We start from the raw sequence: 71,501 nt of genomic DNA, 5'->3' as shown, positions 1-71,501 counted from the left end.
AGCATACCCCATTCAAAAAATGTAGAACTAAGAACAGATATAGCCCTTGGTTCACCCCAGACTTGACTGCCCTTGACCAGCACAAAAACATCCTGTGGCATTCTGCATTAGCTTTGAATAGCCCCCACGATATGCAACTTTTCAGGGAAGTCAGGAACCAATATACACAGTCAGTTAGGAAAGCAAAGGCTAGCTTTTTCAAACAGAAATTAGCATCCTGTAGCACTAATTCCTAAAATTTTTGGGACACTAAAGTCCATGGAGAATAAGAGCACCTCCTCCAACCTGCCCACTGCACTGAGGCTAGGAAACATTGTCACCACCGATAAATCTACGATAATCGCTAATTTCAATAAGCATTTCTCTACGGTTGGCCATGCTTTCCACCTGGCTACCCCTACCCCAGCCAACAGCTCTGTACCCCCTGCAGCAATTTACCCAAGTCCACACGCCCCCCGCTTCTCCTTCACCCAAATCCAGACAGCTGATGTTCTGAAAGAGAGGCAAAATCTGGATTCCTATAAATCAGCTGGGCTAGACAATCTGGACCCTCTCCTTCTAAAATTATCCACCGAAATTGTTGCAACCCCCATTACTAGCCTGTTCAACCTCTCTTTCGTATCGTCTGAGATCCCCAAAGATTGGAAAGCTGCCACGGTCATCCCCTTCTTCAAAGGAGGAGACACTTAGACCCAAACTGTTATAGACCTATCTCCATCCTGCCCTATCTTTCTAAAATCTTCGAAGCCAAGTTAACAAACAGATCACAGACCATTTCGAATCCCACCGTACCTTCTCCGCTATGCAATCTGGTTTCCGAGCTGGTCATGGGTGCACCTCAGCCACACTCAAGGTCCTAAACAATATCATAACCGCCATCGATAAAAGACAGTACTCTGCAGCCGTCTTCATCGACCTGGCCAAAGCTTTCGACTCTGTCAATCACCGCATTCTTATCGGCAGACTCAATAGCCTTGGCTTCTCAAATGACTGCCTCGCCTAGTTCACCAACTACTTCTCAGATAGAGTTCAGTGTGTCAAATTGGAGGGCCTGTTTTCCGAACCTCTGGCAGTCTCTATGGGGGTGCCACAGGGTAGAATTCTCGGGCCGACTCTTTTCTCTGTATATATCAATGATGTTGCTCTTGCTGCTGGTGATTCTCTGATCCACCTCTATGCAGATGACACCATTCTGCATGCATCTGGCCCTTCTTTGGACACTGTGTTAACAAACCTCCAAACGAGCTTCAACGCCATACAACACTCCTTCTGTGTCCTCCAACTGTTTTTAAATGCTAGTAAAACTAAATGCATGCTCTTCAACCGATTGCTGCCCGCACCCGCCCGCCCGACTAGCATCACTACTCTGGACGGTTCTGACTTAGAATATGTGGACAACTACAAATACCTAGTTGTCTGGTTAGACTGTAAACTCTCCTTCCAGACTCACATTAAGCATCTCCAATCCAAAATTAAATCTAGAATCGGCTTCCTATTTCGCAACAAAGCCTCCTTCACTCATGCTGCCAAACATACCCTCGTAAAACTGACTATCCTACCGATCCTTGACTTCGGCGATGTCATTTACAAAATAGCCTCCAACACTCTACTCAGCAAACTGGATGTAGTCTATCACAGTGCCATCCGTTTAGTCACCAAAGCCCCATATACTACCCACCACTGCGACATGTATGCTCTCGTTGGCTGGCCCTCGCAACATATTCGTCGCCAAATCCACTGGCTCTAGGTCATCTATAAGTCTTCGCTAGGTAAAGCCCCGCCTTATCACACTGGTCACCATAGCAACACCCACCCGTAGCATGCGCTCCAGCAGGTATATTTCACTGGTCATCCCAAAGCCAACACTTCCTTTGGCTGCCTTTCCTTCCAGTTCTCTGCTGCCAATGACTGGAACAAATTGCAAGAATCACTGAAGCTGGAGACTTATATCTCCCTCACTACTTTTAAGCATCAGCTGTTAGAGCAGCTTACCGATCAATGTACCTGTACACAGCCAATGTGTAAATAGCACACCCAACTACCTCATCCCCATATTGTTCTTTATCTTCTTGCTCTTTTGCACCCCAGTATCAACATCATCATCTACACATCTATCACTCCAGTGTAAATGCTAAATTGTGATTATTTCGCCTCTATGGCCTATTTATTGCCTTACCTCCCTAATTCTTCTACATTTGCAAACACTGTACATAGATTTTTCTATTGTGTTATTGACTGTACGTTTGTTTATGTGTAACTCTGTGTTGTTGTTTTTGTCGCACTGCTTTGCTTTATCTTTGCCAGGTCGCAGTTGCAAATGAGAAATTGTCCTCAACTGGCCTACCTGGTTAAATAAAGGTGAAATAAAATAAAAAATAAATAAAAATAAAACCCTCATTGCTTCCATCTTACTCCCCCTTACGTAAAAACCACATGAATTTCATGTCATCTCAGGTAATTTGTTCCAAAATCACATGTGATCTTAGGTGAAGTTAATGTTATCACCTGACAACGTGTAATGCGTCGTGATAACATGTGATTTTCATATGGGAAATCGTGTTTGTTTTTTTAAGGGCCCTCACAGTCTTCTACTCCATCTCTCCCCTGCCTATCTCTATCTTTCCCAGCTCCTCGTTATATCGCTCAATCCTTCGCTATCTCCCTCTCTGTCTCTCTGTGTCTCACTCCCGTTATCGCCCTGCCTCTCTGTCCCATCCTACCCTGACCCCTGTTCTGACCTGATTCGGGGTAACCATGCCCTTGGTCTACGGCTCACTGGCCAATCTTTACTGCTTTACGGAAAACCATGCCCATGGTGATCCTCGTAGGGGGATCAACATTCAACAAAGGCTCACCAAGAGAGGCCCAATCCAACACACTAGAACACTTGCTTACTGATTTAAACTGGGTGAAAAGGTGGACCTGCTTGCTCTACTTCTTCATGTGACTTATGGTCGTAAAAGGTACTGACACACATAGACGTCATCCAAACCTCACAAACAACAACTCCACAGGCCCCGGTGCTTTATCAGTCCCACAATGGGAGCAAATGAAAAAAAAAAAACAGGCAAAAGAAAAGACACCGGACAAAAACACCTCAATCAAAGGCATCAAAACCTTTTTTTTTCTACAATAGAGAGAGAGAGAGAAAGAGAGAGGGGGAACCTGCTTTTCAATGGGCCATTCTGGGAAAGCATCGGACAAACAAGAGAGGGACGAAAAGCAAACGGATGATATGGATTTACATTGGCCAGTGGAATGACAAAGGGAGTTTGTTCTTACATACTTTGGTGGCAATGACGCATTCACAAAGAAAAGTTGGGGGGGGGGGGGCAAGGGGTGGGTGGAACTGGAGCGGAGGATGAGGAGAAGACATGGAAAAGGAATGACAGGGAGTGAATGAATAAGTGAAAAGAAAAGGGCGAGAATGGGCTGACGGAAACGCTGGACAATAGTTTATTCATGTGTAAGGGACAAGACAAATGTCAGTGTCTAAACTACTTTAAGATTTAACTCAAACATTCAGTTGAAGTTTGGAAGTGATTATTCACTCATCCTCATCTAAAATTAATTTAAGGGGGGCATTTTCTTGGAAACCTGTGGAGTTGATGACTGCAACACAGAGTTGTCAAATCTCCTTGTCTGTTTCTCAAAGAAAGACCAAACCTCCCTTACAAGAGGCTGTTCAGCATAGACTGTACTGTACTGTTCTCAGCATTCTGACAATAACCTACTAACCCCTATAGATTCTAACCAAGAGAATGCAACAAGTAGATTATTAGCAGACTGCAGGGACAAAGTGCAACTCTAAAAAGGACACACTGGGAGCTTTTACATCTGTTTAGATTAAACAGGGTTCTTAGTACAGGGGCAACTCAGATACACAGGGCTAATAGGCCAAGAGTTCACCGAAACTAAAGTCATGAGCACCTCATCACCTTACAGGATTGAGAGTTTGCAACATTCTCATGGTAGAGCTCAACAACAACTGCCTTTCTGAAAACATAAACAACTCTCTGAAAACAGCCTGAGACCGAACCCTCTCTCTCTCTGACTTGTCATGTTGTCCAGGTACAGACGCCAGGCCTGGACAGTGTCTGGGGTCCAACAGAGCCTCCAGAGAGGGCACATCCTGTCCAAGGGGGACCAGGGGGAGCATCCCTAACCCCGGGAGGTGGGAGGGGTCAGGTCAGGGGTCAGGGCTACTCTCAGGTTTCAAAGCTGGCTGGGGTCTGGGGGGTCAGAGGTGAGGAGAGGGGGGCTCAGATTTGGGGGAGGGGGGTCCCCCTCTCAGGGCTCAGCTCTAGTTAAGGCTGCTGTGTCTTTGTGGAGCGAGGCAAGGCGGCAGACACACTAATGGCTTCCGCAATTAAACACTAAAAGTGGAAGCGATTAGCTCGTTCGCTTAAAGAGGCAATGAGCGTCTTGTCGACGGCCGCATGGACCCAATTACCTTGTCTGTCTCCGAGAGCTTGTTACCCAGCATGCAGTGCATGCAGCGGGGCTTAACTCAGTGATTGAAGTTGGTCACCCAGAAATCAATCACTCAGGACCAGGGCACCTCTCCTATTGACCCCAGTATATAAACAAAGTCACTGTGTGAGCCCACTGTCCGGGAAGAAAAGACTACTACATATGTGACGTGTTTCAAAGGGGGCTAAAGAGGTAAGACACTATTAGCTGAGAGAGAGAGAGAGAGAGAGAGAGAGAGAGAGAGAGAGAGAGAGAGAGAGAGAGAGAGAGAGAGAGAGAGAGAGAGAGAGAGAGAGAGAGAGAGAGAGAGAGAGAGAGAGAGAGAGAGAGAGAGAGAGAGAGAGAGAGAGAGAGAGAGAGAGAGAGAGAGAGAGAGAGAGAGAGAGAGAGAGGGGCATTGTTTGGGAGAGAATTATAATTATATTTGTTGGAAGATTGGCAGGTAAAATACTTTAAAGAACAGATCACTCTGAGGGGGGTGAACGGAGGATGAACGAGAGAAAAGAGAAGGCAGAGAGAAAGAAAGTGAGAAACTGAATGCATATATTTAGATGTGGGCTCCAGAGTGGCGCAGCGGTCTAAGGCACTGCATCTCAGTGCTAGAGGTGTCACTACAGACACCCTGGTTCAAATCCAGGCTGTATCACAACTGGCTGTGATTGGGAGTCCCATAGGGCGGTGCACAATTGGCCCAGCGTCGTCTGGGTTTGGCCGATGTAGGCCGTCATTGTAAATAAGAATTTGTTCTTAACTGACTTGCCATGTTAAATAAATGTGGTATGAAGGGCCAGAGAGTGAGTGAAAGAAAGAGATACAGAGGTGGAGAGAGTGAGGAGGGTAGGAAATGAGTGAAGTCAGTAAAAGAAAGAGTAGGTGCAAAAAGAAGGATAGACAGAAGCTGCAGAAAGAAGAGTAGAGAATCCTTGTGAAAGGCTACAAGTTCAACCCTGCTGTTAGTCTGGTCGGTGGGCTCAGCGGGACTGTAAAGCTACTCCATTGTGCTTTGAGAAGTGAAGAGCTTCCGTGGGTGTTATCTTGGAGACAGATGAAGCCTGTTTTTGCTCAACATGGTGTGAGCGAGGAGTCGTACTGCAAAGAGAAGAGAGGGGCACACTTATGTAACCCTCCCCATTACTGCCAACAGCTGGGTCTGGGCTTGCTGTAAACCTCCATGGGTCCACAGGCCAGACTTCATGTGTATGTTACTAATAACATCAGAAACTGGACTGAGAACAGACATGGTCCTGGTCTTGATCCTGGTAAAGACAAGTTTTGGGAAACTCTTATAGAGGTAACTGAATCAGAGGCAAAGGAAAGTGGTTGGGAGAATGAAGTAGTACAGGTGTCAAAATCCACCTCTGAACAAACGTCGGTCCACCCGTTGATTATAATTTGTATTTGAAAACATACAGGGAATGAGCAAGCGATCTGAACAGGGACTGTTTTTGAGCATCTATCACTGACACCGACAACTATTGAAAATGTTTCCACAGTAAACACACATGTACAGCAGACCATTAGATGGAACACAAACAACTGCTTAGAGGTTTACGAGAAATACTTGTGTGTCTGTTTGCACTAAGACTGATTCCGGTCTATTCGGTCACTGAGCAAGCAAAACCTAATGAGTCATAGGAGTGACTAATGACCTTCTAACAGTGATGTTATCACTGACCAACAACTCTAATTACTGATTCCATCAATCTGTGTTTTCTTTGTGAATGAAACTGCACTTCTGGCACAAACAGCTATTAGATCATCTCTTTTCGGAAGCATGAGACAGATTAGCTGAGCGGTTGCTACGTGTTTGGCTTGCTTTCTTCCAAACACACAGCCAGGGCAACGGAGGATAGGATCAATACTGAGGCCTGGGAGGGAAGGAGGGAGGGTCGATAGGTCGGTAGGTAGGGTTGCTCACACAGACACACACACACGCACACACGCACGCACGCACACACACACACACACACACGCACACACACACACACACACACACACACACACACACACACAGAACTTATCTGTCCCATGTGAGAGATCAAAGAGCAAGACCATCAAACAAAGAAGGGGGAACGTCAACAAAACAAACTACTGTAGAGACGCAGGTAGAGAAGGAGGGAGAGGGAGAGGGAAAAACTGAGCGAGAGGGAGAGAGAGTGGAGAGAGCAAGAGAGAGAGAAAGCGTTTTGAGAGAGAAACAATGGTATAGCTAAAATGAGGCGAGGTCACCACACCAACCCAGTCAACGCGCACAAAACAAAAACGACGTACCTCCCAAAAGGTCAGACAACCACATCCAAGCGGGCTGCTGCCGTCAGCCAATCATACATTCCGGTTGTGACTTCAGAGGTACAGTTGGATTCAGACCGGGAAATATGATCTATGCTGGAGAGCAAAATGCTCCAAAGAGTTCCTCTTGGAAATCCCAACCTTATTGAATTAGGCCCCAGAGCCTCTACTCTCGGGCTCCGGTTTCACCAGCCATTTCGTTTACCAGAAATGAGGCAAGAGAGAGAGAACCTTTCATGCCCCAGATACAATTTGGCACCATGGGCCGAAACTAACTACAGTTCAGGCAACTTGAGAAGCGGCTCAAACTGTTCTCGTCAGGAAGCACATACAGTGTAGACTCGTATGGAAATGTGAAACACACAATAGCATTGTATCTAAACTTTCATGTTTGTTACTCATCTTTGAGGGCCAGTTTCGAAACATCGGAAGAGTTCTCACTTCCAGGTGATAAGCAGACAATCATTAACTTAGATCCACAATGCAGGGAAGTTTCTACTGTCCATAACAGCCAAGATAAGGCTGCGAGATATTGTTCTACTTCCGTCAGATGGTCTATTTTAGACAGCACAGCATGAATTGCCTTTTAAGCTGGGTGCGTTGTAGCTTACACACTGGGATAAAGGCCACATGTGACCAGCACTCACATGATAGCATACTGTTTGTGTGCAAATGTGCTCAAATTCAAAGAACCACTGGAATAACAACAAAAGGTCCACACTGAGTTTACATACAAACGCATACAGACATGCATGTATGCTTGCATACGCACACACAAACGCATACACACAATAATGCACACAAACTGTGACACATAGTACGCAGACCAGCGACCAGCTGGTCCAGAGTCAGAGATAGCTATTTTTATGGCCTATCAACCAGAGGCTGTTCAAAGGCTGAGCCACTGACCTCGGACCTGGGAAAGTGAGATGAGTTCAATTAGCTCTCTCTAACTAGACAGAGAGGGATGTCTAGAAAAGGTCATCAAACAATCAACGAGCCCAGAGCTGACCTGACCAGAAGCACATGTTACTTCATGTCGGTTTTATGGCAGTGTCCATGGTCTATGGGACTTTATCTTGTCTTCATGGCAGTGTCCACGGTCTATGGTACTTTATGTTGTCTTTATTACAGTGTCCATGGTCTATGGGACTTTATGTTGTCTTTATTACAGTGTCCATGGTCTATGGGACTTTATGTTGTCTTTATTACAGTGTCCATGGTCTATGGGACTTTATGTTGTCTTTATTACAGTGTCCATGGTCTATGAGACTTTATCTTGCACTTTATGGCAGTGCCCATGTTCTATGGGACTTTAAGTTGTCTTCATTTCAGTGTCCATGGTTTCTGGGGCTTTATGTTGTCTTTATGGCAGTGTCCATGGTCTATGGGACTATATGTTGTCTTTATTACAGTGTCCATGGTCTATGGGACTTTATGTTGTCTTTATTACAGTGTCCATGGTCTATGGGACTTTATCTTGTCTTTATGGCAGTGTCCACAGTCTATGGGACTTTATCTAGTCTTTATGCCAGTGCCCATGTTCTATGGGACTTTAAGTTGTCTTCATTTCAGTGTCCATGGTTTCTGGGGCTTTATGTTGTCTTTATGGCAGTGTCCATGGTCTATGGGACTATATGTTGTCTTTATTACAGTGTCCATGTGTAACCGATGTGAAATGGCTAGTTAGTTAGCGGTGGTGCGCGCTAATAGCGTTTCAATCGGTGACGTCACTCTCTCTGAGACTTGAAGTAGGGTTTCCCCTTGTGTCGCAAGGGCCGTGGCTCTTGTGGCGCGATGGGTAACGTTGCTTCGGTGGGTGTCAGTTGTTGATGTGTGCAAGGCTCCCTGGTTCGAGCCCAGGTTGGGGTGAAGAGAGGGATGGAACCTACACTGTTACACATGGTCTATGGGACTTTATGTTGTCTTTATTACAGTGTCCATGGTCTATGGGACTTTATGTTGTCTTTATTACAGTGTCCATGGTCTATGGGACTTTATGTTGTCTTTATTACAGTGTCCATGGTCTATGGGACTTTATGTTGTCTTCATTTCAGTGTCCATGGTTTCTGGGACTTTATGTTGTCCTTATGGCAGTGTCCATGGTCTATGGGACTTTATGTTGTCTTTATGGCAGTGTCGGTGAGAAGTGCTGAAGACATGGTGGACGTAAAGACTGCTTAACTCTCTATGAGAGAAACCAAGCAGTCTGGGCCAGTCATCCTCACCTCACACTCACTATGTCAAGGCGTGGTCATGAGGCCATTCAACTTTGTGAGAACCCCTCACTATGTACACGTCATAAGCCTTTCTAACAAGAGAGGAGCAATCGTCGCAAGACCCAAGGCCTTAAACATACTTTGAAATCCTGCGGCCAAGGCTTCTCATTAGGCCCAGACACATTGCATGTCATTACAAGTGCTTGGGTAATGCTAATCCCAAAGACAACGCCTTTAGCAAGAGGACCACATGGGGCGAGACTGCCTGAGATCGCCCAGGCCCCTGAGTCCCGACGTACATGACAAAGTCCCTGTTCAACTCTAATCCTGTTCCCATAGGCTCATGCCTAATGATTCTGGTCATAATCATGTAAGGAGGGCAAGAGAAATACTTCACCAACTTTAAGCCATCCAAACGTATTATGGAACAACTCTTTCATGTGGAGTCAGAGTTCATCTGTTACCTAAATGTTTCCCAGAACGTCACATAAGCAGTAGAGAGAAGGTTGAAGGTTCCTTTTCTGAACCTAAACGTGCTGCAAAGCTGCTGTAGATTTGAACTGGGCAGGCTTTCCACTTCATGTGATTTCTCAAAGAACACAGGCTACTGTACCACAAGGTCACATATGCTGAGTGACTTACTGTACTTATCTTTCTTCTAGGCCACAGTCGGCTTATTAAACTATTTGAGTGTAGGCCCTTAGTCCAGAAGATACAGTTGAAGTCAGAAGTTTACATACACTTAGGATAGAGTCATTGAAACTAATTTTTCAACCACTCCACATATTTACTGTTAACAAACTATAGTTTTGGCAAGTCGGTTAGGACATCTACCTTGTGCATGACACAAGTCATTTTTCCAACAATTGTTTACAGATTATTTCACTTATAATTCACTGTATCACAATTCCAAGTGGTCAGACGTTTACGTACACTAAGTTGACTGTGCCTTTAAACAGCTTGGAAAATTGCAGAACATTATGTCATGGCTTCAGAAGCTTCGGATTGGCTAATTGACATAATTTGAGTCAATTGGATGTGTACCTGTGGATGTATTTCAAGGCCTACCTTCAAACTCAGTGCCTCTTTGCTTGACATCATGGGAAAATCAAAAGAAATCAGCCAAGACCTCAGATAAAAAATTGTAGACCTCCACAAGTCTGGTTCATCCTTGGGAGCAATTTCCAAGTGCCTGAAGGTACCACGTTCATCTGTACAAACAATAGTACGCAAGTATAAACACCACGGAATCACGCAGCTGTCATGCTACTCAGGAAGGAGACGCGTTCTGTCTCCTAGAAATGAACGTACTTTGGTACGAAAAGTGCAAATCAATCCCAGAACAACAGCAAAGGACTTTGTGAAGATGCTGGAGGAAACGGGTACAAAAGTATCTATATCCACAGTAAAACGAGTCCTATATCGACATAACCTGAAAGGCCGCTCAGCAAGGAAGAAGCTGCTGCTCCAAAACCGCCATAAAAAAGCCAGACTACAGTTTGCAACTGCACCTGGAAACAAAGATCGTACTATTTGGGGAAATGTCCTCTGGTCTGATGAAACAAAAATAGAACTGTTTGGCCATAATGACCATCGTTATGTTTGGAGGAAAAAGGGGGAGGCTTGCAAGTCAAAGAACACCATCCCAATCGTGAAGCACGGGGGTGGCAGCATCATGTTGTGGGGGTGCTTTGCTGCAGGAGGGTCTGGTGCACTTCACAAAATAGATGGCATCATGAGGAGGACAATTATGTGGATATATTGAAGCAACATCTCAAGACATCAGTCAGGAAGTTAATGCTTGGTCGCAAATGGGTCTTCCAAATGGACAATGACTCCAAGCATACTTTTAAAGTTATGGCAAAATGGCTTAAGGACAACAAAGTCAAGGTATTGGATTGGCCATCACAAAGCCGTGACCTCAATCCCGTAGAACATTTGTGGGCAGAACTGAAAAAGCGTGTGCGAACAAGGAGGCCTACAAACCTGACTCAGTTACAACAGCTTTGTCAGGCGGAATGAGCCAAAATTCACTCAACTTATTGTGGGAAGCTTGTGGAAGGCTAGCTGAAACGTTTGGACCCAAGTTAAAAAAATTAAAGGCAATGCTACCAAATACTCATTGAGTGTATGTAAACTTCTGAACCACTGGGAATGTGATGAAAGAAATAAAAGCTGAAATAAATCATTCTCTCTATTATTATTCTGACATTTAACATTCTTAAAATAAAGTGTTGATCTAACTGACCTAAGACAGGGAATTTGTACTAGGATTAAATGTCAGGAATTGTGAAAAACTGAGTTTAAATGTATTTGGCTAAGGTGTATGTAAATTGGAGTGGGTCTAGGGTGTCAGGTAGGGTGGAGGTGATATGATTCTTGACTAGTCTTTCAAAGCACATAACGAAAGTGAGTGCTATGGGACGATAGCCGTTTAGCTCAGTTACCTTAGCTTTATTGGGAACAAGAACAATAACAAGACTTGAAAATGGTTGTCTAGCAATGATCAACAACCAATTTGACAGAGCTTGAAGAATTTTGAAAAGAATAATGGGCTAATGTTGCACAATCCAGGTGTGGAAAGCTCTGAGACTTACCCAGAAAGACTCACAGTTATAATCGCTGTCAAATGTGCTTCTACAAAGTATTGACTCAGTGGTGTAAATACTTACAGTGCATTCGGAAAGTATTCAGAGCCAATACATTTTTCCACATTTTGTTACATTACAGCCTTATTCTAAAATTCATTAAATTGTTTCCCCCATCATCAATCTACACACAATAGCCAATAACGACAAAGCAAAAACAGGTTTAGACATTTTTCCTAATTTATTTAAAATTAAAAACTGTAAAATCACATTTACATAAGTATTCAGACCCTTTACTTAGTACTTTGTTGAAGCACCTTTGGCAGCCTCAAGTCTTCTTGGGTATGATGCTACAAGCTTGGCACACCTGTATTTCTCCCGTTCTTCTCTGCAGATCCACTCAAGCTCTGTTAGGTTGGATGGGGAGCGTCGCTGCGCAGCTATTTTCAGGGCCCCCCAATGTTCGATTGGGTTCAAGTCCGGGCTCTGGCTGGGCCACTCAAGTACATTCAGAGACTTGTCCCGAAGCCACTCCTGCGTTGTCATGGCTGTGTGCTTAGGGTCGTTGTCCTGTTGGAAGGTGAACCGTCACCCTAGTCTGAGGTCCTGAGCAGGTTTTCATCAAGGATCGCTCTGTACCTTTCTCCGTTCATCTTTCCCTCGATCTCCCTGCCGCTGAAAAACATCCCCTTAGCATGATGCTGCCACCACCATGATTCACCATAGGGATGGTGCCAGGTTTCCTCCAGACGTTACGCTTGGTATTCAGGCCAAATAATCTTGTTTCTCATGGTCTGAGAGTCTTTTAGGTGCCTTTTGGCAAACTCCAAGTGGGCTGTCATGTGTCTTTTACTGAGGAGTGGCTTCCGTCTGGCCACTCTACCATAAAGACCTGATTGGTGGAGTGCTGCAGAGATGGTTGTCCTTCTTGAAGGTTTTCCCATCTCCACAGAGGAACTGGAGCTCTGTCAGCGTGAACATCAGGTTCTTGGTCACCTCCCTGACCAAGGCCCTTCTCACCAAATTGCACAGTTTGGCCTGGTGGTCTCGGTGGTTCCAAAGTTATGGAGGCCACTGTGTTCTTGGGGACCTTCAATGCTGCAGAATTTTTTTGGTACCCTTCCCCAGAACAGTGCCATGACAAAATCCTGTCTCGGAGCTCTACGGACAGTTCCTTCGACCTCATGGCTTGGTCTTTGCTCTGACATTCACTGTCAACTGTGGGACCTTTTACAGACAATTGTGTGCCTTTCCAAATCATGTCCATTCAATTTACTACAGGTGGACTCTAATCAAGTTGTAGAAAGTTGCAGAAACATAAATAAACTTCAGTTAGTGCTAAACATGGCAGCTAGAATCTTGACTAGAACCAAAAAATGTGATCATATTACTCCAGTGCTTGCCTCTCTACACTGGCTTCCTGTTAAGGCAAGGGCTGATTTCAAGGTTTTACTGCTAACCTACAAAGCATTACATGGGCTTGCTCCTACCTATCTTTCCAATTTGGTCCTGCCGTACATACCTACACGTACGCTACGGTCACAAGACGCGGGCCTCCTTACTGTCCCTAGAATTTCTAAGCAAACAGCTGGAGGCAGGGCTTTCTCCTATAGAGCTCCATTTTTATGGAATGGTCTGCCTACCCATGTGAGAGACGCAGACTCGGTCTCAACCTTTAAGTCTTTATTGAAGACTCATCTCTTCAGTAGGTCCTATGATTGAGTGTAGTCTGGCCCAGGAGTGTGAAGGTGAACGGAAAGGCACTGGAGCAACGAACCGCCCTTGCTGTCTCTGCCTGGCCGGTTCCCCTCTCTCCACTGGGATTCTCTGCCTCTAACCCTATTACAGGGGCTGAGTTACTGGCTTACTGGTGCTCTTCCATGCCGTCCCTTCAAGGGGTGCGTCACTTGAGTGGGTTGAGTCACTGATGTGATCTTCCTGTCCGGGTTGGCACCCCTCTTGGGTGGTGCCGTAGCAGAGATCTTAGTGGGCTATACTCGGCCTTGTCTCAGGATGGTAAGTTGGTGTTTGAAGTTATCCCTCTAGTGGTGTGGGGGCTGTGCTTTGGCAAAGTGGGTGGGATTATATCCTGCCTGTTTGGCCCTGTCCGGGGGTATCGTCGGACGGGGCCACATTGTCTCCCGACCTCTCCTGTCTCAGCCTCCAGTATTTATTCTGCAGTAGTTTATGTGTCAGGGGGCTAGGGTCAGTCTGTTATATGTGGAGTATTTCTCCTGTTTTATCCAGTGTCCTGTGTGAATTTAAGTATGCTCTCTCTAATTCTCTCTCTCTTTCTCACTTTCTCTCTCTTTCTTTCTCACTTTCTTTCTTTCTTTCTTTCTCTCTCTCAGAGGACCTGAGCCCTATGACCATGCCTCAGGACTACCTGGTCTGATGACTCCTTGCTGTCCCCAGTCCACCTGGCCATGCTGCTGCTCCAGTTTCAACTGTTCTGCCTGCGGCTATGGAACCCTGACCTGATCACCGGACATGCTACCTGTCCCAGACTTGCTGTTTTCAACTCTCTAGAGACAGCAGGAGTGGTAGAGATACTCTGAATGATCAGCTATGAAAAGCCAACTGACATTTACTCCTGAAGTGCTGACCTGTTGCACCCTCGACAACCACTGTGATTATTATTATTTGACACTGCTGGTCATCTATGAAAATTTCAACATCTTGTGTTCTGTTATAATCTCCACCCGGCACAGCCAGAAGAAGACTGGCCACACCTCATAGCCTGGTTCCACTCTAGGTTTCTTCCTAGGTTCTGGCTTTTCTAGGGAGTTTTTCCTAGCCACCGTGCTTCTACACCTGCATTGCTTGCTGTTTGGGGTTTTAGGCTGGGTTTCTGTACAGCATTTTGTGACATCAGCTGATGTAAGAAGGGCTTTATAAATACATTTGATTGATTGATTGATCTCAAGGATGATCAATGCAAACAGGATGCACCTGAGCTCATTTTGAGTCTCATAGCAAAGGTTCTGAATACTTATGTAAATAAGATATTCCTGTTATTTATTTTTAATACATTTAATACAAAAATATCTAAAAACCAGTTTTCGTTTTGTCATTATGGGGTATTGTATGTAGATTGAGGATTTACATTTTTTTAAATACATTTTATAATAAGGCTGTAACATAACAAAATCTGGAAAAAGGGAAAGGGTCTGAATACTTTCTGAATGCACAGCATTTTTTTGCATAATTACTATAAACATGTTTTCACTGTCATTATGGGGTATTGTGTGTAGATGGGTGAGAAAAAAAAATATTTAATCCATTTGGAGTTCAGGCTGTAACACAACAAAATGTGGAATAATTCAAGGGGTATGAATACTTTAAGGCACTGTATATATTGCCTGTTATGATGCCCGACTTCTAGATATTCCAGTTGGCATCGAACATGATTTCTCCTTTCACAATACTTCAGAGATCTTATAAACCGGACAGTTGCACACCATCAGTCAACAACAGTAAAATCTGAAAATGGAAAGGGTGTTTCATCTTGCACTGTAAATCTTCTTTGTTTTCGTTGCGACCGACACTTGGATTCAAGATTCCTATCTGAGAAGGCCTTTTTTTAATTTTAATTTTACCTTTAACTACAAAAGTCAGTTAAGAACAAATTCTTATTTACAATGATGACTTACCTCAGCCAAACCCAAACCCAGGACGATACTGGGCCAATTGTGCGCCGCCCTATGGGACTCCCAATCACGTCCGATTGTGATACAGACTGGAATCGATCCAGGGTCTGTAGTGACGCCTCTAGCACTGAGATGCAGTGCGTTAGACCGTTGCTCCACTCGGGAGCCCAAGCCTAGTTATATATCAGAAAGGTAGATTTTACAGCTAAGTGTAAGTACTGCCTCGTCTCTACCATACTGCTTATCACCATTACCAAAGGCTGGACACAATGCAATGGCTCCTTCTGAGAGAGACAAAAACAACAGCTTGGTGTCAAACTACCAGTGTCCCAGGAAACATTGTAACCATTATAATTAAACCACTGGCCCAATGCCTATCTCCGTTTCACCCACACGGTCACCAGAATCTGCATGCACACCCAACTGCCGTCCAAACGCAACAACTCTCAAGATATCATTACAGCATCAAAACAGACTATAACCAGATGTAATTGTCAACACATTATCTCCCCTGAAGGAAGACTTTCTCTTCTTGCCATTCTCCTCCATTTATAATAGACAGCACCAAAGACACTGATGACTACCAACAGTTTTTATAGGATCTATTGATGGATCGTCATCGATAATATTGGAGCTCTTTCTTTTTTTTGTTCAGGAGAACCAGAGAGGTATTCCTTTAAAACAACACGATTGTCAATGATCGTCCACCCCAACTCAGCACATTCTCGAACCAGAGGGTGTGATGGGGGGGGGGACGACTTACACAATGCTCCCTCAACATATACATTTACATAGTGTTCTTACCTTTGACCTCACACGAAGTGTCACCAGTATTCAGTTTAGACTCAATGGGAGATAGGATTCATTCAATCCCTCACATACTCCACCACTGGGTGAAAGATCACATTTCTCTCATTAAAAACGCTAACAAAACGCTAATACACGGCATGTTTTTTTTGTTAAGATTTCACATTTATTTCGATCTCTGTTGATTTATAAGCAGTCCTTGACAGTATCAGACAAGTCAAACACATCTGTACCATTGGAGGGTGTTTTCAGGACAGCTTGTGACAGCTACAGATCAAAATGTACACAAAATTACCCTGATAGATATCACATTATAAAAACGTTGTTATACAAAATATACATGCCATTTCTCATACATTTGTTTGTAGGGTTGATCAGTGGCTATGCATTTTATGGCTGATGCCCCAAATAAAGGGATTCATAGAGAGCATACAGACAGGCTTCTAAAAAATAAGAAGCAAATACAATCGGTTTCTTTGGCAATTCACCCCGTCATCATAAGGTTGCTGGAGAGGAGAACGAGTACCAGTGAACTCAATATTTGGGCTTACAGTTCTGTAATTACAAAAATATTGTGACCAACTGTGGGGTGAAAACCTTGCGACTCTCATGGAAGTGTGAACATCTACAGTTTTAAATGACAAGGAGGAGCATCAGACCCTGTACAGTCTAAAGGACATTGGATGGCACCATTGGCATGACTCCAACAAAGTATTTGGGTTAAGTGTAATTTACAGTGGCACCACTCAATGACCATGTGCTCCTCAATCTAATCTCCTCACCCCGACAGAGTGAGACAACGCTCTCAGTAGCTCTTACACTCCCATCAGTTGAGTTGAGTGGCTATTGGGTGGAAATCGCCGAGCTCATGACGATCAAAGTTCTCCAGCTCAAGTAGGTTGAGTGGAGATCAATGGGGGGGGGGGGGGGGGGGGGTGTATTGTTGAAAGCTCTCCAAAAGGTCTGACCATTAACGTGTATTGATGAGGAGCTCTTCTCTGTCTGGGGAGCCCAGTCCCTCACTGTGTGGTCTGCTGACAGTGGCAGCAGCTGTATCAACAGACACTTAAACATAGCGCTAAAGCAGACAGGCCGACATACACAACCTGGGCTAGGGACCTGGGCGAGGGCCCTCAGTCGGTCATGTGATTAAACACACACACACACACACACACACACACACACACACACACACACACACACACACACACCAGGCGTAACCCTCCACCCCCTGACTTAATGACCACCACCAGAGGACCATGGGGCCAGGTCATGCTGCTGACAGTGACGATTAGGGCCGGATGGAATCGGTGGAAAAGTCTCTTATCAATATCTCTAAAGTCTGTAAATGTAATCGATTGTAGATATGAATGCATCGTAGTGGTATTTGGTTTGAGTTTACTTCCATGTTAGTCCCTCAGTTTATTTTAGTCTAGCTCTGCCAATGAGATCTGCTGGCTGTTTGATTACAGAGTGGTGGATAACAAAAGAAATGAACATGTATAAGGTATAAGGACAGGAGGAATACATACAGCATGCCGCACATTAGGATATAGTAATTTTTTTTTTTTTTAAGTACCGTATTTGGCCAATTCATGTGAGGGAGTATAAAAGTACTTGAAGATCGCAGTCTTTTCCCCTCCCCAGCCATTAGTTTATATAGAAGTCCTTATTGCTCAGAGTTCAACTCGCTCTTTGCTCCATTATACTGACAATCATGCTGATGGGTTTACTCCTTGATCTTCTCTGATAGCACTCTGCTCAGACGTTAGAGTTCAGACTAGCTCAAGCAGACAGGGAGTGGTTGGAGCCCAGTCCTGTCAGTCTCTATGCAATCAACCAATCAGTGTCTCTCACCCCCAGTCCCCAGTCCATCCCCTCACTCTACTAAGCCGTGGGTCCTTGGTCATTCCTTTTGACTAGGGTTGCAAAATTCCCTGAACTTTTAATAAATTCCCTGGTTTTCCAGAAATACTAGTTGGAAGACTCCCGATTTCCTGCTTATTCCCTTCTGATTTCGGGAATCATCCAACTGGGATTTCGGGAAAACCAGGGAATTTATTGGAAGTTCCTGGTGTTTTGCAACCCTAATTTTGACCAAAGTGGGGTCATGTGAGCGGAGCTAAGACAGAAGTCCTTCAATCCATATGAACAACATAAGCTTGTCTGAACACGTTTCCAGTCCCAGTTTCATAGTCAATATCCTCTCCTCTTCGCTCTCTACTGAATACAGAAGTACTTCTTCCACCATGACTTGGACAGTGTCTTCATCTTATCAGCTGTGCTGCGCACCTTCCTCTCCCGCCGCACCCTCCTATCGGCGTGCTTCATCCCCACGGCGATGGCTGCGTCAAACACCTCCTTCAGGTTCTTCTGGGTGAGCGCCGAGCACTCCACGTACGCCACGGCGTCCACTTTGTCTGCCAGGATACGGGCGTCCACCTCGGCCACGGGCCTCTCCCTCCGGCGGGCCAGCTCGATCAGCACCTTGACGTCCTCGCGCAGGTCACACTGGGTTCCCACCAGCAGCATGGGCACGAGCGGGCAGCGCCGGCGGATCTCTGGGACCCACTTCTCCCAGACGTTCTGGAAGGAGGCAGGGCTGACCACGCTGAAGCAGAGGAGGAGGGCGTCGGTGCGCGAGTAGCAGAAGTGACGGAGCTTATCGAATTCATCCTGAGGAGAGAGGAGGGAGAGAGACACACAAGGGACATGGGGGGGGTTAGTGAGAGGCCGACATTCAGCAGTAACACAGGGCCAGTGCCATTATATGTGAACCCAAACCAATGGTGAACTGAGTATCTTGAAAAAAGTTGACTTGGCATTAACATTGACAAACAAGTGTAGAAGGGGGAAAAAAAAGCGTATGGGATAAGTTGTTTAGGCTACTATATTTGCCCCAAAAATGTATGTTTATAGAAGACTGAAGAAGACCGATGGAGTGGGAGAGTGGATAGACCAGCAGTGACTTCTAAAATACTCTTTTAAAAAAAACTGCTGGATACTGAAATTAATTGTCTTTAGGTTTTGCAGATCCAAGCACGGACGATGTTATATAGAATCCATCAAGGTATTACAAACATTTTCCAAAGCACCTAATCCCTAGTTAGTTGAGATTTACCAACTCTGTTGTCTGATGTATTTCACTTCAAGGTTCACACATAAACAAACCAGTTTCAAACCAACACATTTCAGTAATCGCTTTATAGGTCAATGCAAACCAAGCAGGCAGAATGTCAGTAGAAAATAAATGGTGGTGATAATCTCTCCATAACAAACTATGTGAGAAAAGTCTGTTTATGTTGAGCAGTAAAGCCCAACCTCTTATATCACACTGATTTCCCAAATTAACATTGAGGAGCCACAGAACATTGGATAACAAGGGCCTCCCACATCCTTGAGTACACACATTAAGGCTGGCAGAAACTTGACAAACCCCTCTCTTTATCCACTTTCAGAAGCCTGACATGGAATGGTACTTTTTTATATTCAGGAGCCTCTGAGTGGAAGTCTTTTTACACACTTTTCCTTTCCAAATCATACTTTCGCCTTAAGTGTTTGCAAACTGAGGTGATGGCGCAGAGATATTGGCTAACATACAAAACGCATCAATCTTTCTGAGCAGGGAGTGACTGTTTAATTAACAGGGTAATTCTTATGAATCCAGATTTAAAATGTCTGTAGGAAATTGAGTTACAAAACCATGATGCATTTGCAAGAATCAACAATCATTCTGAGGACTAAGATGTTTAGTTTTGGGGAAAGTGTCTTATTTTAAATACATTAGACATTTTCGCCTGAATTTTGTACATTTTCACATTACCGAACTGCATCCAGATTAAATTTGGGTAATTTTATTTAAAACATTATTTAGAAAAACATTATTTGAATAAAACACAAAATATGTTGCTGTAGTTTGTCGATAAATCATAAAAATGGTATACAAAAACTTTACCCCACTTGGCCTTCTCATTAAAGAAATGGCTAAAGAGCTCAAATTTATATTTTTATAATAATTGTATAATTTCTTTAGACATATTTTTTTTCATCAGTGTTATGTTTAACGCAAGTATCTTCATTAGGGGAGCAATGTTAAAAAATATCAGAAATATTGATTTATTTATGACTTGTTGGGACTTTTTTGTGAAAATGTGCGTAAAATGCATATCTGATCAAAAAACAATAATTATGAAATAGATAAGTACAGATCCTAATCTCAGTGATTCAAGAGGACATTTCGCAAAAAATGACAATGTTTTTTTTTTTTTTTTACCGTTTCGCGAGAATGACCAAACAGCCACGTTGCTTTTGTTTATCTCAGGCTTTCTCAAGGTGTGGTATCTGTTCTCCTGTTATGAAAGTACATATATGTACAGTAGATGTTTGTTGACATTATCTACTTGTTTTTCCCCCCAGGTCTCTGACTGTGAGAGTGGGGGATTTAGAAGTTGTGTACAAAGTGGGCAGATCCGTGCAGCCCTAAGACAATAGTGTGGAGTTCACTACAGTGCATGTACGCTGTGAAGTGTTTGGGCCTTGTGTTCGTTCCAATGGTTGTGAACTCTACACTCAACCAAACACAGTCAAGTCTTCTTAGGCATTGATGAAGACATGAAATGAAAACATGAAGACATGACATGAAAACTATGAAATAACACATATGGAATCATGTTAAACAAATCATCAGACCAAAGGCCTTCATGTCTTAAAGTAACAGACTATCATTTCTCTTTGCTTATTTGAGCTGTTCTTGCCATAATATGGACTTGGTCTTTTACCAAATAGGGCAATCTTCTGTATACCACCCCTAACTTGTCACAACACAACTGATTGGCTCAAACACATCACGAAAGAAATAAATTCCACACCTGTTAATTGAAATGCATTCCAGGTGACTACCTCATGAAGCTGGTTGAGAGAATGCCAAGAGTGTGCAAAGCTGACATCAAGGCAAAGGGTGGCTACTTTGAAGAATATATTTTGATTTGTTTAACACTTTTTGGTGACTACATGATTCCATGTGTTATTTCATAGTTCTGATGTCTTATTCTACAATGTAGACAATAGTAAAAATAAAGAAAAACCCTGGAATGAGTAGGTGTGTCCAAACATATTATATGAAATACAAAATGTATATATCTTATGTTGTTCTTGTCTACTACGGTTTGGGACTTTGTCATGTATCTGTACATTTTACGTGGACCCCAGAAAGAGTAGCTGCTGCATGTGCAGTAGCAAATGGGGATCCCAATAAACTAAACTAAACTAAACTATGCTCTCTGGGTTGTAGCTATAGAATGAGATTACCACACCACCCACGCCCAGAGAGAAAACACCAGGGCTTTCACAACCTGTTCCCTTTCTAGAACAATCTAACCATGTTAAAAAGGCTTGGCATGACGCTCAGAGCTCAGGGGCACAACTCTCAGTTACACCAACCGTGCCTGCCTATGCCTGCACAACTACAGAGAGAGGGGTGAGGGGAAGATAGGGAGAGAGCAGAACAAGATAAAAAAAACATGCATTAACAGCTACCTGCTGCGATTGCGTCGTCTCCCTCCCTCTTAGCGGTTGCCACACAACGTGGCTTCACCCCAGATCTGTTCTGTTCTAATGAGTTCACAGCCTTCTATCGCCTCTCACCGTTCCCAAATCCCTCCTCTCAACCCCCATCCCCAAAAGTTATGCCAATGAATTTGCCTGGTTGCAGCAGAGACCAGGAATTCATCTCTCTCTAGGGGGGTGTTAGAGAGACATTCCCAGGAGACACCAGTGGGCCCTACAGCTGCCACAGAGTTGTGGGAAAGCCTGGGAAATAAGACGGTGCCCCAGAATTCTGCCCTGAGCAATACCCGCCAGCAAAGACGGCATGCAAGAGTGGTGGACCAAAGCCAACACTGTCTCTGACACTAAAATCATGTGACATGTATGAGAACCAAGCAGAAGAAGGAGAACGGCCGTTGGGGAAGTTCAGTGGGGCTCAGCATCCTTTCTCCTCTGGGCATACATGCATGTGACAGAGAATGGTGGACGCAGCGATGCAGCACCAACTGGCGAAGCATACTCTGTGGAAGCACTGCATGTAGTATGTGGAGGGTTGCTCTGCTGCATGTCGATATGAGGCTGTTGTTCTCACCTGTCCAGCAGTGTCACAGAGCTGTAGTCTCACAGGGTGTCCATCCACCTGCACCACCGCTGTAGGGGAGAGAGAGAGAGAGAGCTAAATCACCTGCTCGCAGCAGAGCTATTGTCCCATCTGCCTCCCCATTACTCCACCAGACACTTTAAACAAACATGCACACACAGAGAGGGAGAGACCTCTGACAAGCCAGTTTGACATACTTCATACCTACTGGACACAGTGGACAGAAACCTCACCCATCCCCCTAACTCAGAGTGGGGGCCTTATCTCGACCGCCCACTCGCCCAGTTAAAGGCAATAACTACTCTCTCATATCATATTCTGTGTTCTTTCGAGCTTTGAAAGCCCTGCCAAGCCGTCTACAGAGGAAAACAAAGGCGATTTGTTTGTTTAGTGACTCTACCAATTACCCTCTCCAGATTGGAAGAGTGCTATGAGTCATGCCACTAGCAGTTTCATTATAGGCCATGTTTCAAAAGAGCCCAATGTGGTTAAGCTTATGGAAGCGTTTACAATGCGCCCGGGGTATACGGTCACGCCCCCTGATCAAAGAGCTGCAGGGACTACTCCTCATTAAACCCAGCGCCCATTGTGCAATCATTCCCAAATCCCTGACATATGATCTGCCTTGAATTCTACTTGGGCCCAAAACTCTCTGCCCCCCCCCCTCTTTCCTCTACCCCAAGTGTCACCTGTGAAATTGCATAACTGCCCAGAAATCAGCTTTCAAAAGAGGGCTCTGATTCCAGGGACAGATACATGACATCATCAAATGGGGCCCCAACGGCACAATCCCTCTCTGTCACTGGGGCAAAAAAGACAATCTCAGCTCAGAGCCATTGCAACAGATGTGCCCGTTACATTACAGTAGAGACGTGGCTTTTAGGTCAAGGCTGACAACAATGGTCAGAGTTGTACAATCCAAAACCATGCCTGCACATGTTCAACAAGCATGTTCTGTTCAGTTTAGGCCTACAACTTCAATTTCTGAGGGCAGCGAGGAAGGGATGAATATGAATGATATTAGCGTGTGTCTAAGCCTATCAAAATATGCAATATTCTCTCATTCAAAACCTTCCATGGCAGTTGGAATAAGTCTAGTAAGGTGTTCAGAATAATAGAATGGTTATAATAGATGTATATTGCTGATGAACGGATAAGTAAGGGCAGCTGTGTATAATTATCATTTTGGATGAGCAAAAAGAGGGCGTCACATTTTCCTAATCAAGCCTCATCATGTCATGCAAGTTTAGATGAATTCAGACATTGTGTTTTGGTGGTGGTTTCCTGAGATCAAAGTTGATAGGGAAAAGTTCAAAAGGAAGGATAGGCCTCTCCTGTGATAATGACACGAGAACGTCAGTGTGTGCCGCGGTTTTCATCACTTGCCAACGGAGGTTAGTTTCAACTAGTATACTGTTGAAGTTTTCCTCTGGTCTTGTACATTAGACAAAACTTCGCTGGTGGCAGCATTTTGGAAAATGGAACTCTGCCAACTGGAAAATACAACAAGCCAGGACGTATAAAATTACCAGGGCGTATAAATTTGCGTGCAATAATACAATGACCTGCTATATTGTAAAGGTGAAAAGCGCTGGCTCTCCCTTGCAGCCACCCATTCTGCGGTACGAATCACCGAACTTTACTTCTGTCATTTTGCTGCCCTGGAGGCTAACAGAAGCGACTGTCTACGGTCAATTAAGGCTTTATTGCAATGTGCAATATAAGGGTGTTGACCCATAGTCAAAATCAAAACCTAGCAATGTGCAACAGAAAACATGTTGTTTTATTTTTATTTTATCTGGCCGGGAAGTTGCAGATTTCATGTCTATAGGAGGAAAATGTATCATTATTTCTGTCCAAGAATAGTGCCACAAAACAATGGTTTTAACTGACTCACCTGAAAAGTCATCAAACGCAGTGGGGACGTATTTCGTTGGATAGCCATTTGTTGTGTAGCTGACAACCAGGCTGGTCTTCCCAACCGCTCCATCGCCGAGTAATACGCACTTCAACACCCGCTCCTGAGCCTCGCCTGGCCGGGTAGTTTGGTGTTTGTGCGGCGGCACTGGAGGAGCCATGGTCTTGTTATAATCCATTGGAACTGGAGGTGACATTCAGCACTTGTTACAAACACCTTTTCCTTACTCCAGTAGGAGCAAATAAAGAGAGCACCATGAGAATGTCTTCTGTAGCCTATAATGTATTTGTCAAGTAGACAGGTTGGTCTATAGCATTTAAAAAAATATATATAATTCAAAGGAGTAGTCTTGTGATCGCCAAAGAACTAATAATAACTATGTGTAAAAAGTTGAAAACAGTCACTTCTCCCGGGTTTGAATACTCCAATCCGTTACTCTAATCTGTTAGACATTGGAGGAGGATGGTCTGCTTTATAAATTCAAGCGTGATTTGACTATTCCCTCCCCTCTCCTCCACCATTGCGTTTTGAAAGGAGCGAGTTGATGGACACGCCTTCTGTCAGTGGAAAAATGTGCACATGCATGTACCTGGAGGTTTGTGTACTGCACTGGTCTCCAATGTTATTCAACCGGGGGCCTGGACATAGTTAATAATAGTTTGTACACTGCAAATTGGCCGCAAGAATCCACACAAATATAGTATTTGACAAAAACAGATTTGACGAAAACACAATTATTTCAAATCTGGATTACAATGGGATATGATCACATATGCCTCTCTATTTATGCGAGGGAATACTTGGAAACAGATATTCTAAATTAAAATAACTTTGAGCTGATTTCCTGGTGATTTTACAGTCTTATGTCCAACAACAAAAATTCTAAAAATGTTTTTTTGGGGGGAGGAAGGGAAAAACTTGAAAGGCAACTTTTGGAGGACTTTGACACTCATTTCTCCTTTGGCAATTTACCTACTAACTATTTAAAATGAAGGCCAGTAACACAAAACATAATTCTACAAAAAATGAGGCCCAACCCTTCAACTGTTCACATTAATTGGTTTTGTCAAGCAGCTGGTTTGAAAGTGAATTGTGGCACGCCTATAACAGATTTAGGCTGATGCAATATTATTTTGACGTCCTACAGTGAGAACAGATTAAACAAAAAGACAGAGCCAATATGCCTACAAACCGTTAACGCCTAGTTTGAGGTAAGGGCATGTTGAGACTTGTCAAGGTAAACCAGTTTAAATGACCCAATTTCCTACTGTCACGTGCCGACCTTTAAGTAATGCACAAACTGAAACGCCAGTGAGGATCATGGTCGAGTTTGCTCTCGGCCCATACATTATGGAGCCTACTGCATTATATTTGATGCCTGAGCAGGCAGTACTGCATTTCCAGTCAATTCCGTCATTTCTGGTTATTTTTACCATCACCAATTCTAAAGATATCTCAGCCTCGCGGATATTTACATATTAAGTTCTGCAGAGTCACAGTCGATCAAGTGTAAATGTCGTATTCAAAATCAAAATGGAGTGACACCTTCACTATTAATCTGTGACACGGTATTACTGTTGCAGTACATGGATTGGCTTTTGTCGCCTCCCTGTGGTAAAAAGCTAGTCATCAAATGGCAACGATAACACTCCCTCTTTTTCTTTTAGTTTAGCTTAAAAACGTTTATATTACAAACTCGGAGTCTTATCGCTCTCTCTTTCTTTCTTACACACACACACACACACACACACACACACACACACACACACACACAATGTGGTGGGAAACACGTAAACGAATCAAACACTAGACTCGTCAAAATGTTGATTTATTTGTCAAGACTTTGTGTTTAATATCTTATTGCAAGATTAAACGTTTGGGTACCCATTTGATTTTCGATAATACAAAATAATTAATGTCGGTCTATGTATAATACAAGTAATGACATTTAATTTGAGGTTTGTTAAGACTTGCTCTCCTGTCCTTGCCTCTTCTAAGGGATTAGTTAATAAAGTCTTCCTGTGAACCATAACCCATCTCACCTCTCATCCTCCAATTCACCATCTACCAAGTGTTCAGGTCTATGGGCCATCAGGCATCCCTTGGACTGTGTAGTGAGATCAGTGCAACATACTGTAATGACCCTGGGTTTATAAGCGCGGAAATCGACTCTGCCGCTTGAGCATGCTTTTGCGGCACAGTCGATAGCGCGCCGGACTTCGGGCTTGAAGGTCGAGGGTTCGAGACCTGCTCCCTGCTTGCTGTTCATTACAATACTATAGAAGGTGAGGGCGATGTCAAGTGTAGGTGAACAGCCACGTCTAATCACGTCCTGGGATAAAGTTCATTCTAACTCTTAACATACAAGTCCAACTTTATTGCACACAGAGTCAGAACATACAATAATTGTAAGGCAGAAGAAAATTTACCCATAAAAAAACTTGATAGGTTTAGTGCACGACTAAAGCACACTGCCAAGCTGTGGTGAGGACCTTAAAGTAATAGATGTAAAGAGTTGGGCATTTCAGTGGCAGCATATTCTGAAATATTTTACATTATTGTGAAATGACTCGAAAAAAGTATTGGTTTTAGACCAACATGAATGGCTTGTTACAGAAGGTGTCTAGAAGCAGTTATCTAGCTAGTAATTCATTCCCTAATGACTCAAACGGAATTGTTCCGCTGTTCTATTTTCGCTACATACTTCAGTCTGAGACTGCCCTCGTTTATGTCGTTTGTGGTGACGTCAAAACGAGGGGTGTTGTACAAAACAAAGTCATCAGCGATTGGATCGTCTCGAACCCCAGTATCAAAGTCAATGACACATTTTCCAAACACCGCTTTTTCCACGTGTGTTCTGGCTCTGGCCCAATCCATCGGTTTCTGGGACCAATCAGAATGGTTAGAATATGTTTATGTTCTAAAAATTGGCGGGGAGGTACTCATTACAGAGAAGAAACTAAGATCTGTGGTAGGGGCATAGTGTTTGGCCCGGAGCAAGGAGTTTGGGTAGCCAAGCAAAGTCATTCAGTTCACGCACTAATGCGACTGTTCTTAGAAGGGCACCTATTGATTCATTGCTCCCAAACACCCTGTCAGGCTAGACGTAATCTCGGAAACCCAGAACTAATATCTCACGTAAATTGTGCTAGATGCTCAATTAGGTTCTTGGGGGAGATATAAAGTCAGCAAAAAAAGAAATGTCCTCTCACTGTCAACTGCGTTTATTTTCAGCAAACTTAACATGTGTAAATATTTGTATGAACATAACAAGATTCAACAACTGAGACATAAACTGAACAAGTTCCAGACATGTGACTAACAGAAATGGAATAATGTGTCTGAAAAAAGGGGGGATCAAAATCAAAAGTAACAGTCAGTATCTGGTGTGGCCACCAGCTGCATTAAGTGCTGCAGTGCATCTCCTCCTCATGGACTGCACCAGATTTGCCAGTTCTTGCTGTAAGATGTTACCCCACTCTTCCACCAAGGCACCTGCAAGTTCCCAGACATTTCCTGGGAGAATGGCCCTTGCCCTCACCCTCCGATCCAACAGGTCCCAGACGTGCTCAATGGGATTGAGATCCGGGCTCTTCACTGGCCGTGGCAGAACACTGACATTCCTGTCTTGCAGGAAATCATGCACAGAACGAGCAGTATGGCTGGTGGCATTGTCATGCTGGAGGGTCATGTCAGGATGAGCCTGCAGGAAGGGTACCACATGAGGGAGGAGGATGTCTTCCCTGTAACGCATAGCATTGAGATTGCCTGCAATGGCAACAAGCTCAGTCAGATGCTGCTGTGACACACCGTCCCAGACCATGATGGACCCTCCACCTCCAAATTGATCCCGCTCCAGAGTACAGGCCTCGGTGTAAAGCTCATTCCTTCGACGATAAACGCGAATCCGACCATCACCCCTGATGAGACAAAACCACAAGCACTTTTTGCCAGTCCTGTCTGGTCCAGCGACGGTGGGTTTGTGCCCATAGGCGACATTGTTGCCGGTGATGTCTGGTGAGGACCTGCCTTACAACAGGCCTACAAGCCCCCAGTCCAGCCTCTCTCAGCCTATTGCGGACAGTCTGAGCACTGATGGAGGGATTGTGCGTTCCTGGTGTAACTCGGGCAGTTGTTGCCATCCTGTACCTGTACCGCAGGTGTGATGTTCGGATGTACCGGTCCTGTGCAGGTGTTGTTACACCTGTTACACCAGTGGTCTGCCACTGCGAGGATGATCAGCTCTGTCCTGTCTCCCTGTAGCGCTGTCTTAGGCGTCTCACAGTACGGACATTGCAATTTATTGCCCTGGCCACATCTGCAGTTCTCATGTCTCCTTGCAGCATGCCTAAGGCACGTTCACACAGATGAGCAGGGACCCTGGGCATCTTTCTTTTGGTGTTTTTCAGAGTCAGTAGAAAGGCCTCTTTAGTGTCCTAAGTTGTCATAACTGTGACCTTAATTGCCTACCGTCTGTAAGCTGTTAGTGTCTTAACGACCGTTCCACAGGTGCATGTTCATTAATTGTTTATGGTTCATTGAACAAGCATGGGAAACAGTGTTTAAACCCTTTACAATGAAGATCTGTGAAGTTATTTGGATTTTTACGAATTATCTTTGAAAGACAGGGTCCTGAAAAAGGGACGTTTCTTTTTTTGCTGAGTTTCATAGAAAATATACTGAGACTAGCGAAGTCTCCACACCCCTAAACGGAAACTCTCAGCTCAAGCATGGGCCAAATGTCCCCTCCCCTTCCAAAATTTGAAAGATACAAAGACCCGTGAAATCTTGATTTGTCCAAATTATCAGTGATGAAAAAATCTCCACACAAAGTTCCTCGTTAGTCGTTGCATCCCAGTCTGTTGACAGACTCTATGATACCATCCTATGTTGCGTGCATCTGTCCACGAGATGTTAGGCCAGAGGTACCCTCTGTGTGGGTGATGGAGGTTCAATGTTTGGGTAATACTACCCCCTTCGTAGGTCTTCAGATTATCCACCTAGCCTTTTATTTTTTAAACTCCTTTGCATAAATACTTCTGCTGCATGACCAGAAGAACATGTGTGCGCCTCTGCGATGAAGGAGATTCATATAATTGCTTCAATACTCCATCATCAGAGATCTGGTTTAACCTTCAATACTCAGTAATGCATTACCCAAATTCATTTTACCTCAATCTTTGTGTACATTTTCTATCATTCATTCATTCAGAAAAGGCATTTAGAGGCCTGGTTCTGACTGCGCTGTTGCATTCTACAGTTGAAGGTGGTGTTAATTTTAGAAACCTGACTGGTTGTATAGACTGGTGAAATGAGAATGGAAGACGTTCAACGTCGTTGAATACAAATCTCAGACGTGTGGATGATTATGTGGGCAAAAAGAAACAGAACATTTGAAATGAAAAGAACAAATTGTGGTTTTAATAGCTCTCAGGTAACAGGTTCAGATCAGCAAGCTGCATATCAACTCACACATACTTACACACTCGTCATGAGCACAAAAGTGCCATCATTCCATCACACACACATACACACTCTACCACACACACATCCTGATTCCAAGTGTTAGGCTGCCATGAATAATGATGAACTCTAGTTAGGTGAACTCTAACCTCTGACCCGGGACTGACCCTGTCCTAGCTCCTGGTGAACTCCAGTCCCGCTGGACTCTATTCTGAAGTGTTTACTTCCCTCTGTTCAGATATACAGCCGTCAATAAGGAACACACAGGTCTCCTAGTGTTCGAGGTTCCAATCAGTCTTATTACTTTACTGGACTGCCACTGTCTGTATCATTCAAGCCACATTCACCCATGTAGATCATTTAACGCTGTACCGACAATCATGAGCTGTGTCTTAAACCTTCCTTCGAAACAGCAACAACTCCCGTCCAGATATCACTCCCGTTCCCTCATCCTCACCCACTAGCAACCTACCCTATCCCACCATACAGTATAATCATGTCCCAACCCCATGACTCCGTACACAACCCCCCCCCCCCCCAATCTCAGAAGCTCCACCTTCTGGAGCTCTGAGAACAGAATGCTGAGTAAGACATCTGAGTGACAGCCTGTAACTCCTCCTCTTCTCTGCTCCTCATCCTCCTCTCCTGTCCGCCATGACTCTTCATTGTGTTTTGGGCTTGGCACCGCCAGGGGTTGTGTCAGGGGTGGGGCCACCACCTTGGGCAATTCTGTGGAGACTGTATTAAAGAGAGGGGTCAATATCACATGATCTCATTTACATTGGTCATTTGATAAAAGGTTATAGGCTTTTTCCATACCATCTCTCCAATACTACCAGCCATTACACATTGAGTAAATGTCACAGTGATTCAGAAATCAGTTCAGGGTCTGCAGAGCTGCAATGGAAAACTACAGGAAGGAAAGAGGAATGTTGCATTCCACCGTTGTGCCGAAAGATGGCGCCATACTCACATGTCCTTGACGTTGTCAACGTTTGCCTGAATTCCTGCAAAGAAGCCATCCACTTTTGCCTGGAACATCAAAAGAGGTATTGGTGAGAAACACATTTCATTTGAACAATTGACAGAAGTACCTTCTTTCATTGAATAAATCAGGAGAGCAGTTGTCAGCAGCGTGAGTGAGATTTTACCTGGTGCTGCCTGTAGAACAGCGGTAGAGAGAATAGAGCGATCACACCTGGAGAAGAAGACAGAAAGGGAGGAGATGGCACGTGTTAAGCTTTCTGATTGAGTAAATAGCTTCTTCAGACTAACAACATGGCATGCCTTTTCATTCAAATCAAAAGGCTGTTGATAAAAAAATATAAGCACCGTCTTCAACTGAAATACCCGAAGTACAATATTCGACAATGTCAGCATGCATCAACCAATGGTATCAGTCTCTACAGGGCAAATGGCCATCGTGATTATTGAATGGCAATTCAATAAAGTTATTCGAATACTGATTCTAACTGTGTCTGTGATTCTCACCCATGATGAGCACAGTAAGGCCATTACACAGGTCTCCCAGGAAGGTCAACAGGTAAATCAGAGCCAGGAGCTGAAAAGAACGGGAGGAAACACAGTGAGCTCCACATATACAATGCACAATGTAAATGTACTCTCGGCAATAAGCATGGCAAATTCCATCAAAATAGAAATATATTTAGCAAACGATTTTATCCATAGCAACTTACAGTCATGCATGCATACATTTGAAGTACAGGTGGCCCCGGGAATGGAACCCACTACCCTGACGATTCAAGCGCCACGCTCTACCAACTGAGTGGTACAGGACCGCCAAAGACTTAGAATGCATAAGCTTGTGGTAAATGTGTTGCAAAGAGTATCTTAAATAATCCCACAGCAACCCCCCCCCCGCACACCCCCCCCCCAAAAAATACCTTTCGTGAACTAACACTCACACTTGAATTTTCCCCCCTCCTTACTAGCTCTGACTCTCCTGATAGCTACCTAATTGAGGAAACATTTACTTACTAGGACTGTGATATGTGGTTGTCCCATCTAGCTATCTTAAAATGAATGCATTAACTGTAAGTCTCTCTGGATAGGCGCGTCTGCTAAATGACTCAAATGTAAAATGTCAATGAATGCACGCATCATATGTCAAAATTGCACATGGTCCCTGACAAATGAATGAGTACATATTTCCCAGGTCATCCACCATAACCCTTGTGGAGTTGGTGTAATATAGCTCAGTGGGTTGGGCCCTTACCCCCATCCTGAAACGGGACACCCCCCTCTCAGAGAAGACGAAACTCCTCTCGTACCCCCCTGTAACTGGGTTAACAGCCACCTGTGTCCCATGTCACATACCGGCCAGGTCAGGGTTCTTACCAAGGGGCTCTTCGGCTTCTGGGGCTCAGGCTTAAGGCTATGTGGTACAGTCACTCTGGCTCTCACTAACTCTGATAAGTCACACTAAGTACTCCTGCTGTAAATTTACATTTAACCCTAAAGCATTATGGTGCGAGCCACATGTCTGTTGTTGATTTAATGTGCCAATGTTTTCCTTCTACTGTCCCGGTAAACTGGAGAGAAGGTTTCTAGCAGAAACGTTTTATCATTTGATAACGAATTGAGATTCAGATTAGAATGGAATTTTATTGAATTATTGGTCGAAGGTTGCCGTACATATTGTATGACCATGACATGACCATGTATGACCATGACAAGGGAACATGCTTCATCAATATGTCAGGACTGACCTAGAGTGTAACTGAAATACACACAGAGAAATGTCATACATGTTCTGTATGAAACACATATATAGGATGGGGAGAGGGAAAGGACGAGAACCTTTGGCAAACTGTTAAAAGTAACCTTTGCTTGAGTACTATGTTGTTTTAGCCTCCATAAAAAAGGACACCATTGCAATGCTTTGAGAGCTCTCAAGTATACTGGCAAGGGAACGATACAGTTGTACTGCTTTCTTATTGTTACCTTTACGATGTGACGCATCGTCCCCGATACCAATTCAATAAAATCCCAACGTTCTACAAAGTTGCAATTGTGCTTGCTGCCAGTTTGCTTGCATCACACTCCGATGCGAACAAAAACAAGGGAGCGCTTAAAGCAGCGGGACTATATGTACATGATTATCACAATCATATGAACCACAGTGAGTTGTGGGTATGACAGCAGCGGTCTTTGATAGTGGTCTTGTTAGGAAACACAGTCATCATTTGTCATTTGACGACGGTGGGCATGACAACGTGGTCATCTCCAGTGAACGGGGAGGCAGGCTGATGCCAGTACAGAGCAGAGGAAGAGAAAAAGATGGATAGAGAAAGAGGAGGGAGGGATGTCTGCTCTAAGGAAAGAGAGTCGAGCCCAGACAGCTAGATGTAGTAGTTGAAGTAAATCCACAATGACAAGATGGCCTGTAAAACAGGGTCATGGACGAGGTTCAAGAGACAAGGAGGAGAAGGGAAGGAGATGAAAAGAGAGAGAGAGAGAGAGAGAGAGAGAGAGAGGCAGAGAGAGAAAGGGCATGTTTTGAGGGACAAAAGGTCTATGCCATTCTGAAGAGCTTCCTTGTGTAAAAAGTTATTTGAACCTTAATAAGGATCGGCCCCTTTTCTTCAATTTTCGCCTAAAATGACATACCCAAATCTAACTGCCTGTAGCTCAGGCCCTGAAGCAAGCATATGCATATTATTGGTACCATTTGAAAGGAAACACTTTGAAGTTTGTGGAAATGTGAAAGGAATGTAGGAGAATACAACAAAATAGATCTGGTAAAATATCTGGTACAATCATCTTAGAAATGCAAGAGAAAGGCCATAATGTATTATTCCAGCCCAGGTGCAATTTAGATTTTGGCTACTAGATGGCAGCAGTGTATGTGCAAAGGTTTAGACTGATCAAATGAACCATTGCATTTCTGTTCAACATTTTGTATCACGACTGCCCAAATGTGCCTAATTTGTTTATTAATAACTTCATGTTCAAAACTGTGCACTCTCCTCAAACAATAGCATGGTCTTTTATCACTGTAATAGCTACCGTAAATTGGACAGTGCAGTTAGATTAACAATAATTTAAGCTTTCTGCCAATATCAGATATGTCTATGTCCTGGGAAATGTTCTTGTTACTTACAACCTCATGCTAACCGCATTAGCCCGCGTTAGCTCAACTGTCCCGGAGGGGACCCACCAACCATGAAGAAGTTTTAAGTGAATGAATGAGACTTGAGAGGAGCTCTTGAAGGAGAGCATATAAAAAAAAAGGTACTGCCAGATTCTGGCCCTTTCTAGACGAAGAGCGACGAGATCCAACACCTAGGCAGTCTCACCTTGAGAGAGTCGAAGAGGCTTCCAACCAGGAAGAGATTCTTGAGTGAGTTAGCAGCAGAGACGACTGCAACGATGGCCTTCTGCATGTATTGGTCAGCCAGCTCCCCACTGAAACTAATGTCCAGATCCAGATACGCCCTGAGGACAGAAAGAGAGCGGGTTAGAAAAGGAGAGTGATAGAGGGGGAGTGATGGAGAAAGAGAGGGAGATAGAGTTCAGGACCAGTGGGAAGGAGGAAAGAGGCAGTGTTGGTTAGAAAATGAGCGATTGTCGCCACGAGCGCCCTGACGCAGAACACAGTTTGTCGTCTTACGCCTCAATGATTTCCATCAGCACAGATATTCAAATAGAAATGTCCTTTCAGATCATGATGGATGACGTCTATCAACTAGTTTGCCGAACTGCAGTGGTTAACCTAAACAATTTTTTTTATTAAAAACACACTGCGGTGTTTTTTAAAGACAAGCCCACTGGACTGTGATTCCAGGCATGATTTATTTTGGGAGGTGAGGGAATCCAGCCAATTAACAACCTATTCCTGAATGCCACTCCCACAATGTTATTAGAGAAGAGAGGAGATAAACAAGAGTGGAAGGGAGTGGGGGATGAGAGGAAATAGGAAAAGAAGAGGGGAAGAAGACAAGAATAAAGGAGAAAAGAGGAAGTGTTTTTAAAAGAGCAGAGAAGAGGACTGACAGAGAGAATGGAGAGGAGAGAACATGATTGCATTGAGAGAAGAGAATCCCCTCCAGGTGTAATAGGAACACTTCCCCATCCCCATTCTATCCCATCTCATGCCAGGTGGCCAGCCACTCACTTGAAGGGGGGCACTCCGTCTCCCATGTTGAGCACGTGCAGGATTTTATAGTAGAGGCTGACTGAGACGGTGAAGCACAGGGCGCCCAGGGAGATGGTGGAGATGACTGTGATGATGCTGAGCTGGAACAAGGACAGCAAACCCACCACCAGCCCTGTGAATACCATGCCTGTACGCTCTGTGTCCTTCCAGTAGATCAGGTCCATCACTGAGGAGAGGAGGAGGAGAGAGGAGGAGGAGAGAGCAGAGGGGAATTGACAAGAGGGAGAAAAGGTGGGAAAATAAGAAAGTTAGATGCATTGTCTACATGTTCACTTCAAGTATAAACCAATGAGAAACAGAGTGGAAGCCAACATGGTCTTCATTGAAGCAGGAAGGGGGAGGGGACAAGCCCATGCATCTGACACTTCCTCAGATTTTTTTAGTTGGTTGCTAACGGCAGCAGGGACAGTCAGAGCTGCAAGAGTCTCTCCTCCTCACTGTTCCTGCCTATGTGCCTTTTACAAAACCCCCACAGCATCACCAGCCAGTCAGTCCCTGTTTGTCTTTGACTCTTCAGTGCTCAGTGGGCCAGAAGGCCTTTCAGCTGTGCGGAGGCAGAGCAGAGGGACAGTGATCACCAGGCAGAGAGAAAACACAGAGCAGGGGGAGATGTCAAGCCTAGCCTGGGCTTAATATAGCCTGCGCACTCTATAGATGAAAGGAGAGAGAAGAGGAAAGAAAAGAGGAGAGGAGGGAGCAGGAACCCTGAATTTAAATGTTGCCTCGGAGAGCACCTGCTGACAATCTTCAAGCCCGCTTCCACCCCCTTTCTGCACCCTGTCCGTCTCCCTCGATCAGTCACCCAGCAACTGGTGCCACTGCGACTGGGCCCTCTCAGAGCCAAAATGGAGGCTCCCCTGGCCTGATCCCTCCATGGAATAAGTAGCAGTAGCGGCAGAGTAATTACAGCCAACACACTGATAGCACGGTGTAATGAAGCTAAACTCGGAGGTGGTAAACTGTAGTGACAAAGACATGTGGTCCTTACTCCATGGCTATCAGTATATGAGTGAGCCTGGGCCTGGGAATTCAAATAGAGTGCACTGATATACCTGACCAGCAGGAGGACTATTTATAAACATTACCACACACTATTAATACCCTCAAAGCCTCCGGTACACACACACACACACACACACACACACACACACACACACACACACACACATCTGCCCATTGTCCCAACAGGTTGAACTACAGTACAGTAGCATACAGCTCTCTGATGTGTTGGCACTTTGCAACATTGACCAGCACACGGTAACACTGTAAAATGCACAGACTAAGTTCACTAAGAAATGGAAGACATACCACAGCAAGTTACACTAACGCCGGGGCAAAACAAATCCCTCATGTGACAGTCCAATAGATTGACTCTATACTAAGCCACGACTATATTGGTTAATGTTAATATAGTGATATAATGAACTCTCTGAGAATAGTACAGACAATATGAAGTGGGGAGTCACACACACACACACACACACACACACACACACACACACACACACACACACACAAAGCTGTATTTGCCATAATCTTAGAGAAACCTCTCTATCTATGCCAAGTTCAGCATACACTTACACCATGAGGAAATACAATGCAGCACTCCTCAGACTGAACTAACTGACTGACTGAATGAATGACTCAATCGTTACTACAACATAATAAAATCACCAGTCAACCAATTCACAGCCTGACCTATTTACCACCACAACCAAAACCACCACCCAGCCATTTTAACACGACGGGGCAGGCAGGAAGTCCCAGAGTAGCCCTGTGAAACACCTTGGCTCTGCCAACCCTGCTGCCAACCCTGCTGCCCAAAGAGGTAACCCTGTCAGATGGGGCACAGACCAGCTCATCACACTACTAGCCTCTTACATACACACAAATAATCACATATATGGTCCCAACATGCTGTAACAAGCTATAACACAACTCTGGATGGTCACCACTAAGGCCAGGATGAGCAGGTTTTTAAAGGAGCAAATAGTTGAATTTTGCTGCCATGGAAAAAAAATGTGCGATACTGGTATCGTCAAAACCCTAGTCGCCACCATCTAAAAACACTCCTTAGGACACTCTTAACCCGCCTGAAACAATCCCATCAATAAGCAGGCAGACACACACACCTCTGCAAAGTTGGAACGGTCTCAAACACTCCTGGTCGGTGAGTGGTCAAAATCTCCCCAAAGACCCCCGGCTGTAGCTGGTCTCCTGACGTTCAGACTCCTCTCCAAAGCCACGGTCACTAAATGCACAGCTCTACACTGGATAGACGGGGTCAGTCCCTACATGTGGAAACGCCCCGACGACTGAGGACGACAGGTACTGTAACTCTAACTGTGCCCTGATCTTGCCGATGTCTGAAACGAGACACCGCTTTGCCCATTGAATAGGTCACCTGCCTCCCCAATTAGTCAATTCACTGATAGATCTCAGTGTGCCGACTGACACCGTCTCATAATATCTCCATCTTGTCTCTCTGAGCCCAGGATCTTACCGTTAACGTTGGCCATTTTGGTTGCTGCTCAGGCGATCCCCCCTTCTCTCTGTTTGTCTCTCTCTCAGTCCCCCTGCTCTCTCCCTGCCACACTGAGCTGTTTTTGGCCTCCCCTGCCCCGTCAGCAGTACAGAGACTTTTCAGTCCAAAATAATCAGCCCAATAGGGCCCGCCCCTTTCAAGACTCATGTAGACTACAATGTAGATAGACAGATAGATACAGAGATAAGATAGATGCCAAATATATTCACTTATTCACACATGTAGTACATGCATATACTGCATATTGACCCGAGACAGAGACAAACCTTGAGACACACGCGTTAGTATACCCATACAGTATCTCACAAAAGTGAGTACACCCCTCACATTTTTGGATTACTGGAACCATGTCCTGTGGTCTGATGAGACCAAGATAAACTTATTTGGTTCAGATGGTGTCAAGCGTGGCGGCAACCAGGTGAGGAGTACAAAGACAAGTGTGTCTTGCCTACAGTCAAGCATGGTGGTGGGAGTGTCATGGTCTGGGGCTGCATGAGTGCTGCCGGCACTGGGGAGCTACAGTTCATTGAGGGAACCATGAATGCCAACATGTACTGTGACATACTGAAGCAGAGCATGATCCCCTCCCTTCGGAGACTGGGCCGTAGGGCAGTATTCCAACATGATAACGACCCCAAACACACCTCCAAGACGACCACTGCCTTGCTAAAGAAGCTGAGGGTAAAGGTGACGGACTGGCCAAGCATGTCTCCAGACCTAAACCCTATTGAGCATCTGTGGGGCATCCTCAAACGGAAGGTGGAGGAGTGCAAGGTCTCTAACATCCACCAGCTCCGTGATGTCGTCATGGAGGAGTGGAAGAAGGCTCCAGTGGCAACCTGTGAAGCTCTGGTGAACTCCATGCCCAAGAGGGTTAAGGCAGTGCTGGAAAATGATGGTGGCCACACAAAATATTGACACTTTGGGCCCAATTTGGATATTTTCACTTAGGGGTGTACTCACTTTTGTTGCCAGCGGTTTAGACATTAATGGCTGTGTGTCAAGTTATTTTGAGGGGACAGCAAATTTACACTGTTAAACAAGCTGTACACTCACTACTTTACATTGTAGCAAAGTGTTATTTCTTCAGTGTTGTCACATGAAAAGATATACTCAAATATTTACAAAAATGTGAGGGGTGTACTCACTTTTGTGAGATACTGTAGATAGCCATAGTGGATAACATAGACGCAAAGAGACAACCACAGACAACGATGACACACAAACCCATTCAGAGAAACAACACACACAGACACGGAAACGGACATGGACACAGACAGAGAATTACATAACACACTTATGTAAGCAGAGACAGAACCAACAACAGCCAACAAAGGAGCAGGTATAGAAGTAAAAACACATTATTGTGAGATAAAGACAGTACCGTCCTACCAGTAGGTACAAACTCTTAGAAAAAAGGTTTCCAAAAGAGTTCTTCAGCTGTCCCCATATGAGAACCCTTTTTGGTTTCAGGTAGAACCCTTTTTGGTTCCACGTAGAACCCTCTGTGGAAATGGTTCTACGTGGAACCCAAACGGGTTCTACATGGAACCAAAAAGGCCTCTTCAAAGGGAACTCCTATTATGACAGCCAAATAACCCTTTTAGGTTCTAGATGGCATGTTTGCTCAAATAACCTCATATATATATTCAGATATGCATAGCGGTAGTCTAACCTGTAACCAGCTAGTCTAACCTCACAATAAACATGGGGAGTCAAATGTGTTCTGACATATTCAGCCCCATTCTGATACAGAAACCAGATGGTTCGCTTTACATGATATCTAGAAACCCTTAAAGCCTGTCAACAGCTTGACCAGCCATTAATCACCCAGGGTCAGTGTGAGGGGGGTGGACAGTACAGTACACCCAGCCCCCAGTCCAACCAGACGCCGGGCCAGCCACCCCCCAGTCCACCCACTATAATAAGATTGGAGGATATGGCGGAGGTCCATATTGAATGGCATCCCCCTTGAAGAGTCATCCATATCGACCATGGAGGCCAGAGAAGATAGATTTAATGTCTCACACTTGGTCCCCCCCCCCTTTCCTTCACTGCCCTGTCTCACATTCTCTTTATCATGTGTACAGTGATCCAAGGGATACGGAAAGATTAGGGTGTCAGCGTGTAGGTCCGAGCAGACACATACAGACAGAGCAGGAATGATTTTTGGTGGAATTAGCCCATTACCCCTTGGAATCCAGAGGGAATTTTGCCATGGAGACACAATGGGACACACAGGGCTCACAGCAAAATATATTCCAGGGTCTATGTTACTCAGGCACTGAGAGGGAAATGTGTATCTACTTTATTTTCATTATCGTTTGAAAAGGATTGATTGAGGAAGGCTTTGTGCTCTCAGCAACATATCAAGGACAGAAATGAGAGGGAGGTAACAGGGTAGGGGTAATTGTCTTCCGACAGATGGCGTCATTCTAACACGACCGCGTTGCCATGAACTATCAGTACAGACGCGCTATCGGACGTGAGATAATGTAGTAGAAGTCAAATAGAATGAGTCGGGCAAGGGGATGGTAGATGCAAAGGTAGATCCAAGATAGGAAAGTCACGTAAACATAGACAAGATGTGCTACAAACGTTACCTGCTATGTGGGTGCATATCGTAGGGCCTGATAGGTTGAGCGCTGAAAACCACTGTTCGCTAACCAGCTCTTCCTGAGTGTTTCGACCAATGGAGGTGGAGGAAGTGGATGACACGTCATCGGTGAGGCCGCCTCTTGGTCGCACAGCCGTGAGCAGTGGGACGGTGGTTTCCGTGGGTACGAGGGACTCCGCCTCAGGGGGCGGTGACGCTGCTGAGAAACGGGACACGAGGTAATTGTGACGATGTCATCGCCCTGCATCAAGTTAGTCTACAGGCAGGTCGCATTAGATCAACTGGAAATGTAATTCATCTGATGACATCATTATTTACCTGACTTCATCTGTGGTCACACACACACACGCACGCACGCATGCATTATTAGCTCAACTCAGTTGTGTTGTGAGTAAGCCTGTCACAGTTATGTACTATCAAATGGGACACACTTCCCATTTTAAAACATGGAGGTTACACCCATTTACCCTGGAGCAATATGCTCGCCCACAGTGTGATTTCAGGGTCTAGAAAGCATGAAAAGATGCAGTATCTCCTGCTTTTGTAAATGTAGCTCCATGCAGGTATATCTACCCTGATCCCATCTACCCACTCATCTAGATAGCCCCACCCCATCCCCACTGCCCCATAGTGGGCTCACCCTGGTGGCTGTCAGAGGGACTGTAGTGCTGGTGCTCCAGGGGCTCCGTCTCCTCTCTCTGGGTCTCTGTGTCCCTCTCTTGAGGATCAATCTCAGTATCTAGGAGAGAGGCCTGGACTGTCACAGTCTGTCTGTGGACGTCCCTCTCCCTTTCCTCCCTCTCCTCCTCATCCTCATCCTCTAGGGTGAGGAAGGTGTGGGGGTCCCACTCCACGTCGGGGGAGTCCAGGGGGAGGAGCGATTCCACGGTGTCTGTGCGGATCAGGGAGGTGCGGCCTCCCCTGGCCCCGCCCCTCCGCCGGCTCCCTGATGATGAGTCACGATGATGTCGTGAGGCTCCGCCTGCCTCTGCCTCGGCTATGGCGATGTAGGAGAAGGTGGGCTCGAAGGAGTTCTGTCTCGGGGTCCCCCAAATGGAGGGGGATGAAGCTCCACCGTCATCATCCTCTGGACCCCCGTCTTCTTCGTCAGACCACTCCCTGGCCGTCTGCAGGTCGTACAGCTCAGACTCCTCATTCCCACCTGGAGAGAACAGGCACAGGAAAAGTCTTAAAGTAAAACCTATATTGATTTAAGAATTTTTGTATTTTTATATTTGTTATTCTGTCCTGTGTCAATGTTATATGTTGAAAATTGTGTAGGCTTTCATTACAGAAAAGCTATAGAGTTAGCTATAAACTACAGTGAAAACTTTCATCCAAGGAGAAAGCTATAGAAGTACACAATATTATTCCATAAACATATCACATGTTCTGTGACGTTAATGTCTACGGAGGAGCCGTTTGACGTTGCTCTCTCATCTACATATCCTCTGATGTTTTTGAGCGCTGAGTTGAACGCCCAATAAAGCACAACATGCTTTGTCTGAATGAAAGGGCAACATCCAAAAGGTGCAAAACACTTTTGATGGGAGTAAACTTTCCAGATCTCATTATTCCGAAAGGCTACAAAAGCATTCAAGCAAACAAATGGGCACAATCAACTTCAGGTTACACCTGGAGACTTTGTAGACATGTCATAATATAATTTTTTTCCTATTTTGATTCTCACATACAAAGTCCAATCATTCACGTAGTCCATTTCTAAACCTGTACCGTATGTATGCATTGTGTGATGTTACCTTCAGTGCAGGGAGGTGTTGAATCAGGTGTGGAGGAGACAGAACCATATTCCTCTGGAAGAAAAAGAACAAGATTAATCAGAGACATGTCTATCACCATTGGCTAGGGAACTATCATAACCACAGTTGTGAAATGTACATTACAAAACAGACAATTTGTATCTCAAAAAAACAACTGATTAAGGACTGCCATTTGGCCATTCTATGTGAAACTGGAGACACTTCTATACCGTCTATGTCTACAACTCCTGTCTTCCTTCTATTTCTATGTGTGCAACTTTTAATCAAGGCCTATTTGCATGTAAGGCTAGAGAGCAGACACTATCGAGATACGTTTTCCTCTCAATATAAAGCATTGTATCCCATTCAAAAGCATTACATTGTGCACAAAAGCATTACCACACATAGCCTATTCTCAGATAGATTACGTGCTTCCAATCATGTAAATGCGTTTCTATAGTGTCTCAATACATTGAGATGAGATTGAGAGAAGAAATAAAACGGTTGCATTTGTATTTTTTAGGAGAATCCATGGCTCGAATCCAGGTATTTGAGTAGCCTTTTTTTAAGCCATTACCCAGTCTTTAAAAGCAATTTCATTGGTGTTTGTATACGCTATGCTAACAGCTAACTATGTTTCCTCTCCTACAGTACAGATCAGCTCTGGCAGAGCAGGCAGCGGGGAGGCCTTAACTACATTAGCTAGCCTGCCGCCTCAGATCATCCAATAAATCAAGCAGCTGGTAACTGTGAAAGAAGCCCTGGCTAAAATGAAAACACCTGCACACACACACACACACACAAACACACACACACACACACACACACAAACACACAAACACACACATCTGCAATAGGTCTCTACAAAGGAAAAGAAAAAGGTGCGTCTGCTACAGCACTGCATCAATCCATCCGTTCAACCATGTGTTTATCAAGGGAGGGAGCGAGAGAAAGAGAGGGGAGATCGATGGCCACGCATATGGCTATTACAGATGCTGTACAGATATATAGGGATGCGAAAGACAGACAGACAGACAGACAGACAGACAGACAGACAGACAGACAGACAGAAGCCGACACACTCACTGCAGTGGGAGAATCCTAGAACCTGGCCCATGCTCCATCAAGGCACTGTTGGGCCCATCCAGTCTGGAAGCCCCCCTCTCTTCCTCTGGATCTCTCGCTTTCTCTCTCTCTCTCTCTCGCTGCTCTCTCCCTCTTCCACCTCCCTCCCTCCCTCCCTTCCTTGTTCCACCGATGCAGCACTGCTGTTTCTCTCTCTGGCTCTCCCTCTATGCACCCTCCCCTTCCTTCTCTGACGCACAGGCCCCTCCCTACCTCCTTCTCCTGCTCTCTCTTTTTTCCCCTCCCTCTCCTGCTCTCACATCACTATGACGGCAGGGGAGCAGCACAGGCAGGGCAGAGCCAGAGAAAGAGTTTGTGTGTGTGTGTTTCCCTCCTTCCATTCATGACTAATCATTAGTGTGTGCATCCAGCCAAGTGGAGTATATCTGTCTGCATTTTACGGGGCTTTGTATTTTGTATTTATTAGGGATCCCGATAGCTGCTGCCAACGCAGCAGCTACTCTTCCTGAGGTCCAAGATGATTGGTAGTGGTAGTGATAGTGGGCATGGCCTTGTTGCATACACATGACAAAGGGGAACATAGAGCTCATTACAAATATATGTATTTTTTTCACCCCCCCCACACACAGACAGACATACTGTATGTCTTACTGGGTGTTTTGAATAACCACCATGTGTGAGACTGCTAGCTAAAGCAGAAGGGTACATTTGTAGATTGCCTGGCAGCAGTAAGCAGCCGTAGCAGCAGCAGCACATACTGTAACCCAGCTCGTTGTAGCCCTGGTGTGCTGCCTGAAGCTACTTCTGCAAATGAGTAGTCACATGATGTGTCAGCTAAATCATCCTGCTCATGTACATCACTGACTGTTCAGACTTGGACAACATATAAGCGGGAAATTACATGCAATATAGACATTTTCTCCATTCAAAAAACACACATTTAATTAAGCTATAAAGTGCACTTTCTGGCAGGTGCAATACACTGAGTGTACAACACATTGCAGCACCTTCCTAATATTGAGTTGTACCCTCTTTTGCCCTCAGTACAGACTCAATTCGTCCGGGTATGGACTACAAGGTGTTGAAAGCGTTGCAGCACCTTCCTAATATTGAGTTGTACCCTCTTTTGCCCTCAGTACAGACTCAATTCGTCCGGGTATGGACTACAAGGTGTTGAAATGCTAGCCTATGTTGGCTCCAAAGCTGCCCACAGTTGTGTCAAGTTGGCTGGATGTCCTTTAGGTGGTGGACCATTCTTGATACAAGGGGAACTGTTGAGTGTGAAAAACCCAGCAGTATTACATATCTTGATACACTCAAACCGGTGCGCCTGGCACCTACTACCATACCCCATTCAAAAGCACTTGAATATTTTGTTTTGCCCATTCACCCTTTGAATGGCACATATACACAATCCATGTCTCAATTGTCTCAAGGCTTAAAAATCTTTCTTTAACCTGTCTCCTCCCCTTCATCTACAAAGGAAAACCAAGCCTTGAGCTGCCCAGTGACGCGAGCCTACCAGAAGGGCTAAATGCCTTTAATGCTCACTACGAGGCAAGCGACACTGAAACATGCATGAGAGCACCAGCTGTTCCGGACGACTGTGTGATCACGCTCTCCGTAGCCGATGTGAGCAAGACCTTTTAACAGGTCAACATTCACAAGGCCGCAGGGCCAGGCGGATTACCAGGACGTGTACTCAGAGCATACGCGGACCAACTAGCAAGTGTCTTCACTGATATTTTCAACCTCTCCCTGACCGAGTCTGTAATACCTACATGTTTCAAGCAGAGAACCATAGTCCCTGTGCCCAAGAAAGTGAAGGTAACCTGCCTAAATGGAGAGCCATGAAGTGCTTTGAAAGGCTGGTTATGGCTCACATCAACACCATCATCCCGGAAACCCTAGACCCAATCCAATTCCCATACCACCCCACACATGACACAACCTCAATCGCATTCCACACTGCCCTTTCCCACCTCGACAAAATTAACACCTATGTGAGAATGCTATTCATTGACTACAGCTCAGCGTTCAACACCAAAGTGCCCACTAAGGTCATCACTAAGCTAAGGACCCTGGGACTAAACACCTCCCTCTGCAACTGGATACTGGACTTCCTGATGGGCCACCCCCAGGTGGTAAGGGTAGGCAACAACACATCTGCCATGCTGATCCTCAACACGGGGGCCCCTCAGGGGTGCATGCTTAGTCCCCTCTTGTACTCCCTGTTCACCCACGACTGCGTGGCCATGCACAACTCCAACACCATCATTAAGTTTGCTGACGACACAACGGTGGAAGGCCTGATCACCGACAACGATGAGACAGCCTATAGGGAGGAGGTCAAAGACCTGGCAGTGTGGCAAAAGAGCAAGACAAAAGAGATGATCGTGGACTGCAGGAAAAGGAGGGCCGAACATGACCCCATTCACATCGATGGGGCTGTAGTGGAGCGGGTCGAGAGTTTCAAGTTCCTTGGTGTCCACATCACCAACAAATGATCATATCAAACACACCAAGAACGTTGTGAAGAGGGCACGACAATGCCTTTTCCCCCTCAAGAGAAAAGATTTGGCATGGGTCCCCAGATCCTCAAAAGGTTCTACAGCTGCACCATCGAGAGCATCCTGACTGGTGTCATCACCGCCTGGTATGGCAACTGCTTGGCATCCAACCGTAAGGCGCTACAGAGGGTAGTGCGTACGGCCCAGTACATCACTGGGGCAAAGCTTCCTGCCATCCATGACCTATATACTACATGGTGTCAGAGCAAGGCCAAAGAAATGGTCAAAGACTAAAGTCACCCAAGTCATAGACTGTTCTCTCTGCTACCGCACGGCAAGCAGTACCAGAGCGCCAATTCTAGGTCCAAAAGGCTCCTTAACAGATTCTGACCCCAAGCCATAAGACTGCTGAACAATTAATCAAATGGCTACCCGGACTATTTGCATTTCCTCTGTAACTTTCTCACTCATCATTATTCACAATAAATTCACAATTATCCACATTAATGTAGAAGTGTTCAGAAACATCTTCTATTCTTATTTACAATAAGTGACTCCAAAATGACACAATACATTATTCACCATTCAGTTTCTATTGGGCAAAACATAATCTGTGTCATGTGTGCTCCCTCTCCGGCCTCTAGGTCACCAGGCTGCTCGTTACGGCGCACACCTGTCACCACCGTTACACGCATAATGACACTCACCTGGACTCCATCACCTCCTTGATTACCTGCCCTTTATATGTCACTCCCTTTGGTTCCTTCTCCAGTCGTCATTGTTGCAGTTTCATGTCGGTGCGCTGTTTGTGTTTCTTGTTTTGTTCATTTATTTATTAAATGTATTCACTCCCTAAACTTGCTTCCTGACTCTCAGCGTACATCGTTACAATTCGAAACACAACCAAAACAAACTGTAAATACACCCAACAAGCTTGATGTAGTCACGTGCTAAGAATATGGGGCCAAATACTAACGTTTTGACTACTTTAATATACCGTAAATTCCGGACTATAAGCCGCAACTTTTTTCCCACGCTTTGAACCTCGCGGCTTAAACAATGACGTGGCTAATATATGGATTTTTCCCGCTTTCAAATATGTTTTCTCCAAAAAAACACATTCTGTGATGTGCTCAGTTTTTTGGCGGCATGAAGCTTTCATTAGACCAATGAAATTGCCAAACGGGTTAAGGTCAAACAACTTTTTTGTTTACTGTTTAGATTAAATCGAGCGCTCTCAAACTTCCCATCATTCTGATTACGGTAGTCATTTTGTCACCCTCATCGTGGCAAAGACACAGAGAAATGCATATGATGCAGCTTTCAAGTTGAAGGCGATTTATCTGGCTGTTGGAAAAGGAAATAGAGCTGCTGCACGGGAGCTTGGTCTTAATGAGTCGATGATAAGACGTTGGAAACAGCAGCATGAGGAATTGAGTCAGTGCAAAAAGACAACTAAAGCTTACTGCTAATTTTTTATTTTTTTGTTACAAACCGTGTTTTGTTATAGCCTATTTATTTTTGTTACAAGCCGTGTTTCGTTAAAGCCTGTGTAAAGTTCATTTGTTTCAATGTACCGGTAGGCACCTGCGGCTTATAGACATGTGCGGCTTATTTATGTTCAAAATAATATATATTTTTTAATTCAGTGGGCGCGGCTTATATTCAGGTGCGCTTAATAGTCCGGAAATTACGGTACAAGTGAATTTGTATAGGGGGGAAAAATTACGTCTTCAAATGGGGGGAAAAGATACATAAATTGCATTAATTTCTAAATGCTAAAACACATGAGAAATACCCTCAAATAAAAGGTGACATTCTGTACTGTCACCTCATCTGAAACATTTGATCTCCAATCCAAAACGTGGGAGTATAGAGCCAAATGTACACATTTTAGCTTCACTGTCCAAATAAATACGCAGGCGAGTGCACGTGTAGGTTACTTCCTCATTCACTTCTGTATCTGACCACCATATAGCGGGTCCCATCCCCAACCTGAACACACAACCTGACCTAGAACGGGCTTTATAGATAGCTGGATCAGCTCCCAACCTCACGTATACACAACTTTAAACCCAGTAATCTACTAGACCGCGCCAGAATGACTGCATCTAAAATAGGTCAGAAGCTGCAAATGCACACCAGGTAATTATCTTAAGAGAAACAGCAGAGGTGGAAGAGGAATGCCTACACTTGTACTGTAGCTAGGGGCCCAGATCACACCTGTTGAGTGAGGATTTCCCTCATGCTTCAGTTATATCACTAATGAGGTGAACTGGCTTGTGTTAAACTGGTTGACCTGTTAAACTGGTTTAATCATGACACACCTGGATAATAATCTGGGTCCTCCGTATCAGATGAGTCACTGATGGGCTAATCCATTCTAATGTGTGTGTGTGTGTTGTGTGTGAGCGTGTGTGTGGCATCGTGTTAAAGAGAAGGAGAGAAAAAGAGAAGAGAGTGGTGGACTATATTCAGTGAATAATTGCTAACAGTTCTGAAAATAAACTACAGGGATCCAGTTACAGAGAGTTGGAGAGCTCATTCTATCTGTCCACCGTGCTGCAACAAAACGCTGACAGGCTCATAATCCATACTGTACATTCGTTCATGCAAGTGCTAATCTAAGATCCCTCGCAATTTGGAGATTAACTAGTAGCATTGAGAGAGAGAGAGAGAGAGAGAGAGAGAGAGAGAGAGAGAGAGAGAGAGAGAGAGAGAGAGAGAGAGAGGAGCAGTGATCATGCTGAGGGATAAGTCAATAGAAATAGATTTAGGCCAATAGCATCACAGGGCAAACACTGGCCAGGGACAGGAGAGAAAGAGTGGTAGAAAGACCTAGAAGGAGTTAGAGTGGACACCATACAGACACATTGAGACAAATGCTAGGAATCCAGATACTACGGCAGCAAGCTAGGTTTACAAAGACAAGGATGGCCACCACGATTTCTGCCAGTATCTTGTGAAGCCCACCTAAACACAACTCTACAGTCCAGAGTTGACACATTGTCCACCTGCTCAGCGTGTCCAGCTAAACCCACTGCCCTGGACCTGCTGCGGGGGACACAGACTGGGAGAAGGAGGAGAGAGGGGAAGAAGAGGACCAGTGCCAGGTCAGGAAATAGACTCGAGCGGCACCTCCGAGGAGCCATGAGGACAGCCAGGCGGGCCAGCACCGTGGAGGTGCCCTCCTTCCTACGCCAGCTAGCCAAGGAGACAGAGAAGATGGTCACCTTCTTCTTTAAGGGGGGACAGAGAGATGGCCAGGATGGGAGCGAAGAGGACTTCAGTGATGAGGATAACGGGCCGAGCGTCTACCTGGACCGGCCCATCCTGGATAAACACACGGCCGAGGGGAGGTCTCAGTGGGGAGTGAACTATGCAACGGCCAGCATGCAGGGCTGGAGGGCGCAGATGGAGGACGCCCACACCTGCATGCCGGAGATGGGAGGGGAGCTGGCGGAGTGGGGCTACTATGCAGTGTTTGATGGACACGCTGGCAACATGGTGGCACAGTACTGCTCCCACAACCTGCTGCAACACATCCTCGCTACAGGTACCAAATTGGGCCACGCACTTTGACTAACTGATTTATAATCATTGTTGGCAGCGTAATTTATTTTCACTTGAAGGGAATATGTGCAAGCATTTATTTGGGCAAGTAGGGAAGCATTTTACAACACCTATTTCTAGTGTGTGTTCCACAGACAGATATTGTTTGATAAATCAATAAACAACTTTGTCTTAGGCATGGGTGTCTTCAATTTGAGCAATGACAAGGTGCCGTTGTGCAGTAGGCTATATGTATGGTGTATGAGGGAGAGTGTAATCTTCATCTTGAATACCAAAGACATTATCTCTCTTGGTTAAACATAAACATGGTAGCACAACATGGCTGACAGCTGTTGTTGTTGAAAACCTCTTGATCCTTGTTCTTGGCCCGAAGTATGAGATACTTAATCTGACACTTGAGCCTACAGTGTCTGCTACTTAACTCAAGACAAACGTTTAATCCTAACCTACATGGCATTAATTAAAAATAATGCCACGGGCAAGACAGACAGACAGTCACCTCAGAGGACTACAATGCGATCTGAGCTCTGAGATTTGGGCTCTGGCAGGGCACAGTGGGCATTTGTCCCCTAGAACCAAGCTGGCAAGGCTGGGGTTTAAAGAATTGTATTGTAACTATGTGTAGTAATCCTGTAGTTGGCCACACTGTAGTTAAATTCTGCACGTTGATTTTAGGCAGCGAGACCTAATATGAATTAGAACCAAATTATGTTTATTTGTAACATATAGGCCAGGTCGTTAACTTGTATTGATCTCTCCTCCAGGGCGCGTAAAGGCACAGGAGGACCCTGACGACGTGAAGGAGGGGATCGTTGAGGCCTTCTTGGCCATTGACAGCCACATGCACACGCTGACGCGCCAGGAATGCTGGGAGCGCAGCGGCTCCACGGCGGCCGCCGTCATGCTCTCGCCGCAGTACGTCTACTTCGTCAACTGTGGCGACTCGCGGACGCTCCTCTGCCGTGACGGCCAGGTCATCTTCTACACGGAGGACCACAAGCCCTTCAACCCCAGGGAGAAGGAGCGGATACAGAACGCAGGCGGCTCGGTGACCCAGCATAGGGTGAACGGCTCCCTGGCCGTGTCCAGGTCCCTGGGAGACTTTGACTTTAAGGAGGTGGACTGGAGGTCCCAGACTGAGCAGCTGGTCTCCCCAGAGCCAGAGGTGTACGAGCTGGAGAGGTCCCCGCAAGACGAGTTCCTCATAGTGGCTTGTGACGGAGTGTGGGACGCCATCGGCAACGAGGAGCTGTGTGCGTTCGTCCACAGTCGCCTGCAGGTGTGCGATGACCTGAGGGAGATCTGCAACCAGGTCATTGACCTCTGCCTCTATAAGGTCAGTGTATAAATTATCAGATCACACTACATGCAGGGTCACACTGATCCTAAACCTCTGCCTCCTCTATATGGGTACATATGCAGGACCAGAGTATAAACTTCAAAAGGGGTACACTCACACTCAATAATTGCCAAAGTGAGTAAATTGCAACAATGACCATAACTGAACATTGTATGGGAAGTCAGAAGGTGCCGGGGGTGAGAGGGTTAAGAGGACTTTGGCAGTATCTTCAGGCAATGATATCATCCACAGGTCTTGGCTGTCCTCTCCCTTCCTGGAGTTCTGGAGACAAATACCATTCCAATACTCAGTGTTTAGATCAGTCAGAGGATTTAACAGCAGGACACAGCCAGGTTGGTACAGCAAGATGACTTACACTGCACTGTAGGGAGTCTCCTTGATAGGCAATGGCCTAAATATTGTCTTTAATTCAAGATTATTATTTTTATTTATTTTATCATGGAGTCATACTGAGACAAAGGTCTATTTTATAGATGAGCCCTGAATGACATAAATTACAGAAAATGTACACATCAAAATATAAATACAAAATGCAAGCAGAGAGAAAAAAGAAAAACAACACATTGATCAGTAATAAGGTCCTCAATCAGCTTTCTGAATTGCCCTAGAGGTACCAATACATCCAATTTAAGAACATTTTCAAGATTTTTCCACAAATGAGGTGCAAGAAAAGTAAAAGCTGATTTTGGGGACCAGTACGGAGAAAAATGTGTGAAATGTATGCATTCACTACTGTAAGTCACTCTGGATAAGAGCGTCTGCTAAATGACTAAAATGTAAATGTACCTAACTCAGTAGAGACCAAAGGAATTCCCAGAGTTAGCCATCCCTGAGAGCGGGGGTGGTAACTCGTGTACCTAAAGTTTAGTAATGATGTCCGGTACAGTGGGACCTTTTGTAAAAGGGCTTTATAAATGAAAACATAGCAATGTATCAACCTACGTGACATCACAGAGGACCAACCAACTTCCTGTTAGAGAATGTGGTGATGAGTGCTAAAATTGTCGGCCGTAATAAAGCGCGGTGCGTCATGATAAACTGCATCTAACGGCTTTAATGAAGTGGCAGCTGCGTTCATATAGATGATGTCGCAATACTCTAGGACCTAAAGGAACTTCGACTGAATATTCTGCTTTCTACTATTTAGCAAGAGGCAGGACCTATTTCTGTCGAAGAATACCACTTTTACTCTCAGCGTCTTAACTAACTCATCAATATGCTTTTTAAAAGACATCCTTTCATCTATCCAGATGGCCAGATATTTCTAAGGGACACGATCAATATGGACACCATCTAAAGTACATATTCTTAAATCATCAGAGTTATTTTTATGCGCTCTACACAGGGTGCAAAATGTTATTCTGCTATCCCCATAGGAGAACCCTTTTTGGTTCCAGGTAGAACCATTTTTGGTTCCAGGTAGAACCCTCTGTGTAAAAGATTCTACATGGAACTAAAAAGGGTTCTACCTGGAACCAAAAAGGGTTTTTCAAAGAGTTATCCTATGGGGACAGCCGAAGAACCCTTTGAGGTTCTAGATGGGCACCTTTTTTCTAAGAGTTTAGAGAACAATATATACTTTGTTTTTTACCTGCACTCGATACTAATTTCAGGTCAATAACGTTGTTCTGTAATACAATGAAGGCAGACTGAAGTTCAGAGTGAGCCTGGTCAACCGTGGGGACAATAGCATACACAACACTATCATCGGTATACAGCGCAGCTAACACTTTTTCTGTTACAGACAAGTTGATTTTGTTAACGTAAACAGTAAAAAGAACACAACCCAGAATTGACTCCTACAAGACACCTTTCGTAATATCCAGAAAACCTGATGTAACACCATCTGTAGATACATATTGAGTTCTATCTATCATTTCATTTTTAAACCAGTTACATGCAGCCTGGTCTAGGCCAATTGAGGAAAGCCTCCGAATTAGCAGTGAGTGATCAATAGTATCGAGAGCATTTGACAGGTCAATGAATAGGGCAGCACAATGTTGCCTTTTATCCACATAGTTAACCACATCATTTATAACTAGGGTTGCAGCAGAGATAGTTCTATTACCTGGTCTAAAACCTGACTGATGTACATTTAGAATACATTTCATAGATAAGAACGATCTTAGCTGAGAATTAATCAAGGATTCTAATATTTTAGCTAGGCAAGAAAGTTTAGAAATAGGGCTCTAATGATTTAGGTCACAAGGGTCACCACCTTTGTGAAGGGGAGTACATGATGGCACTAATCACTGGACAGGGTGTGTGGTGAAGGGCCTTCATCGTTACATACCAAATGTACCAAGCATTATGTAAGCAGTTATCTTATTCAGGTCTGCTTAGGCTGGTTAGGACTTACAATGGTACATCTTAACACTGGCACGACCTGTACCTGTCCTCTAAATAGCAGGATTATGAGAGGGAGGGAGAGAGGGACAGAGGCGAGGGAAACACAGTGAAGGATTATGGGTGAGTGTGTGTGTGTGTTAGGCTGTCAGGGTCTCAGGGCTACACCAGCTGGGAGCCAGGCCTATTAACCTGGCCAAGAAGAGGCTCACTTTATCAATGGCAACAGAACAGGCTTACCTCCTTGGAGTCTGTACTTCAGCTAGACGGGTTATGTTGTAGCACACAGTGAACCTAGCTTCTCAGCTCTGATCCTATTAAATTACTAGAGGGGCTATGTCATGATCCCTCACAATTTCAGAATGGGGTGAAATGGCAGCCATCTTGATCAGGGAGAAATCCAAAACCAGTCTAATTGGAATGAATGGCAGTAGAGACATAGGTGATGCATTTCCTGCTTTTATTTATGCAGGAATGTAAATGTAAGGCATGTGATGTTTCATAAATTGTGTAATAGAATTATAGTCAACCTAAAATATTGTCATATAATTATAAATACCGTTTAATACAGATGTATGAATAGCCTCTAAAATATATGTAAACAGACATAAATGTCCAGATTTAGTTTTTGGGGAAAGCTGTGAGTGCTATTATATAATACAATATCAGTACTTGTTGCATTTACAACTTGTGTAAGACCTATCATCAACTGATTTGAGCTGTGGATTGACTGCATTGTTTAAATGGAATATTGGCATATTAATTAATGGAATCACTCCTCTAAAACTGGCTGGCTAGCTAGCTAACTAACACACATACAGTGCAGATAAGATATTGTGTAAAACAATGAATGTGAAGAATTTATCACAGCACTGGCAAACATTGGCTGAACTTTGGAACCATCATTATATTTTAGCCATTTAGTATCCATAGCGACTTATGTCCATTCCGATATTCTAATTCTTTAATTCTACGTCCCACTGTTCCATTGTGACCCTTTTCCAAAATTCTCATTTCTGCTCTCTGTCAATACACAATTATGACATCACAATTTCCCTCCACCTGCAGTGCCATGTAAAAATCTTCCCAGCTGAGAAGATTTTTACATAACACAGTGCACTTTGAGATGTCATAGTCCTGTTCTCCATTGTGATGTCACAATGACACTTATTTTATTCTCTATTCACATTACCATTAAGCATGCAAAGAATATTCCTCATCAACATATTATTATTCCTCAAGTAAACAATCAATAGTGGCAGCATTATGACAGCCCCCCCCATGACATTTCATTTAGCTTTTCAATGTTTGGGGTAACAAATGACATTACTGAAATGAATCATACCCCAACAATGTTTCCTATTCATATACAATATTGGTTTATGCTTCTCTTACAAGAGCTCGTAGAATTGTGCCTATATCAATCTGCCTCTTTGTCGCCCCCTACAGGGTAGTTTGGACAACATGAGCATCATCATCGTGACCTTCCCTGGTGCACCCCAGGTGTCACAAGAGGCCCTACAAAAAGAGGCCGAGCTAGAAACAATCCTCGAGGCCAAAGTGGAAGGTAGGAATTTCGATGGGCTTGAGTTGCGATTAAGCTTACTATGCGACTCTAATCCATCTTGGCTTGGTCTCACTCACAGCAGGCTTTCATATTAATATGGCATCACACCACATCAAAATGAAACTTGATTACAATAACAAGAACTCTGAGACAATAGCAGCTTAATTCTCCCCTCTGACAACAGGGACCGAGTATTACGTAACTCTCTCCCTTTCTCTCTGTCTGTGTGTGTAGAGATTGTCAACTTGCTAAAGTCGCGGGACAAGGACCCAGACCTGCTGTATGTGATGAAGTTTCTGGTCTCTGAGGACATACCTGGCCTGCCACCAGGGGGAGGAGTCACCAGCAAGTAAGTCACTCAATCACATGACTCACCAGTCAGAGATCAAAAAGTGACAAGAGGCCTAGATGTGTGTGAACAAATGAGTAATTGTTTATATTAAATGTTCATAATTTGTCATAACTTGTTCTCTTTTTCCTTTGCAGAAGAGACTGTGTCATCTCTGCATATCGGAAGTTTGTAACGCCCTTCAGAGCTCTGGAACCAATGGTAGGAGATGACCAAACATAGTGCAAGCGTGCCCTCTGTCTCACTAAACACATAGGTGCAAACTGGACTACAAAGTAACTAAGTTACCTTTTCCCCTGACACGTAATTGACGTGTCGCATTCCAGGACATCGGAGGATCTGAAGAGTCCAACTAGTCGTATCCATGGAAATGTGTTCTCCAGCCTCACGTATCCATGGCGACCATTTAGAATTGGGGCCTCCGCTTTTCAGCGGAGGAATCAGCCAATAGCTAAATAAAGAACTATGGTGGGAGGGGTGTGACCTGGGCCTGCCCTTAGCCAATCCTCTCTTCTCTGTTCCTCATTTACACTGTCTATCAACAAGTCTACTGTACCATCAGAAAATATCAAATAGTTAGCATTATTCCAGTAAGGGAAGAATTACATATTCCAAAACTATTCTTTAAAATACATGATAATTAGATATAATATTTATTAACTTTCTTACTTTACACATTACAGTGCCTGGGTAGTTCCTTTTCTTCAAGACTAGAAGCTTATGAATAACGCTGATCATGTTATTTCATTTCAAATCAAACTGATATGTTTAAGCAGTGTGCAACTCCATACTGCCGCATTAAATTAAATTGAAAAAACAACCCTTGCAGACCAGTGAAGGCTCCGATATGCATGTGTCCAGTGATGGCATGGCCTACACTAGATCATCTGCATAATCCTGTGAGGGAGCATGGGTGACATGAATAGATGTGTGTCATGACGATGATGGACACAACATCATATGTCCAGTGTGTGTGAATGTGTGTGTGAGTGAGTGAGTGAGTGAGTGAGTGAGTGAGTGAGTGAGTGAGTGGATAATATGGGCTGTGGGATTATTAGCACACACACTGTAACCTTTTGCAGTTTAGAGCACAGATGCTCACAGTTAGACACGATTTAGACCACTGTGACAGGTAAAGTTGTATAGCTACAGGTAAATTGTTCTTCTGTTTTTGAAAATAAGTGGTTCTGCTGTTAGCATATTTTCTTTTCAATACATGTCATTGCGCTGCCTTACAAAGCTCTCTGTTGTTGTACGGTTACTTTACTCCTCCTTCGGATCATACCAAATGGATGAACGTAGTAGCTGTATTCCCTGACAGAGGTCAGAGGTTAAAAAGAGCTAGACTCGAGATCAAACACTGCTGCAGCATGTCTGTTTGAATTCTATGAAATCAGGAGGAAGAGGGATCCAAGAGGATTCGACAGCGCAACAGATTACCATGAGAACTTTCACAAATGTATGTCAGTGATTTGATGACTGTGTGGGCATTGCATTTAAGCCCTTAACTGACCCAAGGGGCAATAAATGAATGAAATGAAATGACATTCTGTGTTTTTTGATAGAGCGGAGTGTTTGATAGTCTAACCCTGTAGTGCTGTGTCTAAGGACCAAGGGAGAACAATACAAGACAGTTCCAAAATGAACCATTGGTATCGTTCCAGAACTGTCTTTTGGCCAGTTGTATGCATCTAAACCAGGGGCTTCAAATGCGGGTTTTTCCTTTCAATTAAGACCTAGACAACCAGGTGAAGGGAGTTCTTTACTAATCAGTGACCTTAATTCATCAATCAAGTACAACGGAGGAGCAAAAACCTGCAGACACTCGGCCCTCCGTGGAACGAGTTTGACGCGTGATCTAAAGGAAGTAGGAAGTCCTTGCTCTAATGAAGCCCTACCAAGGCCTCGACCCGTTGAGCACGGGTCCTCCGGAATGTGTTGTCAGGGTGTGTCAAGACTCAACACCTCCACCCTAATTGCGCCGGCCAAGATTTCATTTGACAGACACAGTGTCCCTCTCGCCTCCATACCCCTTAAACTTTAAGAGGACAAAAAAAAAAACAACACAACCGACTGGATAGAACTGGTCTGCAGAAAGCACATGCAGCAGAAGAGGATAAAAACTGAAAGAACAGTAGGAAGACAAGCGCTCAAAGACCAGACTGTTGCCAGTTATCAGGTGCGTTATGATGCTTTTAGAGATCATTGGATTGGATTTGACAGATATTAGGGGAGACCGATGCTGATTGTCACTTTTTACTCTGGTGTGTTTCTCAGCACCAATATCTTGCAAGACTCTTTTCAACAGTAATAGAAATAAAGGTATTGTGTTAATGGGAACCATGTAAAATATTTTTTATCCTCACCTTACATGGAGTTATTAGCCATCAAACACTCACAGGGTTGGTTGGATGTCAGTCTGGTGTTGGTTGCCACAATGTTTTCTATCAGTTTATTCCTTTTGTAACAAATGATGCGATGTAATTAAATAGCCAAGATTTTCTATAAATCGATCATTATAGATAACATAATTCAGCATTTTATGCCTTGAACATGACATTTAGCAAATTATTCACATAAACATGTGGGTGTGACATGTGAGAGCCAAGGGAAGGTAATTTTATGTATATATTTGTGCCATTGATGTAGGGAAATTGCGTTTTGTTTGTCAGGTCAGAATACTGCTTTGTCCAGGAAAATAAACCGTAGCCTAGGTATTGTCTTATTTCATCTGATCAAGATTGGTTAAATTAAACGTTGGTGAATTTAGCTAATGGATGGAGTTAGAATTCAAATGAATTGACAAGGTAAATTGGCTAATTGGTTGTTTTTAAAACGCATGGTTGGAATTTTTCAAGATGACGTGCAAGTGTGTGCACTCACCCGCCAAGTTAAGAGACGACAGGGTCACTGTCAGGACATACCTGTCCTCTATCCCGACAATCCGAACGCTGACAGCCTTCGCATGTCCCGTAGGCGAGTTCCCTGGGTGTACTTCTGTTAAAAAATAACTTGCTATATTTTATCGAAAGGGGCACAAAAATAGAACGTGTAGCGTGTTTTACGCAATCTTTAAAAAAACAATCAGTTTTGTAGATGGCGCACGTGCGTAAACCCTCGATTTAAAGTCATCAAATGTTTGAAAGTGTAATGAGTTGTAAGCCTATCAACTATTCATTGATAGTTTCCTTGTATGTAAATAATATTGGATTATGGCATTTTTCAAAATATTTGTAATTGAAACTTCAGTAGCCGAATTGGAATGTCATTGGACATGGATGGTGGCTATGGCAGCACGGCAGTGGGCTCTGGGATGTCGGGCAGTCTGGGTGGCTCTGAGACGGTCCCACTGCTGATCACAGACCCCGAACCAGAGACGCCGAAATGGCAGCCCATGTCCAAGGAACAGCTGGAGCGCGAAGCGGGGGGCCCAGGGTGGAGGAAAATACGCTCCCTCCTGATGTTGGTCTTCTGGTTGGGTTGGCTGGCCTTGCTGGGCGCCTCTATCGCCATCATAGTGCAGAGCCCTCGGCCGGTCGCACCGACGCTACTGTGGTGGCAGAGGGCGCTGTTTTACCGCGTACAGCCCATACTGCTCATGGACGCCCAGAACGAGGTGCCAGGTGGTATTGACGGTGAGTTAAGGGAAGAGGGCGGTCAGTGGACCTAAACACCCAGGAATACAATAGCTGCACTATATAGACTACTCTGTCTACACAATGTAAAGTGTGCATGCGCTGGGAAAGTAGCGCCTTTAGTACAAACACTTTATTTAAGGTTTTTTTAAACACAAAACGCACTAAAAATTACAATGCAGTCTTAAACATTTTTAAAAGGCATTGTGTCCACATTTATATACACTGATTAATCCTACTGATATACACTATTTATACAAAAGTATGTGGACACAAATGAGTGGATTTGGTTACTTCAGCCACACCCGTTACTGACAGGTGTATAAAATGGAGCACACAACCATGCAATCCCCATAGACAAAAATTGGCAGTAGAATGGCTTTACTGAAGAGCTCAGTGACCTTTAACATGGCACTGTCCGTAGGATGTTAGTTTGTCACATTTCTGGCCTGCTAGAGCTTCCCCGGTCAACTGTAAGTGCAGTTATTGTGAAGCGTAAATGTCCAGGAGCATCAACTGCTCAGCCACGAAGTGGTAGGTCACACAAGCTCACAGAACGGGACTGCCGAGTGCTGAAGCGCGTAGTGCATAACATATTTCTGTCCTCGGTTGCAACACTACCTACAGAGTTCCAAACAGCCTCTGTTTTTTCACGGTTCGGGCTAGGCCCCTTAATTCCCGTGAAGGGAAATCTTAACCCTACAGCATACAGTGACATTCTAGACGATTCTGTGATTCCAACTTTGTTGCAACAGTTTGGAGTAGGCCCTTTCCTGTTTCAGCATGACAATGCCCTTGTGCACGAAGCGAGGTCCATACAGAAATGGCTTGTTGAGATCGGCGTGGAAGAACTTGACTGGCCTGCACAGAGCCCTGACCTCAACCCCATCGAGCACCTTTGGGATTAATTGGAACATCGTCTGTGAGCCAGGCCTAATCGCCCCAACATTAGTGCCCAACCTCACTAATGCTCTTGTGACTGAATGGAAGTAAGTCCCCACAGCAATGTTCCAACATCTAGTGGAAAGCTTTCCCAGAAGTGGTGGCTGTTATAGCAGCAAAGGGGGGACCAACTCCATGTTAATGCCCATGATTTTGGAATGAGATGAGCAAGTGTCCACATACTTTTGTTTGGGGTGCTGCAAAAAATTATAATTTGCAGACCTGCTGGAAAAACCTGTTTGTCCTCACAACAGACAGTTATATTGTCTGCTAATACAAGACTACAGGCTCAGTACACTACTTTTGTGAAAAATATTTATACTTTTTTTCCCGGGGGTGCTACAGCACCCTCAGCACCCCTACTTCCCACGGCTGCTCTGTAAATTCTCCTAACCTGCTACAAAAAAGTAACTTCTTGTCATAGCTGAATCGAAGCGTCATATCTGTAAAGCTAGTTTCTGAGTTGTTTTGTGGTATTCTTCTGGTTGTTCAGTGGTGTGTGAGCAGCTACCGTACCTGAAGTCCCTGGGTGTGAAGGCTCTGATCCTGGAGGGGCTGTTTCACCAGGACGCGTCCCCACTGGACCTCAGAAAGATTGATGAGCGAGTGGGTACAGTGCCTCAGATCCAACAACTGCTCATGGAGAGCCACAACGCAGGTATGTACCCAAGAAATCATTGCCCTTACCAGGGGCACAACTTTCACTGGGAATGGGGGACATGGGGGGCCCCCCCCCACATTCTGAAATTGCGTCTGAAATTGCGTTTTTTGTTATCATTGGAAAGTGATACAAAAACCGTTATGCCCCCCCCCCCACACTTCTAAAACCAAAAATTGAGCCCCTGGCCCTTACAAGTTGACTAATGCCAGACCTAAACTGAGGCCAGCTAGCCTGTATCCTCACAAGGACATTTCCAGAGCTCTTGAAAGATGCACTTAACTTATTGTATGCTCTGATCCACTATTCACATGGTCTCCCTCCTTTAGGCATCAAAGTAGTGTTTGACTTCTGTCATCTGGACCTGTTCGGACCTAAAGACTCGGTAGGCAACGACTCTGCTGTGCCCTCTGACCTCACTGGCTCAATACAGGTAGGATAGGTCTTGCGTGACACCATGAGTAGAATGGCTAGATCTTGGTTTCAATTGTTAGACTTTTTAATAGTTTTAATAATTGTTCCGTTTCCCCAGTATGCACTCCGATTTTGGTTGGAACAGGGTGTGGCAGGATTTGGGATCTGTGACACAGATGCTGCATATTCAGAAAAGGTCAGACTGTTGAGCAATGCTCAAAATTGGTTGCCATCCAATCAAAGCCAGACCAATTGGTTTCAAGTTCATTCGTTATAAGCACAGATGTTTAACTGAAAGTTATCCATTCATGCCATCTGTTCGTTTTAGACCCTGACCGAGTGGAGAGTTCTGGTCAAGGAGTTCAACACATCAGATGATGAGAGGTGCTGTGGCACTGCGAACACTTCTAACATACAGTACAGACCAAATGATACACAACTTGGTTAATTATATGTGAGGAATCTGTTTAGGATTGAGGAATATCTAGTTCATGTTTTATTGCAAAGTAGTTGCGGTTGACGTTGGAATGAAACCTGTGTCATCTGTGCAGGATTGTAGTGGTGAAACAAACAGGAGAGTCTCTACCTGCTCTGAATACCTCTAGCACGTCAGTCAACAGCTCATTGGTGGAGCTGGTTATGATGTCACTTCTGCCGCTTGAGCATCACCCTCTGTCCGGACAGGAAGTGGCCATTGCTGTGGAGAGACACCTGTCGACATCCCACGGCGAACTTTGGCCCAGTTGGACGGTAATGACCCAACAATCTTTCTGTTCATTCTATCACAAAGTATAGGCTAGTGAGGATGGTGTCCAACTCCTTATTTATTGGCAAAATTACATCAATAGTGTGTGTGTGTGTGTGATACCAGGTGGGCGGTGAAGCATCACCGATGTTGCACAGAATACTCCTGGTTCTGATGATGACACTACCTGGATCACCTGTTGTCAAATACGGAGAAGAAATAGTTAATTCACCGGTAAGAGACTTGAGTCCTGGGGATGCAATACAGACTACCTGCATCTGATGTGTTCATGCTTTAGTACAGTGGAACACCATTGATTTGTTTTCTTTCTGTGGTGAAGAATGTGTCTGCAGACATGAGCTGGGAACGTGAGGCAGACAAGACCAATGGACTGAACGACTTTGTTGGGGGGAGTAGTGTAAGTAAAATAATATCACATTTGTTAGTCTTCATATACCCACTGTATTACCATATCTGAGCTCAGTGGTTCTAGGAAAGATGGCAAGTGGTTTAAGGATGTTTATCACAGAAAGTCTCTCAGAATGACAGGCCTATTTTTCCTTTGATCTGTTTCTCCGTTTACGACACCTCTGTTCTTCCCTTCTTTCCTTCAGGAACAAAGGAAGCTCAAACACTCTGCCTTGGCTCTGTTCAGCTCCCTCAGTGGCTCTCGCCTCAGAGAAGAATCTCTCCTTTATGGGAGCTTCACCTTTCTCCCCTTCAACACCACCTCCCTCCCCTCCAACTCCACCCTGGCCCCCCCGTTGGCCCCGGTGCTAGCCTTCCTGCGCTCTTGGGGCTGTGTCCACTTCCTGGTGCTGCTCAACCTTGGGCCTGAGGCCCAAGCCCTGGACCCAGCATGGGCTCCCAGCCTTCCCACTTCTGGGGTGTTTGTGACCAGCACAGGGATGGACCGCCTGGGCGGCACCTCCCTGGAAACACTGAGGCTCCAGCCAGAGGAGGCCATAGTCATCAAACTGTTTGAGTCTGGCAGCTACTCCTCCTAGGGCCTGGGGAATTAGGCAGAGTGAGAGGGGCTAGGACTGGATGCAGGGGAGGATAACTAGGCAGAAATAGTAACTATTTAGCCATCTATTCCTTTTTTTATTTTCTTTTGAGGCTGTATCAAAATGTCAAAACGTTCTTAAAATAATAAATCATTGTTTATCATTTGTTCTGATGACATGGTCAACTTCAGAGGGTGCCAAATATTTGGACTACAATGCAAACACTGCCCGAAGAATTTAAAGTCTATGGCTGAGATTAGTCAGCCCTAGTTGATATTTTGTCCACCAATTTGTATTTTGACCAATAACAGCAGATCTTTTGCAGAGCTGACCTGATTGGTCAAAAGACCAATTAGTGACAAAAGATCAGAATTGGGCTGCCTGTGTATGAACATGGGCAGTTTACTGTAAATTATCATGAGTAACAAACACTTGACTCAACAGTTGATTTCAACATCTTTCAGTTGAGAAACAACAAACATTGTATGATGTATCTTGAGGTATGCAGCAGGGTAATGTGGTGAAACACGCTGTAAATCCCTGAATCAACCACAATGAGTGGTGGGAAGGTCTCACATGTTTCTGGTTCATCCATTGTACATTACTGCTTTGAGTGATTTATATATTAGTGCCAAAAAGCAAAGCAGTTTGAAACAACCTGAAGCATGCACTACTCATCCCTTCCAATTCTTGTTGTGGACAGAAAGCTAGAAATAAATAATTACAGGCCAACCAAACAGCATCAGCAGCCAGGGTTCAGGGTGACACATGCAACGTCTGGGCCAGCAGTATGTAGGCTGATGGGGAGGGGGCCAGGGAAACCGTGGTCAAGGGAATGACACTCCTCCAGTGTGTCACCTCAGAATATATGCCGCGTTCAAAACAACTGGGAATTGGGGGCAGGGGACGACGATGAGACTATCTCCGACTAGGATAAATTATTTTGAACTGTCATCCAATTCGGAATTCCAAGTCGGAAACATCTTTCTGACCTGAAGATCACTGACATGATTTGACCTCGTTTTTCTCCCCCAAGTTCCCAGTTGTTTTGAAAGAACCAATACACCACTCGTTTTTGCGTGGATTCCGGGACGCGATTAGCTTTAAACAGCTTGGACCGCTATTTCTTGTCCCGGAATCCCGTTTAACACAGGTTGAACTCTACTTGACAGAGACGCTAAACTGCTAGCCATCAAGCTAACGAAATTGGTACCAGATGAGTCTTGCAATGGAGCGCTCTTTGGAGAAATAAATGAACGCTTCCAGCGCTGTAGGAGCTGTATTTATTACGTATTGTTTATAGGCTTGAGGTGGCTTCCTTGATCACGGAGGTAGCAAGCCTACGTACAAAACGGGAAAACGCAGAGTGGGACGCTATTCCACATCAAGTAACTCATGCAAGCAGTAAAATGAGATTTTAACATTAAACACCTTATGGAAGGGGACTGTGAAACAACACAAACATAGGCACATGCATACACACACGATGGCATACGCACTACATACACGTATACATGGGTTTTGTACTGTAGATATGCGGTAGTTGTGGAGTAGTGGCCTGAGGGCAAACGGTGTGTTGTGAAATCTGTGAATGTATTGTAATGTCTCTAAACTTGTATAAACTGCCTTATTTTGGCTGGACCCCATGAAGAGTAGCTGCTGCTTTGAAATCTTTCATTGTGTTTGGTGTGAGTTGACCAGCCACTGGGGGATGCTATTGCACAAGTCAGGGCACTGCCATAGTATTTCCACTTTGTGTTGTGTGGCCCCAAGGGTATAACGTGTTAATGGTACATTTATGATTTTCAAACAAGCCAAACCCATTAATTTAATATCAGTATCTAAACAATCATGAATTAGTTGAACCTGGTAGGAGTGCTGTCAAGAAACGGCCTTTAGGCTGCGTTTAGACAGTGTAGTTGATTGACAAAAGAGCTGATCTGATTGGTCAAAAGACCAATTAGTGGAAGATCCACATTAGGATGCCTGTTGTAAATGCAGCCTTATACAGTCACATGACCAAGAACTACCTGCGGTAAACCCAACTATTCTTACCTTTAACCCAAACGGCTGGCACTCATAATCTCTGGCCATTACTCCTCAATTTGTTCATTCTCACTCCTTTAATTCCTCAGATAGTAATATTCAAGGTTTCCATTAATATCTGCCTCTTTCTGTGTACAGTTAATTTTTGCCAATCACCAACCAGGTCTACAGACAGTAAAATCCCAAAACCATATTATACCAGCTAACCCAAAAGCCCTCCAATTCCTCAGAACTGTATATTGAGATATACACTAGGTGTACAAAACATTTAGAACACCTGCTCTTTCCACGACATAGACTGACCAGGTGAAAGCTTTGACAAGATCCCTTATTGATGTCACTTGTCAAATCCACTTCAATCAGTGTAGATGAAGGGGAGACATGTTATATAAGGATTTTTAAGCCTTGAGACAATTGAGAAATGTATTGTGTATGTGTGACATTCTGAGGGTGAATGGTCAACCCAAAGGACATCCAGCCAATTTGACACAACTTTTGGATTCATTGTTATTATTAGCAAAATAGCAGATTTTTTTTTTCAAAAGACCAATAAGTGGGAAAAATAATCAGAATTTGTCTGCCTGTGTAAACGTAGCCAATGTGTCTGGCATTTCCCTACAGTTCTTACATATCACAATACCTACATAAACCCAAGGGGTCATTCTGGCTATGTTAAGACAGGCAGCCCAATTCTGGTCTTTTTTCACTAATTGGTCTTTTGACCAATCAGATCAGCTCTGAAAAAGATCTAATGTGAAAAGATCTTATGTGATTGGTCAAAATACTATTTGGTGGAATAAAATATGAGACTGTTTATGTAAACGCAGCCGTTGTGACCTCAATTTCTCAGGAAGGATCGGTTTTACATAATGGCACGTCTGTTCTCTCTCTCTCTCATGTTTCAAATCAGGCGAGCATGTGATATGGAATCCAATTCGTCACACTGTGCGTCGTCGTCCATAACAAAATGCGCTCCCAGAGGAGGTCATTGTTTTACACAGGGCATGTTATTTTGAGTGTACTTTCTGCCTGTTGGGAAAGCTACATTTGTATAAAAAAATTGCATAATGTTTTTCTATTGAATTAGCTATGGCCAAGTGAGGCTGGCCTGGCTGAATCATTGCCAGCATTGTATGGAGGAACACAATCTGCGTACCATCACACATCAGAAGCATGGGTCTCAGGGCCAGCCCTAGAAGTTCTGTCGCCCTAGGCGAGACAAAAATCTGCCGATTTTTAACACATCTGGTTAGTAGGCTATATAATCAGTTCAATGTAAATATAACAACCTAATATTTCCAATCTGATTACATTGATAAAATCCCCAATGTCTCTATTAAATTAGTTTTTATATTTCTTTGTGTGTGGATTGGGGGAAAACAGCTTGCAATCAAGATAATGTTGAGCTGAGAAAGTCTCAAAAGAAAGGTGGATAATGAAAATAGAAGCTTTAGGGAGTAATGGACAGAGAAATAGGCATTCTTACCATATTTCTCAATGTCAAGCCAGAGTGTCTTGTTTGCAATGCTGTTTGCAAATAATTGCATCTTAAACATCCTTATGAATCTAAGCATGGCACTTTCAAAAGTTACCTTTCCACCCAGACAGAGGCTCTACCGACACAGAAAAATGTAAGCTTCAACTGCTGGCTACTCGTCTGTTGTATAACCCAACAACAAAAGTGCTTCCCTAAAAGCTGCCTGGGTTTAAACAAAAATCTATTTTCAGAAAGAGAAAATGTAAATTAATAGGAACAGAATAGCAAAGTACTTTTTTTTTTAAATCTCCTGGAATATTATAGGCTGCAGTTTAACAGATTGTCATAGAGGGGAATCAATGTATCCAAATACGCATCGGAAGTCATGTCTTTCCCAGGCATTAGAGCTTGTTTCTATCATAAAACATCACAAGTTAACTATTGTTACAAAACTGTCACACCCTGATCTGTTTCACCTGTCTTTGTGCTTGTCTCCACCCCCTCCAGGTGTCGCCCATCTTCCTCATTATCCCCAGTGTATTTATACCTGTCTTCCCTGTTTGTCTGTTGCCAGTTCGTCTTGTCTTGTAAGGTTTTACCAGCGTGGTTTCACAGCTCCCTGCTTTATCAAGTTCTGTTGCCTAGTTTCTCCGGGTTCTGACCATTCTGCCTGCACTGACCCCGAGCCTGCCTGCCTGCCTGCCGTTCTGTACCTGCCTGACTCTGACCCGTTTACGAACCGCTGCCTGTCCTGACCCCGAGCCTGCCTGCTGTTCTGTACCTTATTGACTCTGCCCTGGATTATGGACCTCTGCCTGCCTTTGACCTGTCTTTTGCCTGCCCCCTGTTTGGGTCAATAAACATCGGTGACTCTAGCTGTCTGCATCTGGGTCTCATCCTGAGTTCTGATAAGAACACTTGATATAATCTGGATACGTTTTATGTATTTATTTCAAAATATAAAGCAAACAATAGATATCATTTTTGCCCTTTTCTTTAACAAAGGGTATGTGATACCCTCAAAAAATTCAAATCCTGGTTTTAGTCAAACACACCAAGCCCTTCCCAGACAGGGAGGTATTTAATCAGTGCATGCAACAGTATTGGAGTATTTGGCTATACCGACATCTATGGACAGCATAATTGTGTCTGTCAAACAGGTAAGCTTAACACTTATTTTTTGTAAGATGAAGAAATAGGCTCCAAATCTATATGTAATTCTATGTTTATGCTCATAAAAAATGTTTGTGCACGCGTGCAAATATACAGTTGAAGTCGGAAGTTTACATACACTTAGGTTGGAGTCATTAAAACTCGGTTTTTAAACCACTCGCCAAATTTCTTGTTAACAAACCGCCACTATAACAAACCGCCATGAAAAAGCCAGACTACGGTTTACAACTGCACCTGGGGACAAAGGTTGTCCATTTTGGAGAAATGTCCTCTGGTCTGATGAAACAAAAATAGAACTGTTTGGCCATAATGACCATCGTTATGTTTGAAGGAAAAAGGGGGAGGCTTGCAAGCTGAAGAACACCATCCCAACCGTGAAGCACGGGAGTGGCAGCATCATGTTGTGGGGGTGCTTTGCTGCAGGAGGGACTGGTGCACTTCACAAAATTAATGGCATCATGAGGAGGAAAATTACGTGGACATATTGAAGCAACATCTCAAGACATCAGTCAGGAAGTTAAAGCTTAGTCGCGAATGTGTCTTCCAAATGGACAATGACCCCAAGCATACTTCCAAAGTTGTGGCAAAATGGCTTAAGGACAACAAAGTCAAGGTATTGGAGTGGCCATCACAAAGCCCTGACCTCAATCCTATAGAACATTTGTGGGCAGAACTGAAAAAGTGTGTGCGAGCAAGGAAGCCTACAAACCTGACTCAGAGCTGGTGTAACTGTCAGGAGGAAGGGGCCAAAATTCACCCAACTTATTGTGGGAAGCTTGTGGAAGGCTAGCCGAAACGTTTGACTCAAGTTAAACAATTTAAAGGCAATGCTACCAAATACTAATTGAGTGTATGTAAACTTCTGACCCATTGGGAATGTGATGAAAGAAATAAAAGCTGAAATAAATCATTCTCTCTACTATTATTCTGACATTTCACATTCTTAAAATAAAGTGGTGATCCTAACTCACCTAAAACAGGGAATTTTTACTAGGATTAAATGTCAGGAATTGTGAAAAACTGAGTTTAAATGTATTTGGCTAAGGTGTATGTAAACTTCCGAATTTTACTTTAACCCCTGCATCGGAGAGTTACGATGTTGCTATCACTATGCAGCCAATTGCTTATAGTAGGAAACCAAGTTTCTCATTAATAACATCTCACCTGTTATCACACATGGCACAACCCCATAATTGTTACAATTACAATACAAATAACACTTTTATAACATCTTTAACATGTATTTTAATATTCCTGTAGAACTGTAAAAATAGAAGATCATTTGAGCTTTTGAAACAAGTGCTTTCATAAATGCATGGCGGGCCTCGTTTCGCTGGAGCAGTGTAAAATAAGGTTTATGTCAATGACGCAGCCTTAACAAATGTTGTTTATTTACATATCGTATTTAATTGTCCAACATCAGTTTCAGCATTTATTTATTTTGTCTCCGCCTAGTGTCCTCTTTCCTCTGCTGTGGTGCTGCATTGCAGTCAGCGATGTTTTCTCTCGGTAGCTGTCCATTGTCCTGAAATCAAATCATCTGAGTTTGCTTGGACACCAGCCTGATCTCCAGCTCCTTCCACCTCTGGATACTATCTAGGTGGTCATGCGACTTCTCAAACGAGCTGAGGAGGTGGCACAGATTCTTTCAGTCCCTGGTTCCATCCCTGACCAGAGCAGATTTGCAGAAAAAACAGAAGGCTGCATCGTTTTGCTTGGAATAGACAAGCCATGTTCTCTCCACTCTCTCCCCTTTCGCCATCCTCCTATTGTAGTGGGCCACAGAAAACTTTTGTTGCCCCTCATCTCTTGGGAAATTCCCCTCCTTATCCTGATGTGGCCCAGCCTGCACTAACATTTCCTGTAAAGATTCATTCATATATTTTGGGGGTGGATTTCTCAGTTACAGGAAGTTACTTCTCTTTGGGCTTGGCAAGATAGCACATTTGACCATATGTCTTTCTTATGCACAAACACAAATACAGAGACATGGTATGCACACAACAACAAGACATGCACGCAACAACAAGACATGCACCCATGTCACGACTTCCGCCGAAGTCGGTCCCTCTCCTTGTTCGGGCGGCGTTCTGCGGTCGACGTCACCGGCCTTCTAGCCATCGCCGATCCACTTTTAATTTTCCATTTGTTTTGTCTTTGGTTTCAATCCCCCAATTACTTGTTCATTATTTAACCCTCTGTTCCCCCATGTTTGTTTGTGAATAATTGTTTATTGTATTGCGGTCCGTATTGTGTGGCCTTGTATTTTCGACGTGTATTGTGATATATTTTGAGTAAAATTGCTTTCTTTACTCTTATCTGCTGTCTTGCGCCTGACTCATCTCACCAGCTACACACAGACGCTTTACAACACGTGTGTGCACACTCAAACTTAATATTTCCATTACTTATAACCTAAACCTGATTCTTATCTTCCAAATAACAAACCCAGGAAAATAAATGTAATAGAGGAAAGAAAATATATACAACGTCATAGCGTGGTTTCCCCCAAATTAAGCAACCTGATAGCCTTTCTTCAGGACAGCCTCAACAGCAGAATAGATTTCACCACAGAAATGGGAAAGACCACATTTACTTCATTTTGATCAAATTTATTTTTGGAAGTCTTTGAACAAAAACATATTATTGTCCATAATAGTCCAACTGCAGTTCCCAGACAGACAAGAAAAAACACACAGTCCCTCGTTGTCACGTCCTGACCAGTAAAAGGGGTTGTTTGTTATTGTAGTTTGGTCAGGGCGTGGCAGGGGGTGTTTGTTTAGTGTGTTTCGGGGTTTTGGTTTATGTTCTATGTTTTCTATTTCTATGTGGGTTTTCTAGTTTTTCTTATCTATGTTAGTTTTGGGAACGACCTCCAATTAGAGGCAGCTGGTTGTTGTTGCTTCTAATTGGAGACCATATTTAAGTGGGTTTATTTTCTCTTGTGTTTGTGGGTGGTTGTTTCCTTGTATAGTCTGAGCACCTTACAGGACTGTTTTTCGTCGTTTGTTTTGTGTAAGTGTATTTTTGGTTTTTCCTTCTAATAAAAAGATGTTCACTCTAACTGCTGCAGTTTGGTCCGCTCCCTACAACGACGTTTGGGACACTTGTAGCTTTACATTCTCTCCAACTGGAAAGTCTGTCATTGGAAGATTCCACAACGCTGGATACTTTGAGTATCTACAGTATGAGATTTATCTCTGTGTCCCCAATAACGATCTACTTTTGATTGCAGAAGAGGCAATGAGACCACATCACAGCACATTTTCCGTTCTAACCGTCACACTCTTCAAGGTTGAAATATAACTCGTTCTTTATCCATTCTCACAAAATGATGTATTACCTAGTTGTGACATCCAGAAATGCATGATATTAAATATGTTAAACCATGATATAAAACCATGATTAAACCTCTATATTATACCATGATTCTCTTTATATTAAACCTTACACTTTCTGACATTAGCTAATAAATTGAGCTGAGGGAAGTGCCCAGTAAACCAGGGACTTAAATTACATTTAACGCTGAGTCAGACTTGCTTGGTCACCTCATCTACAGTACATGTTGTGTACACATCATAAAAATAGATGTGTCATCGACAAGGAAGTATTTGCTTGAACAAGTAATTGGGGGCTGTTCTAATATACTGTGAATATGTCACAGCTAATAGTATCCTATTGCTTTATCATACAGTTTCATAATACTCTTTCACTAAATCGATATTCATATGCTATGAATATGTGGTCACACTTTATTTGGATAGTCAGAATGTTCCATCTGTAGATGCTGTAGATGGTCATACTATCAACAAACTATCTGTTGATAAGCATCTGCTTGCCTAAGGTAAGGGTTAGGTTTAGAATAAGGGTTAGGGTAAGGGGTTAAGGTTGGGTTAGGGTAAGGGTTACGTTTAGGGTCAGGATAAGGGTTAAGGTTAGGGTTAAGGGTTAGTAGATAGTTAGTTGAAATGCTACTGAGTCTGTAGAGCATCTACAGATGGACTATCCAAATAAAGTGTTAACAAATATGTTTATCAGGTAATATAACACTTCATAAAAGCCCACTTCCAGATAAGTGTTACGAAAGACTGCTTGTCAGGCATGGACCCAGATCCAGACCAGTTGATTTACTGTTTTCATTTCAATTCATAAATGGAAATCACAGAGAGTTAAAGTAAATCCAGACCACTGACGATAAACTGTAAAACAAACCAATTTCCAGTCATCTCCATGAAGGATCTTAAACTCATAATAGTAATGGCCATTCCTCATGACATGTCTGTCTGTCTGTCTGTCTGTCTGTCTGTCTGTCTGTCTGTCTGTCTGTCTGTCTGTCTGTCTGTCTGTCTGTCTGTCTGTCTGTCTGTCTGTCTGTCTGTCTGTCTGTCTGTCTGTCTGTCTGTCTGTCTGTCTGTGATAGGAGGTGGTCAACCTTTCAAAAATCAATCTCATCATGTGCCACATAATCCATCTTGACCGAGGGCCTGTTTTGATTCTGACACAGCCGAGGCAGGGAAACAATGTTTACCAGACAGGGGGATCTATCTTAAACTCAACCACAACACAGACGGAACAAACGCAGGGGCCAGAAAACAGACACAGCCACTGCTTATGCCTGAGCCAAGACAAAGCAATTGGCTTGATGTTCATGACTTTATGATGAACAGTGATACCTTTAGAGCTACTTGTTAGATTTATCATCTAACTCAACTCAGACGTACTGAAAGGTCAGGTAGTGTGGCAAACAAAGAGGTATTGGGACAATAAGTTCATTCGTTTGAGAGTTGTGCCCTGAAACCACTGTAATATCCATTAGAAAGTCAATTAATCAATTCTGACTGAACAATTTTATAGATGGACATCACACACGTAAAGGGACCTGGGCTGATGTCACTGAAACAATACGTAAATCCAATTACAGCTCTTTAGAGGAATCTGTGGTCGAAGCAGCTCCAGTCAG

The 71,501-nt window shown here is 44.1% G+C and overlaps 4 protein-coding genes across 7 annotated transcripts; 2 read left to right on the top strand and 2 right to left on the bottom strand.

Annotated features, from left to right (window-relative positions):
- Positions 1-17,571: 17,571 nt before the first annotated feature.
- LOC115162990 (rho-related GTP-binding protein RhoU) lies at positions 17,572-24,545 on the bottom strand. Its single transcript, XM_029714546.1, has 3 exons — positions 24,069-24,545; positions 22,163-22,221; positions 17,572-18,702 (listed from the first exon to the last, which is right to left on the bottom strand). The coding sequence occupies exons 1-3, from the start codon at positions 24,283-24,285 to the stop codon at positions 18,247-18,249; spliced, it is 732 nt and encodes a 243-aa protein (XP_029570406.1). The 5' UTR covers positions 24,286-24,545; the 3' UTR covers positions 17,572-18,246.
- Positions 24,546-29,481: 4,936 nt separating this feature from the next.
- rtn2a (reticulon 2a) lies at positions 29,482-42,840 on the bottom strand. Of its 4 annotated transcripts, none has more exons than XM_029714541.1 (10): positions 42,740-42,840; positions 41,654-41,707; positions 40,534-41,055; positions 39,880-40,092; positions 34,690-34,897; positions 33,872-34,010; positions 31,044-31,113; positions 30,704-30,750; positions 30,526-30,584; positions 29,482-30,290 (listed from the first exon to the last, which is right to left on the bottom strand). In XM_029714541.1, exons 1-10 carry the CDS (start codon positions 42,768-42,770, stop codon positions 30,215-30,217), a joined length of 1,419 nt encoding a protein of 472 aa, XP_029570401.1. In that variant the 5' UTR covers positions 42,771-42,840; the 3' UTR covers positions 29,482-30,214. The 4 variants fall into 4 exon arrangements, with proteins under 4 accessions (XP_029570401.1, XP_029570402.1, XP_029570403.1 ...); XM_029714542.1 differs by having other exon boundaries at positions 39,880-40,089; XM_029714543.1 differs by lacking the exons at positions 39,880-40,092; positions 40,534-41,055; positions 41,654-41,707; positions 42,740-42,840 and adding an exon at positions 37,235-37,336.
- Positions 42,841-48,039: 5,199 nt separating this feature from the next.
- LOC115162989 (protein phosphatase 1A-like) lies at positions 48,040-55,986 on the top strand. Its single transcript, XM_029714545.1, has 5 exons — positions 48,040-48,805; positions 49,587-50,158; positions 53,978-54,095; positions 54,330-54,444; positions 54,582-55,986. The coding sequence occupies exons 1-5, from the start codon at positions 48,400-48,402 to the stop codon at positions 54,664-54,666; spliced, it is 1,296 nt and encodes a 431-aa protein (XP_029570405.1). The 5' UTR covers positions 48,040-48,399; the 3' UTR covers positions 54,667-55,986.
- A 286-nt stretch (positions 55,987-56,272) lies between these two features.
- On the top strand, positions 56,273-62,008 carry LOC115162986 (4F2 cell-surface antigen heavy chain). Its single transcript, XM_029714540.1, has 10 exons — positions 56,273-56,623; positions 57,694-58,079; positions 59,515-59,679; positions 60,009-60,112; positions 60,212-60,289; positions 60,422-60,477; positions 60,645-60,843; positions 60,965-61,072; positions 61,179-61,256; positions 61,453-62,008. Exons 2-10 carry the CDS (start codon positions 57,707-57,709, stop codon positions 61,843-61,845), a joined length of 1,554 nt encoding a protein of 517 aa, XP_029570400.1. The 5' UTR covers positions 56,273-56,623; positions 57,694-57,706; the 3' UTR covers positions 61,846-62,008.
- The last annotated feature ends 9,493 nt before the right edge of the window (positions 62,009-71,501 follow it).

This window comes from Salmo trutta, chromosome 26 (genome assembly GCF_901001165.1).
Source record: "Salmo trutta chromosome 26, fSalTru1.1, whole genome shotgun sequence".
NCBI classification, from domain to species: domain Eukaryota; kingdom Metazoa; phylum Chordata; class Actinopteri; order Salmoniformes; family Salmonidae; genus Salmo; species Salmo trutta.
Note: the sequence above shows the minus strand (reverse complement) of the source record. Positions and strands in the feature narration are given on the sequence as shown.

Excerpts from the sequence above, each read along its gene's own strand:
- LOC115162986 (XM_029714540.1), top strand. The coding sequence starts at position 57,707 with ATGTCATTGGACATGGATGGTGGCTATGGCAGCACGGCAGTGGGCTCT. Across the intron at positions 59,680-60,008 it reads CATGGAGAGCCACAACGCAG|GCATCAAAGTAGTGTTTGAC; the intron begins GTATGTACCCAA and ends TCCCTCCTTTAG. Across the intron at positions 60,113-60,211 it reads ACCTCACTGGCTCAATACAG|TATGCACTCCGATTTTGGTT; the intron begins GTAGGATAGGTC and ends CCGTTTCCCCAG.
- LOC115162989 (XM_029714545.1), top strand. The coding sequence starts at position 48,400 with ATGAGGACAGCCAGGCGGGCCAGCACCGTGGAGGTGCCCTCCTTCCTA. Across the intron at positions 48,806-49,586 it reads GCAACACATCCTCGCTACAG|GGCGCGTAAAGGCACAGGAG; the intron begins GTACCAAATTGG and ends TCTCTCCTCCAG. Across the intron at positions 54,445-54,581 it reads GGGGGAGGAGTCACCAGCAA|AAGAGACTGTGTCATCTCTG; the intron begins GTAAGTCACTCA and ends TTTCCTTTGCAG.
- rtn2a (XM_029714541.1), bottom strand. The coding sequence starts at position 42,770 with ATGGGCCAGGTTCTAGGATTCTCCCACTGCA. Across the intron at positions 41,708-42,739 it reads TCTAGGATTCTCCCACTGCA|AGGAATATGGTTCTGTCTCC; the intron begins GTGAGTGTGTCG and ends TTTTTCTTCCAG. Across the intron at positions 31,114-33,871 it reads GCCTCTTCGACTCTCTCAAG|CTCCTGGCTCTGATTTACCT; the intron begins GTGAGACTGCCT and ends CGTTCTTTTCAG.
- LOC115162990 (XM_029714546.1), bottom strand. The coding sequence starts at position 24,285 with ATGTCACCTCCAGTTCCAATGGATTATAACAAGACCATGGCTCCTCCA. Across the intron at positions 22,222-24,068 it reads TGCGTTTGATGACTTTTCAG|CGGTGGTGCAGGTGGATGGA; the intron begins GTGAGTCAGTTA and ends TCTCCCCTACAG. Across the intron at positions 18,703-22,162 it reads TCTGTGACACTGCTGGACAG|GATGAATTCGATAAGCTCCG; the intron begins GTGAGAACAACA and ends CTCTCTCCTCAG.